Genomic DNA, 70,924 nt, shown 5'->3' with positions numbered 1-70,924 from the left:
TGACTTTTTCTGGCTTACCTTGCTTTACTGAAACACGTGTGTCCTTTAACTCTGACTAGAGATTTAAACGTGCTTTAGCATACGGAATTCTGCATGGGTTTATGGGCCATAGTGGGATTTATATCTGTTCCCAGCTTATGGTCTAGGAAATGACAGGGGAGCATGCCACAATATATTAAATCAGAAATGGGTTTTCTTTTGGAGAGGGGAGAATACATAATAAAGTCCCCAAAGGCAGTCATTTCTCAGGATGTTTGACAGATTATCTACATGCTCGGGTTGAGAGTAAGCCTGGAAGGTGGTTCCAGTGCAGTTTCTTATTTAGTGCTTGGTACGTAGTCTGCCTTGACATATCTGTCCCTGTGATTATGTCTGTAACCACTCACTTTGGAAAGGGCTACCCAGACTGCCAGGCACGCTTATCTGTGGGCGGGGGGAAGTGGAGTTGGAGGGTAGGAATAGGAGATTTGAACAAAAAGCTTTCTTTCTTTTTTTGTTCTGTATTCCTTTGTATTTTTTGTACTTTGAACATATATTCCGGTATTACTTTTCTTATTTAAACATATATAAAATTAAAATTTGGCACAAAAATTCATATCTTACAGAATTTTAGGTCGAAATCTAGAGAATTGATGTTGGGGGAATAAAAAAAGAGGGTGACGACTAAGTGAATTGCCCAGAGAGCGACGCAGCAAACACATTCCTGAGTGGGCCTGCGTCTCATGACGTCAGAGAATTCAGCCAGATCTGTGAGGCCGCAGCTGCAAGCCATAATAGTGTTCTTCTGGGTTTCCCTCTTTGGTCCCCGAGGTGTCAATGGATATGAGAACCAGAAGCTACCCCAGTCTGGTTTAGGGAAGTCACACATAGGCCCTAGCACAGTAGACTGCTAGATCCCCCTGCCGACCTTAAAGGACACTTGTAGAAGATCCTGGAAATACAGCGCGTCAATTGTCTTGATGTCATTTATCATAGCTACATTTGATCGAGATGTACCAATCTCCAGAATTACTACTGTTAATATTAAAATCTGACAGCCTGCACCATAGCTAATATCTTCATCTCCTCAGCTTATATGTCCATGTTATTTGGAACACCTTAAAGTCAGTGGAAAATTAAAAGAAGACATTTGCCGCATGTTTCTACTGCCAATCATAGCAGTAAATACATAATAACACTTCAGATTTTAGGTTCACTTCAGTGAAAATCCCAGTTGTTCCTTTGGTGATCGACCTCATTCACCCAGAAGGAAGTGTAAACTCAGGAAATCCTTAATCTCAAGCAAAATAATTAGATGAGAGCCGAGGTTTTCTTACTATCCTTACATAAAAATAGTTTCAGAATGAAACTTAGTTTAAGCGCTTGGATACATGGATGGAAGGCGAGAACTGTGCTTGAGTTCTCTGCCTTCATTGATGTGCTCGGGTTTCATGTTTTCAGTGTATTCAGCAGTATTTAATCAGTAATTAGCGCTTGTCAGAGACATGCACACCAGCGAAGTGCTTTCCTTGACCACAGAACGACTCTGGAGATTTGGGAATCTTTCCAGAATAGCTGATCTGCATTATTTTCTGCTTTCACGAGAGTGCAGCTCATCCCAATAACAGAGCCCCCAAAAAGCGTCTTGACTTCCTGTCTTTGTGAAAATGCTCATTGGCCAAGGAGACGACAGAAACTATACGACTGCGTAACAGAAACTCAGATGACCCGCTGAAAATGAGAGTTATTCATGGGAGAAATAGGTGTGTTTTGTGTGTAGCGAAGAAATTTGCTTCAGGAATCCATTCTCTGAGCTCCCCATGGCTAGTGCGTTTTGCATGCATCATTTTCCTATGTTTGGAGCTGGTGAAATCATAGGAACTCTTGGGTTTGCCGCAGGAGGATGCCACAAAATTGCAGTGGCAAAACTGTACTTCTGCGACCCAACAATTCCACTCCTAGGTGTCTACCCGAATGAAGTGGAAATAGGTAACCCCACACCGACACTTGTGTATGAATGTTCACGGCAGCACTGTCATGGTAGCCAAAAGGCAGCAACGACCCAAGTGCATCATGGGATGCATGGGGAAGCGAAAAGTGGCGTGCCTGCGCAAGGAAAAGGCATTCCGCCCTAAAAAGCAATGAAGCAGGGATACGTGCTGCAGCGCAGATGGACCTCAGAAACGTGATGGTAGTCGGAAGAAGCCAGATGCAGAGGGTCACATTATAGTATTTTATTTATGTGAATTGCCCAGAATAGGTAAGCAGTAGACACAGGAGGCTGATCAGTGGTTACGGAGAGCTGTGGGGAGGAGGAGAGAAAACTTAGTGGGTATGAATGAGGTTTCGTTTGGGGTGAGGAAAGTGTCTTGGAATTGGGACATTCTGCTTGCCACTGAAAGGGTGAATTTTATGTTATGTGAATTTCATCTCCATGGGAAAAAGCCCATAAGAATCCGTATTTCCAGGGTTTTCTGATTAGTGGTTGTAAGAAGTAACAGCAGAATGTCAGTAGGTAACTTGGACATCAAACTCCTTCGCTTTGAGGTGGGGGTGAGGAGTTTAAAGGATCGGACGTGAGTCCTCCCACACACTGGGCAGGCAGGAGGCACTCGAGGCCCTTTTGTTTGGAAAGGGATGGTGCCAGGAGCTTTGCCCCCAGTAGGTACTTGGGGGATGCGGTGCCATGGGAAAGGAAACGCGTTACTAATGCGCTGCTCCTCCCTGGGGGTCACCTTCTTAACGCATCCTGTGCCCCATTAACAATGTGGGGCGTGCAAGAATAGCAAAGGCTCGAGCAGCGGCATTTCATGAAGTGGGGTCTGTGGGACATCAGCCCCATGGGACAGCCCTCCATCCAAACAGCTTTTGTGGGACTTCCGCCAAGATGGAGGCATAGGTGGAAAAACTGCCTTCTCCCACAACCAAGTTTGGATACAACAAAAGTTTTGGAGAACTAAGACACACCCAGAGACCAGAAAACCGAATTATACGGAAGTCCGACAGCTACGAACCATTCAACGGGGACGGTAAGAGAGGCAGAGCCAGCAGCGGAGCAGGGTTGGGAAGGACAGACCTAGGAGCAGCGCAGGCAGCCCGGACCTAGTCGGGGTGCGGGGCAGACTGACCAAGGTCGCACATTTGCGCACAGTGAGACAGACCACGCAGGACCCAGGGGGCGAACCCAGTGGTGGAGGGCTGACAGCGGTGGCACACTCGCGTGCAGTGGAGCGGGGCGCGTGGCCCTGGGGACGGTGGTGGCTGCGGTGCTGGTGGGGGTCATGGCGGCGGGCGCCGGAGGGAAGCCATTGTCCCTCTTTGACCCCGCCCCCACATACAACGTCACAACCCAGCGACTGAGTTGCCCTGCTCTGGTGAAAACCTAGGGTTCCGATCCTGCTACTTAACAGGCACGAACAGCCCAAAAGATGGCACAAGAAGAACTCAAAGTCCCAGAGCCAATAACTCTAAGTGACCAACAGATTGCCAGCCTCTCAGAAGCCCAATTTAAAACACTATTTATCAGGATGCTCACAGAATTGGTAGAGTACAGTCACAAATTAGAGAAACTTAGTCACAAATTAGAGGAACATATGAAGGCTAAACTAATTGAAATGAAGGGAGATGCACAGGAAACCAATAGTGATGGAAAGGAAACTGGGACTCAAATCAATGGAATGGACCAGAAGGAAGAACAAAACATCCCACCAGAAAGGAATGAAGAAATGAGAATTCAAAAAAATGAGGAGAGGCTTAGGAACCTCCAGGACATCTTTAAACGTTCCAACATCCGGATTATAGGGGTACCAGAAGGGGGAAAGAAACAGCCACGAGTGGAAAACTTATTTGAACAAATAATAAAGGAGAACTTCCCCAGTCTGGCAAAGGAAATAGACTTCCAGGAAATCCAGGAAGCTCAGAGAGTCCCAAAGAAGTTGGACCCAAGAAGGAACACACCAAGGCACATCATAATTACATTAGCCAAGACTAAAATGAAGGAGAGAATCCTAGAAGCAGCAAGGGATAAGGGGACAGTCACCTACAAAGGAGTACCCATCAGACTGTCAGCGGATTTCTCAAAAGAGACCTTACAGGCAAGAAGGGGCTGGAAAGAAGTATTCCAAGTCATGAAATCCAAAGACCTACAGCCAAGATTGCTTTATCCAGCAAAACTTTCATTTAGAATGGAAGGACAGATAAAGTGCTTCTCAGATAAGGTCAAGTTCAAGGAGTTCATCATCACCAAGCCCTTATTATATGAAATGCTAAAGGGACTTATATAAGAAAAAGAAGATGAAAAATATGAACAGTGAAAGGACAGCAAACACACAGTTATTAACAACCACACCTAAAACAAAAGCAAACCAAGAGGACAGCTAGATCAGGAGTGGAACCATAGAAATGAAGAACACATGGAGGGTTAGCAACAGGGGGGTGGGAGGAGGAGAAGGGGGGAGAAGGTACAGAAAATAGCATAGACAGTAGGTAGAAAATAGATAGGGGGGAGGGCGAGAATAGTGGGGGAAATATAGAATCTAAAGAAGTTGAGACACGTGGTTATAAACTAAGGGGGGGAGAAGGGTGGGGGAGGGAGTGCGGGTGGAGGGGAATGAAGGGGGGAATAGAACAACTGTAATGGTATAATCAATAAACTATATTTAAAAAAAAACCAGCTTCTGTGGTCCAATGAGCTGGGAAACGCTGTCGCACACCCTTCCTCCTGGAGGTCCCCAGTGCCCGTCAGCACTGGAAGGACCCTGAGGACACCTGTTGTCGAGGAACCTCGCGAGTTCAGTTTAGTCCCAATTTCCCCAAACCTCTGGTCACAGAGCCCCTTCAATGTGGGAAACACTGTGATTTTTTTAAGGATACTTGTTTAGTTCTTGCAGAATCATATTACCTAAAACCTTACATTATGCAGAAAAAGACACGTGGTGGTGTTCGCTAGATGTTATTTATTGGTTTAATATGATCTCAAAGCTGCTTGTGTATGACTTAGGCAAAGTTGTTTCAGTCCACCTGTTTAGGACAAAGACCATGAAAAAGTTGTCTTTACCCGTAATGGTGTCTCGGTACAAGGATAGTAGGTGGTGTCGGTGTCATCGTCACATCTGTTGCTGATAACCCGTCAGCAGCCCAACTTCGAGGGACCCCACTGGGGCTTCTTGATACCACGTGGAGAAGCAACTGTGGCCACATATAGCACTGTTATCTGCAGTTAGTTTTACTTAAGAGTATTTGGACTGTAAGTGCTGACAGTTTGTGAGGACAATTCAAGAGCTGTGGTCTGGGCAAGGCAGACCTTGCTGACCTAGCTCTTCAAATTCCCTTGGGACGTCAGCTCTTGTCTTGGCAAGGTGATTCCTTATAGACGGTGGTGGTAAGCCATGCAATGGCTCCTCAGAGGACTCATCCTGGCTACCAACACGTTGTTCCTTAGCAACAGGTTCTAGCAACAAGGGACTTTTCATTTTGTCCCAGCTGCTAGGAGTCAGTTGGTTAAAACAGGCTCTCCCGAGTGCCTACTGGCAGAAACAGGTCCACTTTGGCCAGACTTGGAGATTATGTTTTTCACCTCCCCTTGCCTGGAGTAATAGTATAATTAATCTAGCCTTGCTTTGGAACGTGTCATTTCACTCTTGTCTTATTAAGAGTTTATCCCGGAGCCCAGGCTAGTGTAGCGCAGTGGATTGAGCACAGGCCTGCGAACCAGAGGATCACAGTTCGGTTCCCAGTCAGGGCACATGCCTGGGTTGCAGGCCCGTTCCCAGCAGGGGACACACCAAAGGCAACCATACATTGATGTTTCTCTCCCTCTCTCCTTTCCCCTCTAAAGATAAATAAAATAAAATCTTAAAAAAATAAATAAAATCTTTAAAAAAAAAGAGTTTATCCAGGATGCCATGGTTTTGTGACATTCCCGCAGGGAAGCTGTGTTCCGTAAACGGCTGGCAGAGACCAGATTAGTCTCAGAGCATAACTCTGCCCCCGAAAACAAAATGAAACACCGGAGAGGGAAGAATCCCACATCTTTGGCTGTTCTGGTCTGCCGCTCCCTGGCTTAGTGGGGGGTACAATGATCACAAATGAAAGCATTGAAACATCACTTCGCGTTGCTGGTTCGATTCCTGATAATTGGTTTGAAACTGCAGTTTTGTGTAAAAACACCCATTGACCATGAGCCTCTCTTAAATGCAATAGTGGTTACAAGCTGGCAAAAATGAGAATTGGACTGCAAGGCTGAGCGAGATGCGAGCGTGGTAAGGGTTCAAAATTCTCGCACCGGGGAAGGTGGAGGATTTCCCTTCTCTTTCCCAGCCTCCTTCCTTCGTTCCTTCTGGTTTCCCTCAAGGTCGTCAAAGCCATGCACAGGTGCAGCAGAACAGGTCCCACGGCGTCAGGGGAATGTGCCTCATTGGCATGGGTGGCAGTGGCAGGTCTTGTTTGGCCAGTAGCTCCTTAGAACAAAACGCTTGGACCTTCTCACTAAAACATTGCAGAGAGTGTCAGTGTTGATGCAGGTCTCCTGCTGCGCACGAGAGATCTTCCCAAGTTCCAGTTTGGAGGAATCTTTCAGCTCAGCAAGTTCTCCACTCTTGTCTCATATGATTTCCCGTGCTGTCATGAAATTAAGAATTGTCTCAAATGTAGCTAATCAATAATGAATTGATAATGACAAAGTTGATGACTGCATTTGGCAATTTCGAGTCCTTCTGCACACCAGTCTTAGTGTGTACAATATCTGGTGGTCTCCTGATCTGCTCCAATGAGCACACAACAGTCCACACCTGTCTGGTGTGGGCCGGGATGCTTCTTGGGCCCCCGGCCAGGTGTCACAGGGGAAGGGTTAGAAGTAATAGGGAGACCATTTTTAGAAAGAATATCTTCCATGTGGCTTAGAAATTATGAGAAAGTGTTTCTCAGGAAGAAACTGACAATACATCTTCTTTTTTCCTTGAATTAATTTCATCCACTCTGTTTGAAACAATGTTATGTAGAATTATTTTGCATCTAACTTTGCCAGCTTCTCATTGCCTAGAGAACAAAAGCAGAAGACTGAAACCCAGGAAAATAGGCGTTAATATTTATTGTTAGCAAAGGAGGATCAGACTGGAGTGACAGGATCCTGCTAAAAGTAGGAGCTGTGAGTAGTTATTGGTCTGTCTCGAAAGACTTTTCCTACTTAGCTTGCCTGGAAAATGCTCATTTATTCTTCAAGATCAAATAAATATTACCTGCTCTATCAGACCATCCCTAACTTCCAGGGGAGTACAGTCTTCTATTTAACACTTGATTGATTCCTTTACTACGACCTCACAACTGGTTTTACTTTAGTTATTTGTTGGCAGGCTTTCTCCTCCTCCTGGACTAGGTTGGCCACAGAGGGCAGGAATGATCATCCATTCAATGAATTTTTATGGAGTGTGTACCCTGTGTCATTTCGCTTCCTCTCCGGACGGAGCAGTATTCCTCTTCCCGACACTTAGCACACACCCATCCCATTATTGAGCAGACGCTCAGTGGCGAGTTGCTAAATAATTGAATACTTGGGCAAGCGAAAGGATGACCAGCTGAGTGTCTCTGTTGTATAAGGGGGAACAAGGGCCAGTTTTTCCGTGCCATTTCAGTTTTCCCAGTTTGCAAACAGAATCAGAGCAGAGAGAACCTAAGCTCCCGAGGACAGCAGGATCTGTCCTTCTGCAAGGGGACATGGGGACTCAGTTCCTGGCAGCCTTGGAACTGATTAGGAAGGGGCAGTCCTAGCCTGTGGGTTTTCCCCTTTGTGCAATATGCTTGTTGCAGAGTACATGCAAGGCTCGTTGCTTTCTCTCTTACAGTGCTTTCCTCTGATACTGGGTCCCTCTTCGTAAGTAACGTGCTGGACTCTATGTAGCTGTTGCACATCATTTTGGACAGGAGGGAGTACTTTTCCAAATGAGCCTGAGCTGTCCTCAGCCTGGAACTCACTCATCTGCAGTTTGCCCCCGTGGGCGGGCTCAGGCTGGCTCAGACAGGCTGCGGTGCCTCTGAACCTCCTACCTGAGATGGAGGCTCGTTGTGTGGAGCCTGATCTCATTTCATTAGCAAGTGCGATGTCTGCGGTTGTGTGTGGCATAAAGGAAGATGGGCGCAGAAGAAAACCATCGGTCTTCCTTGGGTTCCTAGTCGATGCCCCTTCCTTCCAGATTTCTGCGTGGCTCTGCCAATCCCTTTTCAGTCTCATGAAGCCACCTACCTCATCGTGAGCAAACAACACCCCTTGTATTTTAATTTTACAGAGAACATCGAGACCACCAGGCATCTACCTCCTCTCTTCCATACCATGCCCATCTCTGCCTGTCATTTGTCAATGTCCTTCCGACTCAGACAAAGAGGTGTGTCATTTGTTATGACTGTGTAACAAATTACCCCCTAATTGAGGAGCTTACAATAGCAAATATTTGTTAATTACCCCACAGTTTCCAGGAGTGGGAGAGTTGGAAGCAGTTTCACTGGGTCTTCCATGCAGTGGGTCTTCCATGCGGTCGCAGCCAAGATGAGGGTCTGACTGGGGCTGGAGCTCCAGCTTCCAGGGTGAATCACTCACACAGCTGTTGGCTGGAGTCCGTTCCTCAGCACAGGACCCCTCCACGAGATGCTTGCATGTCCTCATGAAACCTTAGCCTGCGCCCCCAGATTGAGGGACCCAAGAGGCGAGCATGAGAGAAGTTGCAGTGCCTTTTACAACTTACTCTCCAAGTTGCATGGTGTCAACGTCCACTCTTCCCTGTCAATCACAGGTGAGTCAGCAAGCACCACCTACCTGCCAGAGGAGGGGAATGAGGCTCCGTCTTTTGGCGGAAGGGGTGTTAAAGAATTCATGGACACCTTTCAGAGCCACCATGGAGGGACCCCTCTTCAGGGCTAATTCCTTCACCTATAAGCTCGGTCCCATTTCTTCTCATCTGGACTTAGCTACTCAGTTCTGCTCTCTCTCAATCTCTTAATGGTACATCCCACTTGAGCACCTACTATGTGCCAGTCACTGTGCCAAGCCCTCACCATGGACAGTCTCCCCTGATACATGCAGCTCCCTGAGGTGGGGGAATGATTAGCTCACTTTACAAAGGACACCAGGGCTGGGAAGGTGTACATGAGACATGCAACGCCAGATAACCGGTTGGTAGAAGAGTTCGTGGTTAAATGCAGCCCCGCCTGACTGCATCCACAGCTATGTCCCCCGCCACCAAAGTGTTCTACACCGTCTCAGATGAACCTTCCATGTCTGCTTCTCCATCGGCCTGTCCTTAGCTTTCAAACAAGCTCTACTCTTCCCCATGCAAAAATCGCAGCTCATTTCCCCTCACGCTCCATCACAAGTTCCCACCACCACCAATTTCTGAAGACAGCCACCTGCATTCCTACTTCCACACCTCCCATTTCCTGCAGCTCGGAGCAAGTCACCGACCAGTTCAGCAAAGAGGATTTCCACAGGCCATCTGGCCACAGAGTCAGGCAGCAGTGATGCCGGCTTGAGTGTGGTTGGTGGGGTGATAACATGGGTGTTGTAATTTATAGTTTTACCTCAACCATTTCACCAACATGCCCTACAGTGTGCTGGAGTGTGCTATTGTTGTGTTCCAGAATGATGCTTATGATTTTGAATACAAAGGGGGCGTTATTTGTGCCAGACCCTGTATTACAAAATCTTCCGTACCATTTTTATGTTAATAACTCATAATTTCTGCTCTGCGTCCACCTTCCCTTATAATTAATTAATCATCTGCTCTGTGCCTTACAAGTGCCACAGACTCCGTATGTTTCAAAGCCTAACTCCTTTCCAAACCGACTTCCCCGCTTTGATTCCCTACCTTAGATGTTGACATCGCCTCTGTCAAACACGACCGCAGAGACGTCGAATTTCGCTGAAGGCACAGCTGCCATTTGTTCATCTATAAGAGAGATCAGTCGCACATAAATTGTCACCAAGCAGGCAAAACAGTGTTTATAGAGAGAAAACCGTCAGTGGAAGTGTTTGTTTTGTTTTGTCCCCCGACTTGCTGTGCNTAATCATCTGCTCTGTGCCTTACAAGTGCCACAGACTCCGTATGTTCCAAAGCCTAACTCCTTTCCAAACCGACTTCCCCGCTTTGATTCCCTACCTTAGATGTTGACATCGCCTCTGTCAAAGACGACCGCAGAGACGTCGAATTTCGCTGAAGGCACAGCTGCCATTTGTTCATCTATAAGAGAGATCAGTCGCACATAAATTGTCACCAAGCAGGCAAAACAGTGTTTATAGAGAGAAAACCGTCAGTGGAAGTGTTTGTTTTGTTTTGTCCCCCGACTTGCTGTGCGGCTGAGAACAGTCCAGGGGACAGTTTGCACCCAAGCCGGCTGCATTATAATCAGGGTAGGCAATTTCGGTTATTCACGATTTTCCTAAGAAGTCTCGTGATTTCAGCTGTGGGTAGGTAGGTGATATGTTCCTCTGGTTCTGGCTGCTAACGTCTTCACTCCTGTATCTATACCGGGCTTAGGCTGGGGCTGCCCCATTTCTCACTAGAATTCCTCACTCTGCTCTTGTGGTCAAACGGAGATCTGAGGCCATGTGTGACTTGGCGGTCTTCTTGATGCATGTCATCCACTGGAGGTTGGCGTGAGATAATAACACAGAGTAACATTTAGTCATCTGGCCATCAGACATGGGATGAGCTCAGGGAGTATCAGAACAATCACAGATATAATAAAACCATTGGGACCATGCAGTTTTCTGGTGCATCTGGGCTGAAGCAGGAGAATAGTTCTTAGGGGTCTTTTTATCCATGATGATCCTTGAATTCCTTTGATGCTTTTGTACATTCAAAAACAGCAGCTAATGGTTGGGGGCCTGAGGTTCAGTAAAGACATATAGATATGTTAGGTAGTCTTGTTTCCCAGGGGGGTTCTGCTCTAAAGCCAGATGGCAAATTTGTCAATTGGAAGAATCGGCAGCCATTGCAATTGTCTGAGACAGGTGAATCGGAGAATCGAAGAGTTTGTGGGCAAAGGAGACAGCTGGGAGCCAGGCAGAAAGGACCATGGGAGTTGGTTTACAATCCGATACCCTGACTCACATAAAGGAAAGTGTAGGCGCAACAAGAGGAGGAGACAAATAACAAAGCCTGAGTCCTAACCACAGATCTTTACCTGAAAGTCTTATGTAGAAACTGCCCAAACCTCCTGTCATCTCCGGGTCCAGAAACCCTGGAGCACCTGTCCATTTCTGCAATTTTGTCCTGAGCCTCAGTGTTCCGTGTTCTTGGTGCGGCTGGCCGGACCTCTCGGGCCCCTGAGCACACACCCTCGTGGGGCTGTCCAAGCTTGTGCCGTCTCTGGGCCACACATGAAATATGCTGCGACATGTAATCACACACACACACACACACACACACACATTACTTAATGTTTTAAGTGAATTTACAACTTTGTAAAATTGTGAGTTCAGGTGGCATTCATAGCCATCCTGAGCTGCAAGCGGCCCTTGAGGTGCGGGCCGCGGGTCGTGGGGGCTGTGGGTCGGACGCCCGGCCTAGGGCCGAAGACCAACGTTTGTGATTAACAGGCTGAGGTCTCAGTGTCCGTGTCGGTGCACCAGGGTTCCTGGGTTTTCACCTTGGAGGACTGGGTCTGATACGGTCTCTTCCAAGGTACGCCTTGCCCCTGCGGGCATGCGATTGCATCTGTGTTAGTGTTGACAGCAGCCGACAAGGCTGGAACGTGGCAGGGGAACCTCGGTTGGCGAGGGACCCCCCCCGAGACTCAGGGTCTTCCTGCGTGGACTTCATGCGACGAGGGTCTGAGGTTTGGTGGCGTAGGGCACATTATCATCAGTGCAAAAGGTAGAACTTCAGGCCAAGAGAAGCTGATCTAAAACCTGGCTGATCCCAAACACTTTTGATTTAAAATGTCATTACTTTGCTTGCATTTCTGGGGCTTCAGGGATGATGCCCCGGGAAGTTTGTTTACTGAATATTCTGTGTCACTCCTTAAATGTGGAACCTGTGATTTCCTCCTTCCGGGTGGGAAAAAAAATCCTGAGTTGGTTTTTTTTTTTAGTAAGTTAAAGAGTTACCCTTTCAGCAGAAGGAAACTTTTTCCCCAACAAGAAAAGTTGCAGGTTATTACTGAAACATATGAAAAGCTTTGTCACTTGGCTAAGAGAATGAGTCCATTTCTAAATGTTCAAGTGAATTTTGAGGTAGGATTTTGAATCTTGCCCTAGCTTTAGTTTCCCTTGGATTTTGATACTTATAGGTAAGGGAAGATGTAGTCACCTATTGAGCATCAGATAAAATTTCCCCAACCATATTTTTTTGTTTTGAACCCATTCATCCTTGGCATCATAGATGAGTCCATAAAATGAATGGGGTAGAGGTCTGTATGTGTATTTGGGCGCCGCCACGTGGCCATCCTGGGAAGTGCAAAACCCAGAGCTGCATGAGAGTTTGCATATATATAGTCACTATCTTTTCCCTTCTGTGGGGACAGGTCATTGTATTTGAATAAATCCTTCTGGACTGATGAAATTATATTAAGTAACTTTCCTTATAATAATCATCATGAGAAAATCAGTATAGCTGAGGAATATCTTAGCTTATTTGTACCTATAGACTTCTTTCCTTCTCTTCATGTAATTATTCCCCTTCTAACACATCCCTTGCCTTCGCCTCCTAATTGGAACACTATTTGGGTTTATTCCTTAATCAGCGCTTTCCCAAATTGCAACTCCTTCTGGCCCTCAAATAACCACTCATTGCCTCTCCGCTGGGCTTTTTATGGCCAGGCTAACAGCTGCTCAATTCTGTAACCACACTGAAGTCATGACAATTTATGCTTCAAATGGGTGGCTCTATGTATGTGAACTCCATCTCAGCAACGCTCAGAAACCTTTTCCACAGATATGAAGGACGCATTTTCATTAACTGACTGTTTAAAAAGGAAAGTATTTCCTCTTTGCAAAGAGAGACAAGGTTTTTTTTCATTTGCAGATACGCAGAGATGTGGCAAAAACAAATATGTTCTCATAAGACAAAGGACACAGAATTCTTTCGATGGTGGGAAAATACAATCCATCAGCCACGTTGGATACAGCGCAACTGAATTTCCAACCTTGCTGTTGGTCACCCCTGACAAGGGCCTGATTGAAGCCCCTGTCTTGTGATTTGAAGGCAACACAGCAGTTTCCCAAATCCCAGAATCTTCAAGACAAATGAGAACAACAAGACAAAAGGAGACATCAGGCTCCCTGTCATTTGCCGGTTGACAGAGATCAGATGGCCAAGTCTTAACACTGGGATTCCCTTCCCCCAGCAGAGGGCCAGGGGAAGCACCCATGGTGGAGCCAGCACAGCCCAGGGGCCAGGCTCGGCCGGCTCCCAGGAGTCAAAGACCTTGATTGTCACCCACGGAGACCCCCAGGAGCAGCTGAGGGAAGACAGTTCTGAATTCAAGGTGTCTGGAAGAGACGTTGCCCAGAGCTCCATTGAAAGGACTGAGGTGGGCAGTCGTGATGGAGCCCCCAGAAGAAACTGTCAAAGAATAACACAGAGCCTTGCTTTTGGTGCCTGGGCAAGCGGATCGCCTGCAAACTGCCGAGAGAGCCACCTGCCCCAGAGGAGCAAGAATGCATTTCAGTTACTGCTCACTGCAGTGCAGGCCCGGTCACCTGCCGTCTCTTCACTGGGCACCCTCATCCATCAGCCACATGGGTGCAAGATTATCATCACGGAACACAGATGTTTGGCATTTCTTTGCTGAGCAGCCTGCACAGACTCCATGTTGCCAGTAGGATTAAATCCAAATGCCTTATAGAAATGGCACATGAGGACCTTTGTGATCACGGGCACTGGCGGAGTGTCTAGCCAGCACTGCCCCACCCTCCTGTCCTCCCCTGGGTGCCCTCGCCTGAGCTGCTCTGCAGTCTGTCACATCTCCTGCTACCTGGATGCTCTTTCACTTCACTGAAAGGAACACCTCCACTCAGCCCTCAAATGTCACCTCTTCTGTGAAGCCTCCCCTGATTGCCCGTTGAAGCAAGTCTTCCTTCCTTGCACTTACTTGTATTTCATGCTTAGCATTTGCCACATTGTGTTGTAATTGTTTGGCTGCTGCTCTCTCACCCGGAAGCCAGAGGCAGTGGCTGCCTGGTCCTTGCGCCCTCCAGCACCTGTCTTCTGATGTGGCACAAAGGAGCCTCTCGGTGAGTGTTCAGTGAATGAATGCATCATCCATGGCAGGGACACTGATTAGCGAGTGTGTTTTCAAGGCATGTGCCAGCACCGCAGGCAATCAAAAATGAGAGGATAGTCTGATGGGGGTGAAGAGAAGTAAGCACGCCTCCCAGGGACCGCACAGCCAGCCAAATGCCATGGAGAATTAGAAACAAATATTACGGGTCTGGTGGGGAAGACTGACTCCCAGACACAGCTCCCAGACACAGCAAGATTTCTGCAGTCAGTGTTGGGGGCCAGGTGATGGTAGGGAAGGGGCGGTAAAGGAGCTGTTTTCAAGCTGGGGGCTAGAAAATGTTGGCTGATTTGAATAATGTTCAGTGGCAAATCTTATTTCTGAAATAAGAAGTCAGAGATATTAGGGATTTTAGAAAGGGTTTGCTCTCTGGGAATTCCCTCCTCTTATACAGATGGTGTAGCTGAGTGCTTCCTTCCACCACCAAGGCAAGCGTCCTCTTCCGTGTGGGGAGAGGGCTGCGCTGCTGATCGGACCACCAGTCAGCAGCAGCAGTGGATTCGCCTAGCCACTGTCCCCGCCTCTCCTTGCCTTCAGCTTTGGGGGCCACAGGCCTGCAGCTTGTGCACCACTGTCCCCTGGATCTGACATTGCTCTTGCCACACTGGCCTGAGCTGAGGGTGAAGCCAGGCCCTTTGTGGCCCAGCCTTTAGTGCCCCTAGCTCCACCCTCCCTGGATTTTCAAGCTGAAACACTTGGAGGTTTGGTCAGGGACCGTTTTTAAAGTCAGTGAAAGCTCTTGATCCTCTCCCTGGAAGAAAGCAACCCTTTTCCAACAAGAACCACCTTGGCTAATAGCCCGGGTGGCTTACAGACTCTTTGAGCCCATCCTGAACCTGAGATTAGGTCCTCATGCCCTCTAGTCCCGAGCCATCCCAGACAGGACTTTCCATCTGTCTTAGACAGGAGGTCCAGGCCACGCACGTTTGACATGTCTTTATTTTACACTTATCTGTATCTAACGCTGGGAAATGTACTTATCTGTATCTAAGTCAGGGGGATGTAAACCAATGGCCACGATTCTCTGGGCTGTGTTAGAAAAGGGGATGCCAAGGAGAACTGAGTCTTAGAGTCTGCACCCGCGGATGCGGGCCAGGAGGGGACTCCTGACGTTGGCCCCACGATGGTTGTGGTCCTGTCCTGGGCAGAGTGAAGTGGACCAGCCAGCAGAGGGCGCTTTGGATTACATACTCTGCCCTTCTGGGGGGTTCCCTGCTGTTCAACCAGCTCCTGAGAATGAGCTACTATGTCTACTGAGTGTTTAAGGGGGGTGAACATCAGAGGTAATGTCACTATAAGAAAGTAGAAAAGGAAACACATTTGTAAGTATAGGAAAATATACATAGCTGAGTTTTGCTAAGCCTTATCAGGACGTGGGGAGAGTTGGGAGTCACAGGAGCAGTTGTAACTCTTGTCCCTACCTGAGAATGCAAGGCTCGTAAAGCCTTGCAAAGTTCTTTCCAAGCACTTCTCTTCCATCCCAGGGAGTGTCTTCCATCCCAGGCCTGGTCTTGAAGAACACGGTCATACCCCATTTTTTCCACCAGGTGTCAGCAGTACATCAGTAGGCACCGCCTTCAAGTCCTCGAGCTTGCCCCTCACCCCCTTGCAGAGTGTGACCTGGAACTACTACTAAAGAGTTCCCAAAGAGGCCAAGATTTTTCTCATCATCTCCTTTTTCTTTTTCGAGTATATAGCTCTTTCAGCCCTGTGTCTCCATAGGGATTAGACATTAGCCCCCTGAAAGCCAAGTCTGAGCTGCAGCCACAGGGCTGTGTTCACAATCACCTTGGCCCTCTTGGGACAGAGCCTTGGTTCCTGGGTCCTTCTGGTCCCTGGGCTTGGGGATAGACAGGTCCTGGACGAGTCCGACCGCTGCCAGTCACAGCTGTAAGACCGGGCTGGGCAGTCAACCTCAAAGCCTCTGTTCCCTCATCTGCAAAATGGGGACAGAGATGCTACCCCCTTCCCAGGGCTGATACTCAGATTCAATGAGAATCTAGCACGGCCCCTGCACCCACCCCCGCCGGCCCCCAAATGCATTTCATGAACGTTAGTGCTCAGTATAACTATTTATCTTCAAAAAAGATAAAATCATTAACTGTGATTACTTCTGGTGGTAGGATCAAAGACAATTTTTAATTTCACCACAAGGGGAAAAGACAATGAAAATATAATAGATTGCGGACCTCAGTTCCTGATGACTCCTGTGAATCTGTCAGATACTTTCCCCACTGCTCAGTGAGTTCTGAAGGGCTGGGCCTGAGTCTCACCTATTGGGTGTCGGTAACATTAAATCCATCATTCTACACCGAGTGGGTGCTCACACTCATACCCCAAACAAAGTTGCAACGGTAATTGCTTCAGGTTTATAATTTTCCAACGCAACAAAGCGTCTTTTTCTTCTCCATGAATTCTTTCCTCTTAGGTCCAACTTCTAATCCTCTTACCCATTTAATTGAATGCTCTCCAAATTTAACCCTCTCCGAGCTCTCCCCGCCCGAATTCCTCCCAGCCTGTTGAGTTGGTTTTAGGCAGGTTTCCAAGAAAGCATGTCACTGGAACTCCACACAGCTCACAGCAGCCTCCAGGGCTGCGTTGGGAACATGTGGAAGGGGGATGGAGACAGGGCGGTTGGCAGACGTTGGTCGGGCTGCTTTCTGGCCCCTGTAACCCAAGATCTCAGTTGACATGACTCCAAAGCCAGCTGTGGTGCCTTGGGCCCCTGCTGGCAAGGCCCCGGTCCCAGCAGAGGCAGGGGGTACCCTGGGCCTCTGGACCTGGGACAGAAGGGCTGTTCTTCTGCCACCGCAGCTCCTTCCCCCAGATGGCTCCGGCCTGCTCCTCAGGAGGTGGAGGTGCAGACATTCTCCTTGCTCCATCTCTGCCCCCAGGCGTAGGGCCCTGACCCTCTGTTCTCAGCATTTAGGCAGCAAAAGAAAAGAAGTGACATGGAAATCAGGCAGATGTCCCCCACAGAGGCCAGTGTGTTCTGCTGCCAAAGGTCCCAGATGAGCCTGTGCTGGGAACCGAAGGCGGACCAGCTCACACCTACAACCTGGGCCATGAGGAAAATTCCAGCCGATGGACAAATGTCGCCCTGACCCCTCCAGCAAGGAGCTGGTCCAGGGAGAAGTCCACTCATGTAAAGATGAGTCATCAACTAGGAAGCTGCACAGCATGTCTCCCAGCATCGGAAAGGATGACCGGCACAGCAAGCAGCAGAGGCAGAGTCCTGGCCGGGAAAATGCTGCCACATGCCACCCCAATAATTTAATGTAAACAGGGAGCTGCATTAACAAAGTGGAAATACTGCCAAAGAGCAGCTAAAAACTGTAGCAAAACAATTGCCAGGCCTTTAAAAACTTAATGAAATGATTGCCTCCAAGAAGGAAGAGTACAGGAAAAACAGTGGGAAAAGAAAGTGAAGGAAATTAGAAATTAGCTCATGGAAGAAACCACGCTGCTGCAGATACTGTAAGGATATCGAGGGCAGGAATAACACAAACTCAGCAAAATGACATGGAAATAAGAGAGTTGGAAAGAACTAGCTAGGCAAAGGATAGGTAAAGACGCCCAACATTTAGTAATGTATTAAATACGCAGGACGGCCCAGGCACTATTGGAGGCACTGGGACTATAGCAGCTCTATGAACAACCCTGGCCAGGCATTCTAGCCCTTGAAGCAAAACTGTGTCTTATTCACACCATCACTGGTCAAACATGCAAAGGCCACCCAACAAAGAGCCTACGGTCAAGGTGTCCCATGCCCTTCTGTGGGGCTTGTCATCCCTGTCCTCACACAGTGACAACAGGAAAATTCACACAGACGTCGCTGCTTCTGAGGTATCCTCTGTGGCTGAGGCTGCCAACCGCAGCCCTGAAGATGCCTCCCAGCACCACCCGTGTGGTGTTCAGACACCCAGACCATGCAGCCTGTTCCGACTGGCACAAAGTCACGTGCTCCTCCCGGTGCCCTGGGTCACGCTGTGTATGCCCATCAGGCTGCAGTGCCTTGGGGACCCGTTCATGTGCCTTAACCAAACTAATGTGGCAGTGACCAAAATCAAATTTAACAACCACTTGCAAACTGGACAAGCCTCTGCCCCTTTGAACGGTCTTCCCCCTAGGATCCGAGTCTCAGCTTCGGGGATGGGCTTTCTTTCCAAGGTGGCTGCTTCCTTGGGTGCCTGGCTTCAGGCCTGGACTGTGCCTGCTGCTTGTATTCATTTACGCTTTATTTTTATCTATTGTACATAATAAAGTGTACATAAAGTTTACCATTTTAACCCTTGCTAAGTGCACAATCCAGTGTCACCATCACCATGATCTATTTCTAGAACTTCTCCATCGCCCCGCCCGCAGCCCCTGGTAACCCCTGTGCTACTTTATCTCCATGCATTTGTCATATCCGGACACCTTGTATAAGTTGACCATACAAGGTCTGCACTTTTGTGTCTGGCTTATTTCACTTAGAAAATGTTTCTCAGGTCCATCCATGTTGTGTGTGTTGGAATTTCCTTCCTTTCTTTGGCGAAATAATATTCCATTGTATGTACAAACCACATTTTGTTTATCCATTCATCTATTCCTACATTCTTTAGAGATCTCTTTACCCCCTAGTAGTCAACCTTCTGTTATCAGTTAACCATTATTTATATTAAACATTCCCTGTGAACACTGTAGTTTTTGTCTCCTGACTGGGACTCCGACAGACACACCTGCCTTTGGGAACTGCCTTTTCACTCCCCCATTGTGACTTTGATGGGCCAATCATGGAACCTCATTTCCTTTATAATAAACCATATTGCTTCATCACTCTAGTAATAGTGATGGGTCACAGAGCAGGCACATCACCCAACTAACACAGAACTCTTCCCCAGGATTGCTAGTGGGTACAGGAGATACTGATCGGAGATGCACACGGGGATCCATCCCCATGGGACTGCCACGCTAGGGTTCTTGCAGCCACATCCTCAGACATGGAGAGGAGAAACAGACCAACGTGCAAAGAGAAATGGAGAGTCACATGGTCTAGCTCCAATACCCCTGCAGAGAGGATAGCCTGAGAAGAAGGTGAGCACTCAAAAAAGTGAGACAGCAGATAAGAAGAGCAAGGGCCCTGGGTGGGTGGCTCAGTTGGTTGGAGCGTCATCCGTACTCCAAGATATTGTGGGTTTGATCCCTGTTGGGGCACGCACTGCAGACAACCAGTCAATGTTTCTCTCTCACATCAATGTTTCACTCTCTCTCTGTCCCTCCCTTCCCCTCTCTCTAAAATCAGTGAAAATATCCTCTGTTGAGGATGGGGGCGGGTGGGAAAGAAGAGTGAGAAAGGACCACCAGAAGTGCAGCGGAGACAAGAAACAGGAGGAGAGCGAGGCATCATTCTCTGCTGATCATCATGCTGCCAAGACAGGATCATTGAAGAGAAGGGAGGGTGAGTGCATTCTGGCCTTTGGCCAGCAGGACCTGCAGAATCCCGCAGGGTGGATGCTGGCCAACCTGAGACGGCCAGGACAAGCTTTCCAGCTACATCCTCCCTGTCCTTTTGTCCCAGGCAGGTAAACTATCAAGTAACATCAAATAATTTCCTCTTTTCTCCCTGGAAGGTTTAAAGCTCTCCTGTTTTCCAAGCATTCCCTTTGCTCTTATGCCAGTTTTTTTTTTCCTCCCCCCCGACCATCTTTTCTATCTTCTGTGAGCTGCTACCTAAGACAGGGGTTTCCAAACTATAGTAGGGGACCAAATCCTCATAGGACCTCAGTTCTTTCCCAAAGGCCTTCACCTGATGGAATGAGGCCCACCCGAAGTATGAAGGTTTGCTTTACACTGCTCCTAATGATTTAAACGTTAATCTCATCTTTAAAAAATCCCGTCGTGGCAACATCCAGTAATGTTTGATCAACTCTCTGAACACTATCCGACCCAGCCAAGGTGACACCTAAAATGAACCATGGCACCATATGATCCAGTTCTGGTTAGCAAGGTGGCAGCAGAGGGTACTGAGCGGTCTTCCAGAGGGCCTGAGGGGAGAGGCCACTTCTTCTTTCTCATCCTTGCTGCCTGAGGAGTGAGCCTGGTGGTTGGCTCTTCTCCAGCCATCTGGAAGGAAAAGCCAAGAGAAACTCAAAGAACTCAGCCCCAATATCCTCATGCCTTGCACCTGCCTGGATTTCTGGCCTTCACGCCTCTCTTTAGAAAAGCAGAGCACCGTGTTGCTTTTTCATGTCTGTTACTTGGTAGCCAAATGCAGCTCCTGGCTAATACACCACAGTCAGCTTCTTGACCGTGTGGAGCTGGCTCAGGTCTGAGCATTCTTGAGCCTGGCGCCCAGGCTCCCATCCACCCTGTGAGTCTCCCAGCTGTCCCTCCAATAGATGACCTGTCATTGGAGCTAGCCCGAATGGGACCTTGTTTGTGTACAAAAGCCCTTCCAGATGTAAGGCGAAAACCGGGCAGAAGGAACTAGGACATTAGGGGTGTGATGGAGGGCGGGGGGGGGGGGCGCGGTGGAAACAACAACAAAAAAAGTTCCAGGTGGAGGAGAAAGCACTGTGTTCAGAGAGGCCAAAGGCAAAAGGCCGCACGCTGTAGGTTAAGTAAGGCTGGAAAACAGGGTGCAGGGGGTGTGTGTGTGGGAGGAGGGCGACTGGCTGGAGTGAGGCTGAGAGGTAGGCCTCGGGAAGACTGGACTTTATCCCGAAGGATATGGGAGTTGTGGTGAGGCTTTATGAGAGCGTGTGTGTGTGTCACAGGATCACACTTCTAAATGTGCCATTTCCTCATCTGAGGAACGTCTGAGCTAAGTTCCTCAGTTCATCTGAGCAACATTGAGTCTCAGTCTAACTTCATCTGAGCAACATTGAGTCTAAGTCCCTGTCTGATTTGATACGATCTTTTAAGGTCCAGCGGAGCAGAGGACAGACACAGAAACGTGTTTTCCCATGGGACAGCCCGAGGGTCCATGTCCGTGTACATGCGATGCTTTGAAGGTGCGCGTTTCAGTCTGCAGACTCGGGTGGAGCTGTGTCCTCGAATGTCCACCCTATTGGTGTGGCCTGACGCCTCATTGTGCAAACATGTTCGCCTGGGGCTACCTGAGACCCCACGGCTCTCCCGGGGCCCCACCTGAACCCAGCCTTCTCCAGGCTCCGAAGGATGCTGGGTCTTCCGGGTTTCTGTGCCGAATCTGCGGGCGGCGACCCGCGCCGCGTCTCCGCGTGTGGAATGTGCGGCTGCGCGCGCGCCGCGGCGTTTACGCGGCGATTTCATCATGCTCCGGGTCCGGCCCCGAGCGCCGCTTCCGCCGCCCCGCCTGCCCTACCGCCCGGGGCCGCCGGCTCATGCCCTGTCCGCGCCCGGCGCTGCTTAGAGCCGCCTGCGCTGCTCTGCTGCTTTCGCTGCCGCCGAGGCTCCCGGCCCGGCCTCCGCTCCCGCCCCGCCGGCCGCTCCGCACGCGCACCCCCGCCGCGACCTCATTCCCCGCGGCCGCCTCCCGGAGCAGCATGGACGGCGCCGGGGCTGAGGAGGTGCTGGCACCTCTCAGGCTAGCAGTGCGCCAGCAGGTACCGGTGATCTGCGCCTCCCCCTCAGCCTCCAGCTTTCCCTCCCTCCCCCTTTCCCTCCCGTTTCCCCTCTCTCCTCCCCGGGCACCCGTCCACCTCGCCGATTACCCCTCTCCATCTTCTGAAGCCCGATTTCCTGGCCTCATTCTCGCTTCCCCCACTGTGGACCCAGATCCCCGCGTGCGTCGGCCACCTTTCCTCCCGTGGACCTCCGTCCTTCCCTCGGGTGACTCCCTTGGATCCCCGTGGACATCCTGCTCGAATCTGTCCTCCTTCCCCAGTGCTGGTTACTGCCCGCGCCTCCTCTCCCCGCGGGGGCTGAGGGCTCTGTGCCCTTTCGGTTCCCCCCGCCCCGTCCTAGCTCAGTAACCTCAACTTCACTTTCCGATCTCTGCCGAGTTCTTTGTGCGCCTTGGGTGGCGGGGTTGCTAATTCTTCCCTGGTCCTGATGAGCCGCCGTTCTGTCTTCGTGCGGCTAGACTCTCCTTTTTAATCTTCGGGATGCTTTGAATGGTGTTTCCTCCTGGACATCTTCCTGCATTCCTTGCTTAGTTAGCCGACGACAGGCTGAGAAAATAAAAATAGCTGAAACGTGGATGTGGGAAGGCGTTGAACTCCCCCTCCCCTTCTAATAATGATGTGAGCTCTTCGTCCTTCGCTCCTGTCATCCTTTCTGGGTTCTGAAAGGGTCGTTTGGGAGGAGGGAGCTTTCAGGTCGCAAACCGGGGACACTGAGTGTTGCTGAGGGACTCGGTGAGGTCAGCCCTGCGAGTGGGACACTGAGGGAACTTTCGGGTGCTGGAGGACTTCATCTGGACAGGCTTCCCTTTTCCGGGGCACTCCAAGAGTGTCAGAATTTAGAGAGGACGAGGAAGAGGTTATTGCAAATGGATTCTCACATCCAGTCGTTGGAGCCGAGAGCCTGGGATGGGGACCGAGTGGGAAACCCGGAACGGGTTTCTCTTGCCTGGGCGGGCGCCTGATGCAATAGTTCATCTTGGCTGCGGAGGGTGGCAGCCTCCCGCGGAAACGATCAATTGGTTTAGAGATGCCACAGATTCAGCAAATGCTGCCACTTTGCAGTGTCTCCTCCTTGCTGGTATGAGCCTGACTGATTCAGTGGTGTTTTATTTTGCAGTTTCACCGTGGGCTTAATTTTTACTCCTTTATTTTTGGTATCAGGACGCTGCTTATTGTCCGTCTCCCTACGCCCACTTTCCCTAAATGAATTAGGCGTGGCTCCTTTGTCTTTTCTGTAACTCTCCTTATTTTTCATATCCTTCACTTTAGAAGGGACACTACATCTAATTTTAAAAAAACGTCCCCAAACCCCTCCCTCTGCCACGTTAGCCTGGAACTGCAGTGCGAGTATCATCAGAGGTTGTGGAAGCAAGCAGCTCCGAGCGCTTTACTTTGATCATTTTTCGATGCTGTTATTATCTTGGGTCTTGTTTATGTTGGCTCTGTTGTTACCTTTTTAAAGATACTTTCTGAATATGTAAGTTAGTTTATGTAAGTTCAGTTGGATTCTTAATTTTTCAGGACCACACATACGAGATTTAAGGACCTGGAACTTTGATTCACGGCGATTCTTCTTGAGTCAGCTGGGAGGGGTGTTCAAAGATCGTCAAGTTACACCCCACCCCCCCTTTTTTTATTACGAGGAAGTGAAACACACTGCTCCCATTTATACCTTTTACATATTTCCATTGTGAAGTTTGTACAGTAGAAGACATACTTGGAGTGAGGATTTCAAGGGGGTTAACGACTGATCTTGTTAGTGGACAGTGTTTCATGTAATTACATGTTTCTATGAACTTGCTGATCTGCTAGGCCATGCGCATGCTGTTGCTTTTTAAAGTAAAGGTCTGGTTGGACTCTGGTGTTACTTTCCTGTGGCGCAGCCATAGCTGTTTACTGGAGAACCAGTTCCGGAACTTCTAGGAGGGCTTCAGAACATCAAGAAAAATGCATAGTTGTTTGATGAAGGCTGCCCTGGGACAACTGAATTTTTTTTTTTAAAAAAAGGAATTAACACAGGGTGGCCAGCCTTTATTTCACCAAATAAGTCCATTAAAATAAACTAATGACAATCATCCAACTGCCATCTGAGTTCTGCTTTCACTCCGTAGAAGAAGGATATTTTAATACAAAAAAGGCAAACCGTAACTTACATAGTAAAGGACAGTCTTTTCTGTTCAGTAGGTTTGACTTTTTCGAAGTTGATATAACTTCGACCAGCTGATATGTTGTCTTTTTTTTTTTTTTTACCACATATTAGTGAAAGATCCGTCCCAGAGTGTCTTGTTGGGGAACCATAGCTCCGTGCAGCGGTGCTAAAGTGTGCTGTGCGAACCCTCGGAGGCCCCCAAGGTCGGAGCCATGTTAGGACAAGGTGAAGATGTCGTTTTGTTTTTCACTGTGTTGCCATTTGCGAAATCGGTGGTGGTAAAGTGGCCTGCCCTGTCGCCCTGTCTCCCTGTCACACTCCGAAAGCGGTTTCTTTTTAGGTTGGTTTTGCTTTAGACAGCAGTTAAAATGATTAATGTTATTCATACGTTGTTTTGATTTTCTGTGTGACAACGTGTGGATTTGCAGAAGGCGTATTGAAATCCGGTGGCCGTCTCAGGACACCACTTGTGTGGTTGTTTGTGCGACAAACTGAGCACTCTGCCTCTTCCAGGGACCACCTTTGTGAGATGCCCACGGTGCTGTCATTCAGTCCCAGGTGTTGGCGTTCATTTTCTGGAAACTGAGTGATGGGAGCTCATCATTTCAAGAAAACAACCATTAGTATTTGTGGTCAATAATAAGGCTTTGAGGAAATTTTAAAATTTTGCAAAATTTATCACTGCTATTTTAAATGAGTTAGTAAATACTTAAAATTTGCATTCTCATTTCTAATAAACACTGGTAGAAACGGCCCCCACTAACAAAAGAAGTTTGGGGTCCTCAGTGATTTCTGACTGGGAAACGGGGTTCTGAGACCACACGTTGTGGAGCCATGGCTACAGGGCAGCGGTAGCATCTGCCCGCCCCCCCCCCCCCCCCCGGAGCTCCCATTCCCCAGCCCGTTTTCCCTTTACAGCTGAGGGTTTCCCCCTCCTCTCCGCTCACTCATTCCCATCTGTTCTACCCACTGCACCCTGCCCCTGGGCCTGCACCGCACCACTGCCCTGGCCTGGTACCCTGGGGGAGCTTTTCTGTGGCCACTTTACCTATTCTCAGCGTTTACCTGTGCTAATCACTCCCCATTGGAACTGCCCGCCTGTCCCCTCTTTGTGTAAACGTTGGGATTCCTCCCTTAAAGAAATACACGTCTCGAACTTCCGGCCAAGATAGAGGCGTAGGTGAAAACACTGTGCCTCCTCGCACAACCAAGTTTAAAGACAACAAAGTTTTAATAACAAATATGCAGCCAAAACACAGCAAACTCAACTGTACGGAAGTCCAACAACAATGAACCATTCAGCGAGACCGGTAAGAGGGGCGGAGTCAGCGGCGGAGCGGGGTCGGGCAGGAAAGATCGCCGGACTCACCCAGGGGTGGTGGTTGATGAAACCCAGGCTTGGGGTGGCAACGGGCAGACCCAATGAGGGTGCAAGGTGGCTGGCTGACCACAGTCACACATTCAAGCGCAGACAAACCAATCGAAGCAGCGAACAGTGAGACAGACCGCCCGGGCTAGGGCCCCAGTAAGGGAATTAGAGCCTGAAAGCACCAATTGGAAAGACTTCCGGGGTCGAGGTGCCGGAAGAGTTTGTTGGAGAGACCCACAGGGTCCTGGAGGGTACACAAGCCCACACACTGGGGAACTAGCACCAGAAGGGCCCAATTTGCTTGTGGGAAGCGGCAGAGGGGACAGAAATCTGAGAGCGAGCAGAATAAACGCCATTGCCCCTCTCTGACCCCGCCCCCACATACAGCGTCACAACCCAGCGACCTGGATTGCCTTGTCCTGGTGAATACCTGGGCTCTGCCCCTCATATATAACAGGTGCAGACAGATCAAAACATTATGGCTCAAGAACAGCTCAAAGCCCCAGAGCCAATAATTCTAAGTAACCAAGAGATAGCCAGACTTTCAGATGCACAGTTAAAACACTGGTGATCAGGATGCTCACAGAAATGGTTGATTTTAGTCACAAATTAGAGGAACAAATGAAGGCTAAACTAACTGAAATGAAGGGAAATGCACAGAAACCCAATAGTGATGGAAAGGAAACTGGGACTCAAATCAAGGGAGTGGACCAGAAGGAAGAAAAAAATGACCAAACAAAAAATGAAGAAACAATTCAAAAAAATGAGGAGAGGCTTAGGAACCTCCAGGACATCTTTTAAACATTCCAACATCCTAATTATAGGGGTACCAGAAGGGGAAGAGGAACAGCCACAAATGGAAAACTTATTTGAACAAATAATAAAGAACTTCCTCAATCTGGCAAAGGAAATAGACTTCCAGGAAATCCAGGAAGCTCAGAGAATCCGAAAGAAGTTGGACCCAAGAAGGAACACACCAAGGCACATCATAATTACATTAGCCAAGATGAAAATGGAGGAGAGAATCCTAGAAACAGCAAGAGATAAGGGGACAGTCACCTACAAAGGGGTTCCCATCAGACTGTCAGCGGATTTCTCAAAAGACACCTTACAGGCAAGAAGGTGCTGGAAAGAAGTATTCCAAGTCATGAAATCCGAAGACCTACATCCAAGATTGCTCTATCCAGCAAAGCTTTCATTTAGAATGGAAGGGCATATAAAGTGCTTCTCAGATAAGGTCAAATTCAAGGAGTTCATCATTACCAACCCTTATATGAAATGTTAAAGGGACTTATCTAAGAAAAAGAAGATAAAAAACGTGAACAGTGGTAGGACAGCAAACTCACAGTTATTAACAACCACACCTAAAACAAAAGCAAACCAAGAGGACAGCTAGATCAGGAGCAGAACCATAGAAATGGAGATCACATGGAGGGTTAGCAACAGGAGAGTGGGAGGAGGAGAGGTGGTGAGAAGGTATAGAGAATAAGTAGCATAGACTGAAAGTAACGGTAGGTAGAAAATAGGGGGGAGGGCAAGAATAGCATGGGAAATACAGAATCTAAAGAACTCGTGACACATGGACATAATCTAAAGGGGGGTGGGGGGGTGTGCAGGGTGGAGGGGAATGAAAGGAGGGGAAATGGGACAACTGTAATGGCATAATCAATAAAATATATTTTTTAAAAAACAAATACATGTCTCCTGGCTTGTGTAGCTCAGTGGATTGAGCTCGGGCCTGCGAACCAGACGATCGCGGTTCGATTCCCAGTCAGGGCACATGCTTGGGTTGCAGGCCAGTTCCCTGCAGCGGATGCACAAGAAGCAACCATACATTGAAAAAAAAACAAATACATGTCTCAAGGCCTTTGTGTAAACATGAACTGTTGAGGTGACTTTTACTTGACAGCTGGTGTAGAGGTTTGGTGAGGCATTTTCCAATCATCGCCAGATGTAAAAGGCCTTGAAGTGCTTTAGGTGGATGTAGCTTGCTGCTCTCACAGAGTAACCAGTATGGAGAAAAGTAACCAAGAGGTTTTTTTTAACCTGTAGTGAAACTTAATTGTCAAGACAGGAAAGGTTTTTGAAGAATTGCTAGATGGCATTCTAGGGGGGTTGCTGGGGATTCTCTAGTTACAAAAATACACCCCTGCCTATGTTCGTGTTGCTGGACCTAATGATTAAAAGGGTGGGCTCTGGGGCTGTGTTTCCGGAGTCTGGGTCTGACTCTGCTCTTTGCCAGCTGGTTACTCTCAGCAGGTTTTTAAACCTTTCTGTATCCCAACGTCTTTGTCAGTGATACGGGCCTGGAGTTAAAACGTTAAAATGAGCGCCTGGATTTGTGAGTGCTATGTGTGTGCCCACACCCCGTAGTAAACTTGTTTAGATGTTAGGTGTTATTCTGAGATGCATGTGGCTTATTGGAGCGCTGATTTTACCAAACCTTCGCTGGCGCGGGGCTCTCCTGTTTTCCTGTGATCGGTGATTTGGTAACGTTCTGAACCTTTATAAGAGGGTCGATGTCTTTGGAATTTGGTAAGATAGGATGATAAAAAGCCTTAATGATTTCTTGGGTGGTCTTTAAATGGTGATTTTCGGTCTAAATAACTACTGATAGGAATACATGTGTGCATAACATTGCTTGTGTTTCGGTATTTCATATTTTACTGTAATTGGGAAGACCCAGCTAAAATTCAGATCTTGGTAGTAAGAAGACTTAGGGTGAAGAGCCTTCAGTTCTTCTCTGCATTGATTTTCCGAACTTTGATTTTCTGCTTTGAAGCTCTTGCTTAAGCCCTGGCTGGTGTGGCTCAGTGGTTGGAGCATCGTCTTGTAGACTGAAAGGTCACAGGTTCGATTCCCAGCCAGGGCACATACCCAGGTTGTGGGTTAAGTCCCTAGTTGGGGCACAAAGGAGCAAGCAACCAGTTGATGTTTCTCTCTCATGTTGAAGTTTCCCTCCCCCCCCGTCCCCCTCTTGCCTTCTCTCTATAAAAACAATAAAAAAAATTGTTCTTGGCTGAGAATTAAAAAAAAAATCCCTTGCTTAAGCCACAGAGAGCAAATGAAACATTTTTGAAGTTTTGGGCACCAGCTGTAAAACACTTGGAAATCTGAGACAAACTCAATCTCAATAAGAACCCTCTAGGCCCACGTGTGTAAAACCAAACACCTTACAAAGGCGAGGGAGTGGGTTTCTGTGTGTTTTTTCTTGGTCGGCCGAGTGCACATTGTGATGTGCAGGAAGGACCCACAAAGACCCCGTGGAATGGTTGCTCCGCTGACAGCTACTTTGCTTCACAGTCACAGGCTGTTACTTCCAATGCGTGTCTTTAGGTGAGAATGTATCAGGGAGCTAAGCTTCCAGTTGATGTTTCTTAAGGGTGATGCTGAGACTTGGAGACTGGTCCTTTCACATCAGTTTCATTGAACACACACACACACACACACACACGTCAAAGTACAGTTGGGCGGTGAGGAAGAGAGAAGAAAAATAATTAGAAATGGGATCCTTAAGTACCTTCGTCCATGTGTGGATCAGCTACAGTTCTTCTGTTTTCAGGATTGGATCATTATGAATCAGGATTTTTAAAGTGATTCAGGAAAATTAATTTCACTTATTATTTGGTTTTTAAGATTTTATTTATTTTTTAGAAGTTTTTTTTTTTAAACTTGATTTGTTTTTAGACAGAGGGAAAGGAGGGAGAAGGAGAGAAACATCAGTGTGCCGTTGACTCTCGCACACGCTCTTACCAGAGACCTGGCCCACGACCCAGGCATGTGCCCTGCCTGGGAATCAGACCAGCAACCTTTTGGTTCCCAGGCTGGTACTCAATCCACTGAGCCAGGGCAGGAAATTCATTTTTAATACTTCTTGTCTTTACCTTTACTTTGGTGGGCCCTTTGCCTGTGCCCTGTCTTCCACTGTGAAGCTCCAAAATAAACAGCAGATGAAATATGTGGGAGTGGCAGTACTTGACACAGGGAGAGATATTCAGATGCACCGCTTGCTTGCTTCTTTCAGGTAGTCAATGGGAATTGCTGTTTGCCACCCTGACTGGCGTGGCTCAGTTGGTTAGGCACCATCCCACAAAACGAAAGGTCACTGGTTTGATTCCCAGTCAGGGCACATGCCTGGGTTGTGGGCCAGGTCCCTGGGTAGGGGCACATGACAGACAGCCGTTGGATGTTTCTCTCCTTCTCTTTCTCCCTCCCTTCCCCTCTCTCTAAAAATAAACAAAATCTTTAAAAAAATGAAAGGTAAAGAATTACTACTTGCTACCCTCTTTTCAGAACAAGGGCTCTCGAGGGTTCTTATCCCCCTCAAAATCACTGTTGATGAGCACTTATGAGCTAGGTGCTCTGATCAGCAGAGGAAGGGAAAAGAGCACTGGATGAATAAAGAATGAATTAATAGAAATTTGCTGAGTAGTAAGTGCTTGGCCCCGTGCTGGGTCTAGGTTGTGGTATCAGTCAGCAAATATTTGAGTGCCAGAAATGACATGTTGCAGCCCCTGTCCTAAGACAGGGACAGATAAAGTACATGTCCATAAGCCCGCCAGTGCGTGGGCAGGGTGATCTCAGGTGGCGGGAGTGCCCCGGAGTCGCTGAAACAAGGGGGAGGGGCCGAGGTCAGCATGGTAGCTGGAGAGGTCAGGAGGGAGCTGCGCGGTGGCTCTGCACTTTGCACTCTGCACTCAGGCCGGGTCGCCTCTTACACCAGACATTTTGGGATTAGCACAAAGTACCTGCTAACCCTAAGTAAAGAAAAGCATATGTAAATATAATGCTTTAAATATATTACAAAGAAAAATTATAATAAAATAACATGTATTTTGTTATGTAAGTTTGGGGGTGTGGCCCCCCCTGGACATTGTGCTGAAGGAAGCCAATGCTTGAGCTCCACGCAGACTGACTGCGTGTCGCTGCTACGTGTGTGCACACTGGTGAGGGTGTGCCGTACTGGTTGTCCCAATACCACCCCAGCATTGCCATTGGTCACGTGGTTCTGTCTGTCTGTTTCAAGCAATAACAACTCTTTGTGAAATTCTAAATAAAAGAAAGTACAGTTTTCTTTTAAATTACATTTTTCTGGGTAGCATTTCTGCAAAACTCAGTGTATGTTAAGACTGGGAAAAGACTTCTGACTGAATGTAAGCAGAGTTAGGTTCTAGGTTCAGGTCATTATGAATTGCTTTTCATAGCCTGACCGGGACATTTCACAGTGGCAGGAATCGAAGGAGCAGGAGACTGTCGCTGAATGAGGGGCAGTAAGCACGAGCTTGGAAAGGAACAACAAGGGGAAGCGCAACGGCAGGCCCTTCCAGGGAGCAGGGCTCTGAGAAGGAGGGAGAGGAGTCAGTTTGGAAGTGCGGAGGGGCACAAGGAGGACATCTGTCTCATTTCCAGCTGCAGGGGCTGAAAGAGAAACGGGAGAAAACCCAGCCCCTAGTTCAGACAGCTTCCAGAGGAGACACTGTGCGGTTGGAGCAGTTGGGAAGGGCTTCCCGAGGGATGGGGTAGGATTTTTGTCAAGCCAGGGGAAGCCCTATTGGGTAGGGGGATGAACGTCATCGATGGCATTGGGGTAGGGTTGGTCTCCACATTAGGGCCTCTCTGTGCTTGTGAAGGGAAGGGTTGTGGAGGCGCAGGAGCGATGACACGGGTTAGGGTAGTCGGCCCGCTGCAGTAGTGCGGAGGACAGACAGACTGGCCATCGGGTGCAGCGGTCTCATCTGTGATGGGGGAAGGGAGAGATTAGATCCAAAATTCTGATGAGAAACGGACTAGGTGTTGGAGGTAAATTAGGATTACCTGATGCTTCTGGTTTGGGAAATGGTAGGTTTTGTTGACATTAATAACTGCAGAGCGATACATGAGAGAAGGAGTGAGTTTGGAGCAGAAAAAATAATTCAGCTAGAAACCAGTCAGGCCAGATATCTCTGAAAAACCATTAGGCCACAGCCATCTGAGGTGCTTTACAGCATCGTATTGGCCATCATTTCCTGTGTACCCACTTTGTTTAGGTGCTGTTGAAAATCCTCTACTTAAATTGTTTCATTTACTGTTTATAACAACACGTTGACCTTTTGGCTTAGGGTTTCAAAATCAGTTGATTGTGTATTAAAAACTAGGTCTTTATAACTGCACTTAAGTGCTATGTTTTATACAGCTTGTCTAGGTGTGGACTTTTGTTTTATATATTATTGGATTTCATTGTGCTCCCTAAATCTGAGAATTCATGTCTTTGAGCAATTACAGAAAAAATTGTAAGCATTATCTTTTCAAAAATAATATGTAGTAAAGTTTCTTTATTCTTTTGGAATTTTGGTTGGATGGGTGTCAGACACTCATTCTCTTCCCTGTGTCTCATTGCCTAATTTATAAGTTTAACTCCTTGTCTCTCTATCCATGGTTATCCATGGATAATTTCCTTAGGTCTGCCTTCTAGGTCACTAATTCTTTCTTCAACACTATCAGATCTGCTGCTTCACCTGTCCAGTGAGTTTTTCAGTTTCATTGTTCACTTCCACATGGTCTGTGTGGTTCTTTTCCCAGTTGGCTGATTGTTTTGGGGAGTCTCTGTTCTTTGCTCATGTTTTTGATTCCTGCTTATATATTTTTTAAAACATCGTTTGTTGCATATTTGGTCACTGTAATACTTTGGGGCATCTAATTCTGTTATTTATCATTTCTCCCAAGTCTCAGTCATGGTGGCTCGTTTCCTCATGGGTTTTTTAATTTTGACCTTGCGCTTATTATTTTGATGACTTTGATCTGTGGAAACAGATCTGAAAGGCCCATGTAGAAGGGTTGCTCCTGCAGGGGAGGAGGGCTCTTCCAGGGAAGTAGGTGGAAAACCGAGTCTTTTTTTATATAAGTAGATAGAGATTCAAGGAAAGGGTGATCTGTTTATTGCTTCTTCTGTGTTCTCTGTGCTAATCTAGCTCTTTCCTACTTATCAATGCTTTTCTTTGCTCCTTCTCCAAAAGAAAAAAAGAGAGCGCTAGTAATAATTGCATTCAACCCTGAGAGCATAGTTGTTTGTGTATTGGTTTGTATATTCTGCTGAACTGTAAATGCTGAGGGCAGGGACCTTCAGTTATTCCTAGTGACCTTGTACAGTAAATGTTCGAGTTGCCTTATTCTTCTTACAGGCACTTTAAAAAGGCATGCTGAAAAACACATTCCTAACTTTTCTTGACCTCTGAAACCAACCTGATTATAAGTTCTCTTTGTTGGCTAGGGAGACCTGGTGCGAAAACTGAAAGAAGATAAAGCTCCCCAGGCAGATGTAGACAAAGCAGTAGCTGAGCTCAAGGCCCGGAAGAGGGCTCTCGAAGCGAAGGTGAGTCACTCGTTTCCAAAATAGGGACGTAAGTAGATACCGGATTGCTCATCTTTGTTTAATCTCTTTGGGGAGAAGAACCTAGAAAAGTTTCTGAACGAGTACCATTTGCTTTATCTCTACTTACCCAGGAGGCTTGCCCCTCTTCCTCCACCTGGCAGACTCCTCATCCTTCCAACTGGCAACTCAGAATGTCACCTTTCTCTGAAGCCGTCCTGCCCCCTGGCCTGCCCTCCTCCAGACCCTAGTCTGTGTGCTTTCCCTGGAGGGTGGAAGGCTTGTTCTTCCCCAGAGTCTCCCATGCCTGGAAGGCGTGGTTTTGTGTTTTCATTTTTTTTCTTTGAAGGAGAAGGTCTATTCATTTGATACCTGCCCCCAGAACTCTCAGGCTGTGGATCTCCTATCACCAAACTGAAGTTTGGAGTTTTATTCACTGTTGTGGGACGGTGATCCACTGAAAATTTAGATACTGTTTATTGGTACCTGAATCTAAATAAGCTCAGTCTTGTTGTCTTGGAAATGATCATGCTTTCCTAAATAATTAAGTAAAGGTAACTTTTCCGTAACTCAAAAGGGGGGAAAACTCAAGGTTTCTATTTTTTAAGGGTATCAAACTCTTGTCTGATAAATTTTATATTGAATTTTGCTAATGAGCAAACCGAATTCATACACGTAAATTCCTATCATTACTCATCCCTCCAATCATATGTGTTCTATTTGAAAATCCTGACAGGAGCTGGCGTTGCAGCCCAAAGACGACATCGTAGACAGAGCAAAAATGGAAGACACCCTGAAGAGGCGGTTCTTCTACGATCAAGCTTTTGCTATTTACGGAGGTAGGGTTAGTGGTAGAAAAAGCAGCTGTGCTTAGAGGCTTTGATATTTTCTTAAGTCAGAAACGTGGCCTGTCCACACCTGACTGTGCAAAGTCACACAAAGCAGGGGGTAGATATTTTGCTTTTGTTTGTTTAGAGTCGGCCATATGATGTAAAACCTGGTTTTATTTCCCTCCAGCCCACTTAGTGTTGGAGGCAGCCTTTTCTCAGTAGGGTGAGGGAATTATATAGGAAGCTCGGGTGTTAAGCACCAAAGTGTGTCCACGTCCAGTTGACCCTTGAAAAACATGGCTTTGAACTGTTCAGGTCTGCTTATATGTAGACTTTTTTTATAAATGCTGTAAATGTATTTTCCTTATGACTTTCTTAACAACCTTTTCTTTTCTCTAGCTTACTAAGGATACAATACATCATACATATACAAAACATATATTAATCGGTTGTTTATGTTATCAGTAAGGCTCCGGTCAGCAGTAGAATATTAGTAAAGTTTTGGGGAGTTGAAAATCAAATGCAGGTTTTTTACTGCACGGGGGTTGGCGCCCCTAACTTCCCGTGTTGTTCCAGGGTCAGCTGCACACACTAGGTAGCCTCCTTAGAATGCAGTGGACACTCCGGAGCAGCAGTGGGCCCTGTAACACAGGCCACAGGTACCGTGCACCTGCACGCAAGGGCGGTGAGAAACCAGAGTACTTAAATCACAGGAAAGCATCCGTCATAGGTACAATATGCAGATAAATCTCTACATTTTTCTGAAAGCTATATGAAGGTATGTAGGCAAATATAATTCACTGATTTAATGTAGATCGGTATTGTTCATAGTCGACAAAAATCATTTAAACAATATTAGACTTTCGGTGCTTTGTTGCTGAAACTTGAGTCTGTTTGGCTAAGTGGATCTCTAAATGTTTGACTTGGTGAGGTTTAAAGAGTGGCTCAGATACCAGAGAATCACGTGCTAAAATTATCACTAGTACCAGCTGATGCAANAGATAAATCTCTACATTTTTCTGAAAACTATATGAAGGTATGTAGGCAAATATAATTCACTGATTTAATGTAGATCGGTATTGTTCATAGTCGACAGAAATCATTTAAACAGTATTAGACTTTCGGTGCTTTGTTGCTGAAACTTGAGTCTGTTTGGCTAAGTGGATCTCTAAATGTTTGACTTGGTGAGGTTTAAAGAGTGGCTCAGATACCAGAGAATCACGTGCTAAAATTATCACTAGTACCAGCTGATGCAAGAAATTAATTTCTAATTTCTATGGCAGAAAACTATGTGTTTTTCATTTTTTTCTTGCATATGGAGGAACTTCTTTTGCTTGTAGGGTTTTTTGTTGTTATTGTTTTGCTAATCCTACTTGAAATTCTTAATCTGGACGCAGTAAAGTCAGTAAGAGCTCTTTAATTGGACCTCTGTCGTCTAGTGAGATGAGGCTCTTCAGTGCTAAGGGATTTGAATTGGTGACTTCGGCCCATTTTCAGGGAGTGTGTGATGTCGTACAGTATCAGTTTCTCGTGTCTCCTTGCCTTCATTTGCTCAGAGTGACAAGGTAAAGTCCGTGTTCCTGTCGTTCACCTTTTACAGGGGTCAGTGGTCTGTACGACTTCGGCCCGGTTGGATGTGCTCTGAAGAACAACATCATTCAGACCTGGAGGCAGCACTTTATCCAGGAGGAGCAGATCCTGGAGATCGACTGCACCATGCTCACCCCTGAGCCGGTGTTAAAGTGAGATTTCTTGTTCGAGGGCTGACGTTCTCTAATACGCATATTTAAGTAATTCTGTCATTATAAAAAGCTACCCATGTTCTTTATGAAAATCAGAAAAGAGAGACACGGAAAACCCTCACCTACTATTGGTAGCAGGTAGCCACGTTAAAATGGTTGCAGCCGCACTTCCTGTGCGCCCTGCACACCTGTGGGCCGAATACCGCTCTGTTCACGGAACACAGGTGATCAGTCACTCCCGTCACCAGTGTCCCAAACGCTCTCAGTGACAGTGCAGTGTTCTGTTTGTGGGTGTGTCGTCACGTCTGTAGCTCGCGTCCCACGTTACAGGCATGTCAGTTGTTCTGATTTTCTATTGCACTGAAACATCCCCCAGGGAGAGGGGGTGTGTGAATTTCTGCGTATATCCCTGATTTCTTCAGTATAAATTCTGGGCAAAGGTATGTGTACATTTTTAATCACATGCTACCATTTGGATTGAAGTTTTAAGCAGAAATTTAAATTATTCTTTCCAGCATTGTTGAAGGCAGAGCAGGATGTTTTGAGTATAGAACTAAAAGGAATTCTTAGCATTTTGTAGCTCATCACTTCCTTTTTAATGTCGCCGGGAAAAGAGCTAATTTTTGCTGTTTGCATCCATTAGGCTCTCTCTTAGTAATTTCAGCCAGTGAAGACAAGATGTTTTCCTGATGATAGATCTAAAACAGGGGTGTCAGACTCATTTTCACAGAGGGCCACATCAGCCTCTCGGTTGCCTTCAAAGGGTCAAGTGTAACTTTAGGACTGTGTAATGTAACTACTCCTTAACGATTAAGTGAGAGCTTGGTGCTTCCGCCGGGTAGAAACAAGGTGGCGGGCTGGATTGGGCCATGTGTTTGCTACCTGTGGGTCTAACAGATCAGAACCTATTCTTCACTGCTCGTTCCACTAACAGGAGCTGTTTAGAGAGAATACGGTGTCCATACAGGTTTCAGTGCAAAGAACCAAGGTTTGTTGTCCATGATGAGAGACGAGTTCCTGGCTAGTCCCATTGCCATGGTTTGGCCTTTGCTTATATCACGTCAGTGATAGGCAGTGGGATGGGCATGGATTGATTCTGCGAAGTAGCGTAGACTTTATGACAACTTGTGAAAATGTGTGATCTGTTCGATGTCTTTTTTCCTCCCGGAAGGAAGGCTTTTCTCTGACATACATTACCATTTACCACAGAGGCATCATTTTAGATGTGGGAGCTTACATCTTTCAGGTTCAAATATATAAACTATGGATAAACATAGGGAAGAGGGGTTGTCTGGGAAGAGGGGTTGTCTGATATGGTAAAATCTATGTGTTATTTTGTATGAAAATGTTTTACCTTAGGACCTCTGGCCATGTAGACAAATTTGCGGACTTCATGGTGAAAGATGTGAAAAATGGAGAGTGCTTTCGAGCTGACCATCTATTAAAAGGTACGGCTCTTAGATAAGTACCCTTCTGAGTAGGATTGATCAAAACAGAGGGTTAGGTTAAGCCTTTCTCGGTTTTTTGCTGTTAAATTGTCTTGGGGTGTGCATAACATACAAAGGATAAATTCAAGTCCACAGATCCTAAGTGTGCAGATCAAATCCCTTATTTTCAAAAATATGTGTACAGATAATTAGAAACCCTCAATCAACAAAAGAATCAAGGCAGTGTCATGTCTTTCCCTGTGAAATCAACCAAGGGACTCGTGTAAATTAAGAACGTTACCCTGGGATTCACTCTCCCCGCCCAGCACTGAAACGCAAACGTGCACTGTCCGCTGTCCCCACTGATTGACGTTGGTGTGTGCCAACCTTGTTCTCGCAGCTCATTTACAGAAACTGATGTCTGACAAGAGGTGTTCTGCCGAGAAGAAATCAGAGATGGAAAGTGTCTTGGCTCAGGTGAGTTCTTGACAGATGTTATCACAGTACCTCAGGTAGCTGTGTCTGCCTTCTGAGATCAGTGAGTGCTGAGTTCCATGGGTGCAGACCCCGGCTGCTGCGATAAAGAAGTCAAGTTTGGCTTCTGTCCCTTAACAGCGTCTCCTGTTGCATTTTTATTTTCTTCTCCCTACCTTTTGTGACTAACCCTCTATTTTAGCCCAAACCAACAAATTCAGTTAGTTAGGCATGAAATTTGTTCTCTCTCCTTGGAAACCAGTTTCCTGGGTTTAATAGCAAAAACCGGAGGAGGGACGGACGATGAGTAGTGTTCAGTGTCGACGTGGAGCCTCGGGGGCACGTGTCTTTAGGAGCCCCGTCTCATCAGCCACTTGAGCTGCTTTGGGTTGTACCGTTCCTGACCCCACGTCGTCATTCTCAGGACCTGGTGACCCAGCCCCTGCTTTTCCAGTGCAGTTCTTACATTTCTGCTTAAGGTGGCAAGTTTTAGGGAAGACGAGGGACCATAGAGACGACTAGTCTGACTTTTCCCAAGTGCGGGAACAACCTCTGTGTCAGTAGTTCTTCCCCTTCCTGTGGGTCACAGGCCGCCTTCAGACGGGACGACACTGCACGACTCCGGCCCGGGAACGTGCGCATGTCCAGGTGTAGATGTCGCTGGTTGCTCACCCAGTGAAGCCACGGAAGCAAGTCCAGCACGGCTTGGTTATGAGGTCCCCCACAGCGCACCTCTTAAATTTACTTCCTTGAGTTAAAAAAAACAGTGATATGTTCATACATATTTTCTTTACATTGGTATATAAATATGTGAGGCTGAATGTAGGGCTACCCAGCTCTGCTTTTTTCTCATGAGAATTTACTGGTTTATTTTCTACTGTTTCCCTAATTAAAATTTTTTAAATTTAATTAAATTTATTTTTTAGAGGGAAGGGAAGGAGAAAGAGAGGTAGAGAAGTATCAGTGTGTGGTTGCCTCTCACACTGCCCCCCCCCCCTTACTGGGGACCTGGCCTGTAACCCAGGCATGTGCCCTGACTGGGAATCGAACCGCAATCCTCTGGTTCGCAGGCCTGTGCTCAGTCCACTGAGCTACACCAGCCAGGGCTTGCTGGTATACCTTTTTATACTGATTAAATTTTTTTTAAAGATTTTATTTATTTATTTATCTTTAGAGGGGAAGGAGAGAGGGAGAGAAACAACAATGTATGGTTGCCTTTCATGCGGCCCCTGCTGGGAGTTGGCCTGCAGGGAACTGGCCTGCAACCCAGGCATGTGCCCTGACTGGGAATCGAACCGCGATCCTCTGGTTCGCAGGCCTGTGCTCAATCCACTGAGCTATGCCAGCCAGGGCCTATACTGATTAATTTTTAATGAGCTAATGTTTCTCTGTGGTATCTAGCTTTCCAGCATTAGCTGAGAAATTTTCTCCTTTCTTAGTTAAATTGAAAATCTTCTTTATCTGGCAATTATTTTGGGTCCTTGTGAAGTTCAGTTTATTCCTTGCTTGAAGCTCATTGCTATACTATTTATTATTACTCATGATTGGGAAAATCAGTTCTTGTATTTGTCATGGCTACACATTCACTTCTCATTTCCTTTCTTTTCCAAAGGCATGGCCTTTTTTATTATTAGAGAGAAGATACCAGAGCATGTCAAACTACTCCTGAATTACTGTTTTCCTGTTCAGAGTGTTAGACTTATTGAGGTTTTGTGTGGATGTCTGATTGTAACACTTTCATTCATATCCAGGTAACTTGTCAGAAGCAGGAAGTAATTAGTTGATTTGTAAGTCATATTTTATAGTTTGAGCAGTGACTTCCTGTTTTATCTCGGGTCCAAGTTCTAGGAGAGCATTCTGGTTTTTTTTTTATTTGCTGTATCAGGTGTATGTATACGTACATGTATATGTACATGTACATGTATATATGTGTGTGCATATGTATGTATACATGCTGCTGTCAATGTGATTTTCAGTGAGGAGGCCATTGGAAGTGGTCTAGTACTCGGATGGGGCCCCTGTGGGTTCACGGCTGAGGCTCCTCCACTGCTAGAGCCCTTAACGACCTTTTTTGCGCCTGTTGGTGCTTGTGACTCCTCCCAGCTTGTGAGGCTCCTCCCAGCTTTGTGAGGCTCCTCCCAGCTTTGTGAAGCTCCTCCCAGCTTTGTGAGGCTCCTCCCAGCTTTGTGAGGCACGAATGACCTTTCCTGGTAGGAAGAGCTTTCTTCCCGTTGTGTGGATGCAACAGCCCAGAACTGATTCTCTTGTTTCTCCTTCTGCCCATTTTCGCTGACCTGTCCCTGTGTGCACCAGTTTTTAAAGTCATTTTTGGTTTGTTGTTATGAAAGATTGGAAACATAAGAATAGAAAATAGTGTAATAGGTACTTGTGCACCCATCAGCCTGCCTCAGTGTTACCAAGTTTTGTTGCCTCTATTCCCTACTCACTTTCCCACTTTGCCCCCCACGTTTTTGGGAAGCACATCTCAAACCTCAGCTTTTTACATCTGTAAACATTTCATTATGTTATCTCTAAAAGACAAAAATCTCAGAAAATGAACCTCACTGCTGTTACTTTGGTAAATATTAATAATTTGTAATATTATATATTTACTCAATGTTCATATCTCCCTGATTGTCTTAAATGTTACTGGCATTTGTTTAAATTGGGATTCAGATAAAGTCCATACTTTATCTGAATCCCAGATAATGTTTCTCAAATTTCTTTCAATCTGTAGGTTCTTCATATCTTTATTATGTTTTCATTTAAACATTTTTTTAAGTGGAGGCATTTTACCTTTTATTGTTTCCTGCTGTCTGGGTTTGGCTGACTGCATTATTTTAGTGATGTTTCACATGTTTTTTTTTCCCCATATTTCTTGTAATTTGGCAGTTGGATCTGGAGACTCAATCAGATATTTTTGGCAAGATGTTTAATAAATGGGAATGCTGATGGTCATTGGTTCTAGACCTTTTAAGTGGATTGAGTAGGAAATTTTTAAGTTGGAATCGTTATGAATTTATATTGATACCTCTACTGAATATTAGGTATGGGACTCTATTAATCTTCTGTCTGTATCTCCCTTACCTGTACCAAAAGTCCCGGTTCTCAGCACCCCCAGCATCATTATTCACATGCTTTGTCTTACACTGTGCACAGTAATATTCTCGGAAGGATAGTGTCAACACTCCCATCAGTGGTGTAAGTTTTGAAACTAGTTAACAATTTTCTTTGTTCCTTATTTGCTTAGGGGTATACCAGTAATGTGAGGTCTAGTAACTGTACAAGATCACTCGGAACCATTCCCTCTGAGTAGTAGTTCATTCACTAGCTGGATATGCAGTTAGTCCATTACTTTGTTTTAGTTTGAATTTGGGGGTTTTTATTTTTTTGAAATTTAAGTTTATTTTATAATTATGACAAAAAATGTTTATAGATCCCAAGTTGAATCTTCAAAACAATGTACGTTCAGTAGATCTGGGGTCTTTCCCTCTGCCTTCCACCATATTCCCTTACTGCCTCTGTAAGTAACCAGTTTTAACCAGTAATAAACTGATGTATTTTTTAACAATATAAACAAAGATGTATGGATATTATGTGACCCCCCTTCGAAGGCAAATGGTAGCATTCCACATGCGCTTTTCTCCAACGTGCTCTTTTCCTATGACAAAATCCCCGGAGATGGCTGCAGAATGGCACCCAGAGAGCCGTCTCCTTTCCATTGGGCATGGCCTTTCTCTTCTTTGCCCTTCCAGACAGTTCTGCAATACATAGCCTTGTTCTGGTATATTCTTGCTGCTGTGTCTCTGGGAGAGATTCCTGGAAGTGGGATTGCTGGGTCAAAAGGTACTCGCAAATACAGTTTTGCTAAAAATTGCCATATTTTCCTTCATGGGGTTTTGATTCCTATGTGTATCCTTGGAGTCTTGCCTTCCTGACTTCTTTTTTTATCATATCTGCTGTTGAAAAGCACTATATATTTTCTAGTTGCTCGGGAGACAGAAGTGCCCATAGGCTCTTTGACTTGTTCTCAAGTAGGGAGACCCACTCATGTTTATGGTGTTCGTATCTTGAAGTCACTGGAACACTTTCCTTACTGATCCCATCTCCTGGGTGATGGCATCAGTAGGGTATTTAGTGCACTTTCCCTAGAACTTCTGTAGAGGTAGAGCTAGAAGGCTTCATTGTTTTACGTTGTTAATTCATGTTTGGGACCTGTGGTAATGTGAGGGGCTCCCTTCCTGTACAGTGGAAATGTCCATCAGATTATGGTGGGGGGCATACAAATTGTCGTAGTCACCTTTTACCGAGTCAGTACTGCATGCCAGACCCTGTGCTGAGCACTTTTCATTTCATTTAATCTTCATGGAAACCCCTTAGAGCGAGGTAGGTCTACCCCCACCCCATTTTACATATAAGCCAATTGAGGCTCAGCGAGGTGAGGTCAGAGCTCAGTCTGGAGTTACACAACCCAGAAGTGGTAGAGCCAGGCGGTTTACCCTGCTTTTTCTGATTCTAAAGGCAGTCCTTAGGGCCATAAGTTGATTTATCTAATTATTTTATTTCTGTTAAGAGATTTTTTTAATTTCAAATATTCTTTACTATTAAATGATTTGTTGTTCATAGTCACTTGAAATTCTCTGGTTGGAGGTCATGTATCATTTCGGAGGGTTTGGCATTGACCGTCAGTGTATAAAATGCTCAGTAAACCAGAAAGTGCAGTGGTGAATTAAGACGCAACTTCCCTGGTGGGGAAGGAAAGCTACATGCACATCTGATGAATAGATGGGGCTGTGCACCCGACTTAAAATGCACGGAGTTTTAAAGTTCAGCTTAAAAAACTTAGTTACATGATTTCAGGTTCTTGCCAACCAGTAACTATTGCAATTAAAGAAGCAGTATTTTGCCATGTCTTTGATTGTGAAATGGTGAATATGTGAGTTTTACGTTATTCCCAGAAGGATACTTGGTTTCTCTGTTGGTAAATGAAAAGTATGTAAACTGCCTGTGGTTTTAGTGTGGATATCTGGAAGGGGAGGTTAATTCTGATGTTCTTATTTTGGGTGAGTTTCAGTGATAGATAGGTATGGATAATGATGGGTTTAATATGGAATGCTTTCTCTGATGCCTTATGTTTCTCAGCCTGTTACACTAATCATTTTCTTGGCCTGTTCTTTAGCTCGATAACTACGGACAGCAAGAACTTGGGGATCTTTTTGTGAATTACAATGTCAAGTCCCCCATTACTGGGAATGACCTCTCCCCTCCAGTGTCTTTTAACTTGATGTTCAAGACCTTCATTGGGCCTGGAGGAAACATGCCTGGGTATGTATCATTCACCGTTTAGGTATCAAAGTTATTGAAATCACTTGTCATAAAAGTTAAATACTAATATCAGCCGAGAATGGAAAATTCTGAAAAGTAATATATATAAAGTGCAGATAAATATATGAAGGAGAAATAATGACATATTCTTACATTGTATTTCTTCTGATTCTTCCTGAATATAATTTTTCAGCATATATGTTGATTTTTTTGCCATAAAATAAACATAAAAGTCTGTGATCATCATATCTTGTAGCTGTGTAGTTCAGGAGGGGCAGCGGGAGAGTGAGTCTGAACGCCATCAGACTTACTGCAGGGGGGACTTGCACCGTTTGGTCTCAGTCGGCACCGTCTGCAGCGATGGAAACGTTCCGCAGTCTGCGCTGCCCAGTACCATGGCTGAGTGGGTCTGTCGAGCACTCGAATTGGGCGTGTGCCCCCGAGGAACAGAACTTTAAAATTAACTTATTTTAATTTAGTTTTTTAATCCTCACTGGAGGACATGCCTCTTGATTTTAGGGAGAGGGAAAGGGCATTCACCCTGACTGGCGACTGAATCTGCAGCCTTTCACATGACGAGGTGACACTCCACCCAACTGAGCCACACTGTCCCGGGCACTTTGTTTGAATATAGTTAGTTTAAATAGACGTGACTGGTGGCCTACCACATTGGACAGCACAGGTTCAGCTTGTTCAGTGAAAAGACGTGGTTTTCAGAGAGGAAGGGACACCTGAGTGGTGCGCAGTGCGGCCCAGAACTGGGTGCTGTGTCTGCAGACTCCTGGCCTGCCCTTGCAAACTCGGCCAGTTTCCCCACAGAGCTCCAGAGAGCTTCCCTCACGGTCCCATTTCAGGGTCAGGGAGGGGAGGTTTCTGTAGGATGAAGCTGAATAGAACGTGTTTCCTGGAGTGGAGACTGCAGAATAGTAAAAATTAATTGTGACAGCTCTGGCTGGTATAGCTCAGTGGATTGAGCCTGTGAACCACACGATCGTGGTTCGATTCCCAGTCAGGGCACATGCCTGGGTTGTAGGCCAGTTCCCAGCAGAGGACTCAGGAGAGGCAACCATACATTGATATTTCTCTCCTTCTCTCCTTCCCTTCCCTTCTAAAGATAAATAAATAAAACCTTTTAAAAAATTAATTGTGACAATGTGTTGCCAGAGTCACTTTGAAAGGACACGGCATTGATTTGGGGTGCGCCGTGGAAGGAGGCCAATGGCAAGTCTCCTTGCGCCACACCCTCGGACCGGCTACCCCGCTCCCAGGGATTTGTCTGAGAGAATTACTCTTTTTCCTCTTAGGGCATATAAATTAAAAGTAGAAATAACTTCTTTATCCTATAATTTGGAAATGCTTAAATAAATTATAGCAAAGTAGAACATTTTAGTAGAATACTCTGCAGCTGTTAAATATGAGACATTTTTAGTCACTTAAAAAATGGAAAAGCATAAAATAAAGGAGGATACGTGACTTGTACACTCTACTTAAAACACGGACATGAACCGTATTGTAAGTGTGAGCTGTGCTTGCCCCTGGGTGGGGTCCGGAGGGAGCACGGAAACCGAAAGGGTGGGGGTGTGAGAGTGAGACGAGCGTAAAACTTTGTTGTTGTTTTCTTTGTTTTAAAGTTGTTTTTATGAGACATTTTTCGTGAAGTAGGCTGTTGGGAACACTTTCCTAGTTGTTGTTTCGCACGGAATATTTTCTGTGAACTTCAGGGGCAGTGGCCCTAATGGTATGTTTGTTTGGCTCTATCTTTTAAATGCGGAGAAGTATTAGAAGAAGCCTCCGCTGAGAAGGTAAAATACCACAGAGAAGAATGTGGCGTGGGGAATGCAGACGGTTTCCTGGCACCCGGGGTCCAGTGCAGCCCTCGCCGGCGTGTCTGTAGCCCCGGGTGCCACTGCCCTGTGTGGCGCAGCAGAGGCGAGCTTAGGTGTGGGTCCACTTTTCAGAAGTATCTGAAATTGTCATCTGCCTCCGTGTAAATGATTAGTCAGGAAGAGTATCACAGTTTGTTGTGGGGACATTAAAGAGAGGGGTTATTTGACTCCCTGGAGTGACAACATGTCCATAAAGTGACATTTCTAACTAGCTCGGCCACCCCGGTTACCTGGTACGTTCTCTGATACTTACTGGAGAACTGTGCTACCATGGAAACTGTCTTTCTGAAACTTGGCTCATGCAGCTCTGTGTGAAAATAGTATGTTTAGAACTTTTAGGACTTGCATCTAGAATTTCAGATTTGTCGGAAAACACAATTTCTTCATAACAGAGTGATTGATTTAAATTTATAGGTACTTGAGACCAGAAACTGCACAGGGGATTTTCCTCAATTTCAAGCGACTTTTGGAGTTCAACCAAGGAAAGTTGCCGTTCGCTGCAGCGCAGATTGGAAATTCCTTCAGAAACGAGATCTCCCCGCGGTCCGGGCTGATCCGAGTCAGGTACTGCCCCCGCTGCTCGTCCGGTGAGATTAGTGAGTGGCCTTGGCATTGAATTGGACACAGAAACTTGCTATTTCGAGGCAATTCTGCTTCATTCTTACATGATTGTGTAATTACTTTTGTCCTACAAAAACCACATGTTTTACATTCGTCTTTCCAAACGTGATCTCTGGGGCGATGGTACTTCTGAGGAACTGAAGCGACCGTGAGGGGAAAGAAGGGTGAAGAAGAGTGTGGGCTTCTTCTCTCCCCAAAATGATCTTTTCTCCTCATTCACCGCGTGTCTTGAGGATGTCAGGATCTTGCTTATCTAACCAAAGCATTTTCTGGCAATGGCGATGCATGTAGGTGACGGGCAAGGTGGGGACGGGGTGGTGGCTGTGACCAGAAGCTGGGTTTGGGACAGCATTGCTGCAGCTGGGGTGGGGGGTTTGGTAACCAGTTGGTGTTCTTCCAGATTTGGGGGGGGTGGCTAGTGAGCTTACCCCTCTCCACTCGTGTTTAGACATCCACTGGCCTCTCACCTGGTGACCTTCCTCTGCCAGGTAGGCCCAGGAGTGTGTGGGAAGGTGTGCAGGTGCTGCTAGCTACGTTATTACAACTTATGTGTTCACAATCGGAGCTTTTTGTGATCTCTGTATATTTTCTTACTGATGTCCTCCCTTAGGTGAGTGAATTCCGTATAAAAGACAGGGCATGTGGGTAAACCTAACTTTCTTAGGCTCCAAAAGCATTTTCGGCAGGTTTGCCACCCCACCCGTTTCCGCTCTTCTTTCCTTACCTGCTGTCATTTTACAGACTGCGGTCCCTGCCTCCCCCGGCCGCTGCCCACTCTGCATCAGAGCAGCCATTCGCCTGCTCTTGTTAGTGCCCACAACTCCCTCGGAGGAGGCGGGCCTGTGTGCTGCCCAGAACTTCTTCAGCCTTGTGGTCTAGAAAGGGGAGACTTTGTGGAGGAAAGAGCCTGCACAGCCTAAAGAAATGGGGTGGGGGGACCCCCCTGGGCCTTCAGGCAGGAAGAGGAGGTAGTCTGAAACTTGAACCAGGTGGTATAGCAACGAAAACCTTGTCAGATTTGAGTCTTTTATTTCCCAACACTTGAGGGTATCTTTTTCCTTTGGCTTCCCCATTAGTGTCTGCAGGGCTGCCTTGAAAATACTGAGGAAGCTGTGTGAGACCAACCTTGTCTAAAGCCAGTGTTGGGAAGAGGACTTACGAGTAGCTATTGCAATATTGGGGGCACCATTCCATAAAGCACGTGATTGTCTAGCCACTGTGCTGCACATCTGAAACCAATACAGAATAGTATTTAATGCAAACTGTAATGGAAATTAAAACAAAGAAGGTTGTGCCTTGGCCGGTATGGATCAATGGATTGAGCACCAGCCTGCAAACTAAAAGGTTGCTGGTTCGATTCCCAATCAAGTCACATGCCTGGGTTGTGAACCCGGTCTCTAGTTGGGGGTGTGTGAGAGGCAACATATCAATGTTTCTCCCTCTTTCTCCCTCCCTTCCCCTCTCTCTAAAAATAAAGAAATAAAATCTAAAAAAAAATAGGTCATAAAGGACCATGAAGTGAGGCGGAAGCTGAGGCCTGTGGAGTAAAAAGAGACAGACTGTGGGAAAACCAGCTCAGAACCAAGGAGCATCCCAGGCGTTGCGTGGTGAGGGCCCTGGGGCCTCTGGATGTTGGTCCCCTGGGCCCCTGAACCTCACAACGTCCTGTGTGGGTTTTGGCCTGTTTTTGTCGTGTTCCTCTGCGGGGTCCCGACCAAAAGAGTGTCCATTCTTCCATGGGTCACTGTCCTTGGAGTTTTTGCTGTAGGGCCAGGGTTTGCTTAGTCTTGTCATTTCTTCTGAGGACATCGTTAACAGGTGATTGGTTTTTGTATCGCTTTGATTCCTTTTGTTTTGCTTGGGGGTATTAGATTGTTCTTAGGAAATTTTAAAGATTTGAGCTTTGATTGGCTGGTTCTGTCTTCTGGGCCTTGTTAAATGACAAAAATTCAAAAGATCCAGTTGGCTTTATTGAACAGTTTATGAACCGAGTAGGATCCCAGCTAGCAAATCGAAAGAGGTTCCACTGGGTTGTACAAAAGGAAAGTTTTTCAAAGTCAGGAAGTGGGCAATAAAAGGAAATTACTAGCAAAGAATGAATTGTTTTGGGCAAGGCCGCCCTCCAGAGGGGAGTGGAGGGGGCCTGCTGTTTGATACCTTACTAGTCCTGCCCAGGTAGTTCCAGGCTAACCGGTTAAAGCTTACGTTTCTGCGAGAGGTGAAAACTGTGATTAGGTTACGTGTTAAGTTTTGGTTTGCTGATGTGGGGCTTTACGCAAGTGACTCCATTTTGGGCCTTTTGCGTTTTAACAGCCCGTGTGCATTTCAGTTTCCTCAGTCACAGGTGCGGTCTCCACACTCAGAGCCAAGAGGCCGCCGGTGAGATCAGTGCCAGTGACGGCTCCCACCTCCTGTCCACGAGCTGGGCGACCTGGCAGAGCAACACAGAGACTTTGGCAGCAGGTTGCTTCGGGAGTCTGGGCGAGGTTCTTCCCTTGGTCTGCTCGGCAGCCCAGGTGCCCTGTTGCTCTCGGCCCTGGGGTGCGCTTGTGCGAGTTACCCAGACGCTGTGCTCTGCCATCTCTCGTCCTTCTGTGTCACAGGCAGTGTCCGATCGTTGCTGAAAGACAGTTCAGACTTAGGTGCCGCAGGACCAAATAGAGACACCATTGAAAAAGCAAAATTTAAAAATTAAAGCTTTTGAAATGTATCTCATGTATTTTTAGACCCATAAGCAGTTTTTTGTTACTTCTAAAACATCTAAGATACTCATGAAAATGCACTGGTAAATGTGTGTATTAAAGAAGAAAGATTTTATTTTACTCATGAAATTAAGTTAAAGCACTTCTTTCTCCAATAGCTACTCAACTGCCTTTCAGGGGAACCTCTTGGGGAAGCCATCACTATGTGTATATTTATCCCACCGTCATGCAGTTAGCTCGATGTTAGCTTGTTCCTCTGACTCGTGCCTTGTCATCGGCTGTGAATAATGCTTTATGTAAGAGTCTGTCACTCTAAAGAAACCAGCTGTACGGTGCCATTACCAGTCATTTACTTCTTCAGAGCAATCAAAAAGAGAAAGTCACAGTACTGTAAAAGTGATTGCAATTCACTATTAATTTCCCATTCTTTGGAAAGTAAATATTGGGAGCTTCATTTAGTGTGTATTTATCAGACTTGCTAATGCTTTAAGGAGACTGTTTTATTTAGAAATCACTTCTGTATTTCATTTGTTTTGGTGCCTGATATTTGCTTAAGTTTTCCTACTTTTAAACACTATCAATCTGTTCTTTGAAAATTGTTTTTTGTTAAAAGTGATAAATAATCTTTCGTGGTTGTGGTTAGTGTCAAAAACAGATGGGAAGTATTTAAAGTGATAAAAACAGTATTATGTTCAGGACCATTGCCAGCAGGAAGAGATGTCAGCACAGAGCGGGGCTCAACGCCAAACACAGCACCCCTAGAGTCATCCGCTGCAGATGCGGTGCAGACCCGGTGGATGCCTGGAACCGCAGACGGTGCTGAGCCCTTGGTGCACTGCGTTTTTTCTGTGCGCACACACACATGTCTGTAATACGTTTAATTTATAAGTTGGGCAAAGGAAGAGGTTAACAACAATAAAGAATAATCAGCTAGAACACTTATAACAGCACACTGGAGTAAAAGTTACGTGAATGTGGTTTCTCTCTCTAATGCATCCTGGTGCTGTGTCCCCTCTCCTGTGATGATGAGAGGTGACGAAATGCCTGTGTGACGAGATGAGTGAGTGAAAGGCAGAGGCATCGTGATGGGGCCTTAGTCTGCCGTGGGGGCGGCCTGGGCTTGAGCACTGCGCCCCCAAGGCAGTCAGTGTGATAACCAAGCGGCCGGTCCGGGACGGGCGGCAGGCAGTGGGTGCTGTGCAGCCATGCTGGACGGAGGCGTGATCACATGCCCGGCAGGACAGGGAGAGAAGGTGTGCATTTTCACTGTGCTACTCAGAATGGCACGAGTGTGAAACTTACAAGTTACTTATTTCTAGAATTTTCCATTCAATATTTTCAGACCACAGTTGACTGAGGGTAACTGAAACCTCGGAAAGTGAAACTGCGGAGAAGGGGGGACCGCCGTACAGCATGGGCAAGTGGGGTTTACAGCCGAGAGCAGGGTGGGGGTCAGTGCATGGGGAGTTGCCGAGAGGGAACCACAGGGGCGCGGGGGATGCTGGCCGAACTGCTCTGACCCAGCAGGGCTCCTCCGTAGACAGGCCCGTGACCAGCCACCGCCTAGCGGGCGGCGGAGGGACAAACCTGACAAAACATGCAGGGCGGCCGGATAGTGGGGGGTCCTGGTTAAACCGCCTTAGCAGGGCTCTCGCTCAGGCCGCACAGGTGGGCCGAGGAGAAGGGTCAAGAGACTGACTAAGGTTTGGTCAAGTAAAGAGTCTTTGTCACTAGACAGGAGGAATTAATATTTAAGAGAAGTTGGGTTGTATTTATTTATTTAAAATACTATTTAAGCGAGTAGAAAGTTTTCATTGATGAGGTTAAAATTAACAGCCACCCAAAAGACCTTTCCCAGCCTCTTTCCTAGGCAGACAGTGTTCTGTTTAGTGATAAGATATTCCTGTGGTGTGAAGACCTGTATCCTTACAGAACGAAGTTGAAAATAGGGCCTTGTTTATTGTTTTCATAGTGAAGCGTGCAACTTTTAGCCCTCATATTCCTGCTTTCAGAGAATTCACAATGGCAGAAATTGAGCACTTTGTAGACCCCAGCGAGAAGGAGCACCCCAAGTTCCAGACCGTGGCCGACCTGCACCTTTGTCTGTACTCCGCCAAAGCCCAGGTCAGCGGGCAGTCTGCTCGGAAAATGCGCCTAGGGGATGCTGTTGAACAGGTAGGATTCCAGAGGTAACTTAATTTAGGTTATGCCTATTCAGGGTTTGTAGCACTTTGCAATTTCCGTGTACTGGATGGCAAAGTATTTTATTTTAGCAGTCATTTTATTACTTGTTTTTATACAGTATGTATTATACACTTTAATTATAGTGGCAGGAAATTACCCCGACATGGTGATTTGTGGGCCATCGGGCTTAACATAAGAAAAATGTTTAGGGACCACGTGGGAAAGAGGCCTTGGTTTGAACTGCGCTTTAGCCGTCCGACTTTTAACAACATGAGCTACTCTTAGGGAAACATTTGATGCACAGAGATCACGCCCTCTGGATCCTAAACTCTTCTCTGTTTCTGACAGCAGTTGGGAGAAAGTCTTGCATATAATAGAACTTCTCTCATTATTTGCCTGGAGAAATGTGTGCGTGAACACTTCTCTGACAGCAGCTGCCTAATTGCCCTGGGGAACAGTGAGCTTCCTGTCTCTGAAAATGTCCAATTGGAGGCTGGGTGACAACTTGCCAGCCACCTGGCAGGGGCTGGATGATTTCTGAGACCCTCCCAGGACGGAAGTAGTAAGATTACGTACACTGTACAGGGTTCATGTATTGCACAGGGTGAGAATTCGTTAAATCCCCTCAACACGCCTTACTACTTTTGTTAGAAGGAATAGGTTTCCTTCTGATATTATTCCTGTCATTCCTGGGATAGTATGGTGACTGTCATTCTTAGTATTGTAGATTTAGAAGGTATAAGGTATCAGGCTAAATTTTTGCTGACCCAGTGAGTATGGTAAAGTAACTTCATTTTGAATAGCTCCATTATCCTCAGCTTGTTAACTCGACATTAACCCCTATAAAAATAGCCAAGATCACCTCCTTGGCTTTGAGATTATTCTGAAAGCTGGATAAATGAGTTTACTGTGTGTTTCAAATATTTTTCAGATTATGACTAACTCAGTGGAGGATGGTGCCTTGGCCTTCCAGAGAGTGAATGCGTTTCTTTTTCCTTTCTGTGTGCTTGCTTGTGCGGTTTCTTACTTGTTCACTCATTTACCTTTAGGGTGTGATTAACAACTCGGTATTGGGCTACTTCCTTGGCCGCATCTACCTCTACCTCACGAAGGTTGGAGTGTCACCAGACAAGCTCCGCTTCCGGCAGCACATGGAGAATGAGATGGCCCATTACGCCTGTGACTGCTGGGACGCCGAGTCCAAGACATCTTACGTAAGTGGGGTGGCTTTTCTCACATGGCTCACTGAGAGGCAGGGATGCCAGAATTGCCTTCTGTGTGCTGTATGTCAGAGTGGAGCAGAAGGAAGAGGCCTCCTCCTGAGCACCGGGCACAGCAGCTGCCCTGCACTTGTGTGAGGGCTGCTCTGCGTCCCCGGTGCCCTAGGTAGGCTCAGATGTCTCAGCAGAGAGAGAGAGGGGAGCGGGGGGACGCTGGGGTAAGACGTCCAGGGCAGGCAGTGGTAGCAGGGGTGTCCCTGAGCGCACCGAGGAGTGGCGGCCTCTGTCCTGATGAGGACCTGGGCAGACTCTGAGTGGTAGTGGAGCCAAGTAAAGAAAGCCCTAGTGCTCTCAGTTTGGAGAGCTATTTGGTGCTAGGGGGACAGACCAGCAGATTCTGACCTCTTGTGTAGGAACGACCTTTTCTCAATTCTGTGCATTTAATAATTCAGAGAGGCCCCTGGGTCACCTCTTCACTACCCCTCCCACCTTACCCCTACCATGGACGTTGTACTGAACTTAGGATGGAAAGGTGTTTGGATACCAGGGGTGCTTTCTGCACGGGGGGCCATGGGGACAGAGTGGCACCCAGGCCCGGGTGAGAGCCTCTGGCAGCCTGTTTGGTCCTGGAGGGGCTTCTCAGCCTGTGGAGACTTCAGCCCCAGGTCATGTCCCACATGCTCCTGGTTTCACTTTTACTTTTTAAGGGATCTTTCTTTTAAGATTGATTTTTTAAATTAAAAATAAAAACTAGTTATAAAAAATGTAGTACATTTGTAAAACAAAGAGCAAAAAATAATTCTGAAGAATACTATGTAGAAAGTGAAACTTGCAATTAGATGCCTCTCTCCAAAAGTGTTCCCTGTTTCTTTTCTCGATCAGATGTTTTCTGTATTAAATAGAGTAAATATTTTAGGCTTTGCGGATCTCTCTTGCCTGTCTTCTTTGTTGCTGTCCATTTGGGTTTTTTTTTTAAACCCTTTAAAAATATAAAAACCACCCTTAGCCCCAGGGCTTAGGTTTGTTAGCCCTGGGTCCAGATGCTTTTCTGTGGTTGCAGACACACCCCTCTGCACACGCATGACCATGCGCACGTGTCTGCAGTCGCTGTTCGTGGCATTGTTTTTAATATGTTCTTTTTCCTTTGTGGAATTAGGAAGGAGTCTCTGTGATCTGTTAGGTTTTTCTTGTAACTTTATTTCTTCACAAGCTTGTTTGACATATGTTTGCCAAAGTGACAGTAGTAATTATTTTTGAATGATACAGAGGTTGATTAATTTCTGTATGTTTTATATTTTCTGGAGTTTCTTTTTATTTTTGAATCAGACCAAGATAATATTTTCTGGTTTGTGTGGGGGAAGCTTATCTCTTTCTCTTTGTTCCGTACCAGGTCCCTTTCGTAGTTCGCTCTCACTCCAAGTCCAAGTTAAACCAGGCAGAGATTCTTGCTGCCTCTGTTTAGATGCTGGGTCTGGCCTGGGTTATATGGCATCTGTTGTGTTTGTTTATTTGTTCAACATTTGTAATTGTTAAGGGCTGTGGGTTATCTGATGTAATCTCCACCATTATCCTGCTCATAGGTATTGTTTCCAAGGGAACTGAAGTGCCAAGAGGTTAAGTAATTTGCCTGAGTCTGCAGCTGGTGAGCACTGGAGCTGGGACCACGAACCAAACCGGGGCTGGCAGGCTCTCCCCCAGGCTCTTAATTCCCCCTTGCGCTGCATTGCTTTAGGGACCCTCCCACACTCCTGCTCCTCCTTTCTGGAGTATCGCTGGTGCTGTGGCCAAGCCTTTAAGGACTAGGGACCAGAAAATATGGGCCCAGTAAGGCTTGGGGGTATGAGGTGCAGCACGGTAACTGTAGTTAATAACACTGTATCGCATATTTGAAAGTCGCTAAGAAAATTGACCTTAAAATTTCTCATCACATGAAAAAAATTCTGTAACTATTAATGGTGATGGATAGTGATTAGACTTACCATGGTGATCATTTCGCAGTGTATACAAATATAAATCATTACATTGTATACCTGAAACTAATAAAATGTTATATGTAAGTTAGTCCTAAGTTTTAAAAAGTTAAAAAAATTTAAATAATGACAGGCCTAGCACTGAGATTCGGCTGCAGTGTTTTGTGGAAGGTCATTGGGCTAAACGAACCCAGAAGCTCCCAGGTGACAGAATCTAAAGGCGAGGGAGAACTCCATTCAAAACGAGGACTTTCTTTTAGTGTACTTCATATTTAATTTTTTAAAATAAAAAACAGTTACTGATACAGCTAACGCTCCATCCACCCTTTTCTCTCCTTCTCAGAGGTAACTGCTACCCCAAAGCCGTTTGCCATTCTCGGGCACGTTTCTGTAATTTTTCCTTTTAGCACCTACACACGTTGATCAACATCTTTGGTAAATGGCAACCACCAAGTTTATGCATTTAAGAATATCAGTATACTACTTGGCGTCTTCGTGAATGTCTGATGATCAAGTTGTATATTCTGGGGGTTTGTTCTTTAATTCCAGTTTTGGGGCTGTTTTGTGTTGGGGTGTCTGAGCTTGTACGTTTTGCATTTGCTTTCTTTATTCCATGCACTTGGAAAACTCATGATGGTTGAATTTTCCCTCTTTGGATCAAAGGCAAAAAATAAATATTCACAAAAATGGACTAGCTACTTTCTAAAATAAGTTTTTTATCTCCTTTGTTCTTATTCAAAATAACAGATTCTAAAGGGTCTTTGAAAACAATTTAGAATTTGCTTTTGAAAAATATCTTCAGTATTAACAAAAATGGCACCTGGCGTCCATGCTGTTTCTAGCCTCATTCTGTGACCCAAACATTACCTACTCTTCACTGAATTTCCTCTCGCTGGGTAGGAGACAGCCATCTGACGTGAGCTGTGAGAACTGCGGACATTTCACCCAAAAACACGTGGTGGTTTCTGCTAGATTCATTTTGAATCCTGGTCACCAATTTGAAACAAATCCGGTTTTTCCCCCCAGGTTCACAATTTATTTCTGCAGTTAAACCCCAGAATTTGTTCATTGAGCCCACACCCCCAGCCTGGCAGAAGAGTCTGTCCAGAAAGTGAGAAGAGTGCTGTGTGTGCACACGGGGGTCAGGCTGACAGGTCGTCGCTGCCGACGTGTGAAACCACCCCGTTTCACACTTGGACGAGCCGCGTGGGAGTCAGCAATTGAGCTGTCCTCGAGGATGTCAGAGTCAGTTATAATCCGCATACAGTTGTGAGTGAATCCAAAGTAAGGAATAAACGTTCGCATCCATTCTGTCTTCTCAGGGCTGGATTGAGATCGTCGGATGTGCCGACCGGTCCTGTTATGACCTTTCCTGTCACGCGCGAGCCACCAAAGTCCCACTCGTAGCTGAGAAGCCGCTGAAAGAGCCCATATCCTTTCTAGTGACTTTTCTACTCAGGACCGGAGTGTAAACATCTCAGAATGAGATGAGCCCAGGTGCACACCTTGTTCTGTGGGGGAACCGAGCTGTGCGATCCTCTGGGGCGAGACTTAAACCTGTGACCTCACCCGTCTTGCTGCTCCTTTCCCTTTCTCTCTACGCGTAATCTCTCATGTGCCCACTCCTCGGTGTTTGGTCCTTAAAAGAAGTATTTTCAGGAAAATGCTCTAAATGTCTCTCAGGGTGTGGAGCAGTTTTTCTCAGCCATTTCCAAAATGTGTTTACCCACACCTTCACCCACCTGCACACCCTTCAGGTACAGAGCACGTGTCTGTTAACAGGCGAGTGAGTGCTGTTTTACGGTGGATAAAAAGAGTAACTCAGCTCACTGGCTATGTTCATCAGCACAGTAGGAATGTCCTTCCTTTACCAGGCAGGAAAGTTGTGAGCTGATCTTAGGACTAGGTCAGTGGTGTTGGACGTTTTAGAAACGAATACAGTATCAGAACTTACTATGCTATATATTGGGTTATATTGCTGATTAGGTGGTATCCCTTTGTCTCGCTATAACTTTGAAAAAATCTCTATGTCAGTGTTTACTTAATGTTGAATGATTTGTGTTTCTCAAGAGCGTTTCCCAAAATGCTGAGGCAGTTCTGTGTTTTTGGATTCCTTGACTGCTTCGTACAGAACCGTCAACGTTGTTCAGTTTGAGCCCAACAAGGGCGCAGTTGGCAAGGCGTATAAGAAGGACGCGAAGTTGGTGATGGAGCACCTTGCCATGTGTGATGAGTGGTACATTACGGAAATGGAGAAGCTGCTGAACGAAAAGGGGTAAGAGTTACAGCATGTGCTTCTACAGGGGCTCCGGGCAGACACGTCCTCGCTGCTGGCTTCTGAACACTGGGCTGAGACGAGTGTCTTCAGACATTCTTTGCAGCTTAACACCCTCTCTGGGCCGCAGCTGAAGGACTGGGTTTGCAGAGATTTGGGTATTAGCGCTGGAAGCAGGTTCGAAATGGACCGTAAGGATCATTTTTCTTTCCCCATAACTGTCTTAGACATGGAGACTTGTCCAAAGTAGTGACTGAGGAAGGATTAGAAACTGTATCTATCTTTAAGTTGGTGCTCTTTCTTTGAGCTTTGGCGTAGTCTTTCTAATTGTTTTAAGCATAAGTATAAAAGTAGAGAAGAATCTTTAAAGGAATACAACAGAATTCAGCACCAAACAGTGCAAGATTTACTGTATGTGGCAAACAGAAATTTGTACACGTGAAAATGTGACCCATGACGAAGAAAAGAGTCAATCCAAAGAAAGACTCAGAAATGACAAGCATCATGGAATAAATACAAATACATCAAGATAATGAAACAGTTGTAAGCACGCTGTATATGCTCAGAGATGTAGGGGAAAGCATGAGTGTGTGACGGAGAAATGGAATGTGTGTAAAAGACGAACTGATGGAAGAAGCACCAAGGGGATGTATCCCAATGAAGACTCACTGAGTGGAGCTAACAAGGTATTTAATATTGCAAGAAATATTAAGTTCAAGAAAATTATTGAACTTAACATAGCAATAGCAACTATTTAAAATGAGGCATAGAAAAAGGGACCAGGAGCAAAAATGTTCCTTGGGACCACGTGAGGCACTCTGACGGGTAATTGTGAGTCAGAGCAGATTTAGAGCAAAAATACCGGAAGATGCGTCAGTAGCTGAAATTTTTCCAAATGTGATACACACTGTAAGCTCAGAGATTGAAGAAGGTCAACCCAAGCAGAATAAACAAAGAAAGTTACATAAATGCACATCAGAATCAAATTGCTGGAAACCAGTAATGAACAGAAAACTCTCCCTGGTGGCCAGGGGAGAAAAGGCTCGCATTACATTAAAAGGAGCGAAGAGAAGAATGATACAGAGTTCTGATCGAAAACCAAGCAAGCTACTGTGTAGTAGAATGGCAATTTTTAAAGCGATTACAGACAGAAATCCTGGACCCAGCAAAAATATCCTTCAAAAGTGAAGAGAAAAAGCTTTCAGACAAGCAAAAGCTCAGAGAGTTCACTGACAGCAGGCCTACACTGTAAGGAATGTTAAAGGATGACCTTTAAGCAGAAGCGTGGGAATTTAGATCTACCCAAAGAAATTAAGAGCTCTAGGAATGTTAAATATGTGGGTAGGTATAAGTGACATTTTCATTGATTTCTTAATAATGACATCTCTTTGTCTTTAGAAGATAATGGACTGTTTAAAACAAAAACAGTAACAATGTATTGTGAAATTTATAACATAGAAATAAAACGTCTGCCATCAGTAACTCAAAGGATGGGAGCAAAGCATCGGGAACATGGCGTTGTAAGGCTCGTGTGTGGTGTGTGGTGTGGCATGATACTACTTGAAGGTAGACTATGATAAGTTAATAAAAGTATATGTAGTAAATTCTAGAGCAGTTACCTGGAAAAAAAAACCACATAAAACCAAAGGGATATAACTAAGAAGCCAGTAAAGGAGATAAAATAGAATAATAAAAAATTATTCAGAGAAAGACAGGAGGGAAAATGAACAAAGAACAGATGGGGCAAGTACAAAATAACTCATGAGACAGCAAGTTTGAACTCAACAGTATTAGGAATTGCGCTAAGCATGTGACCTAAACATGCGACCTGACCGATGGTTTTCTACCAGTGTGCTGCAAGAATTTTTAAAGCATGCAGTGTCTGAGTATTTGGTCACAGGAACTGACCTCTTTTCCCTTAGATGGTCATACTAACAATGACAATAACCAGTAGCAGTCTGGTGTGAATACCCTGCCTTGAACCATAAATATAGGTCATATAGTAGAGTTACATCTTACTGCATAATAAGGTTATATCTGATTGGTTAATTCTTAGTACTAGAAATCCTTTTATACAAATATAGGCATCTGATTTTTTAAAACATCACTTTGGAGAAAAAAGGTAAGTAATTACTATTACTACTTTTTGGTAAGTCAGTCAAAATTACACCCTTTTTTCCCCTCAGATTGGCAAAAACAATTTTTTTTGCTGTGGTGCACAGTTTTAGTAATTAGTTTACATGTGCTGTGGGATGAAGAAGGCTGAAAATTGCTGATCTAAAAACTTGAGTGAATAGCCATTGTCAGACGGTTTAAAAACTTCGAGATCCAGTTCAATTAAATGCTGTTTATAGGAAACTTACTGTAATTATAGTACACAATAAATTTAAATGTAAAAGAATCAAATATTTCCATGCAAACATTAATAAAAAAGGTGGATTGGCTCTATTAATACCAGACAAGTAGGCGTCAGAACCAGGAAAATTACCGGGGGCAGAGTCCCATTTCCTAATGTAAAAGGTTTGGCTCATAGGCAGGCGTGTCACCTGTAACTGTGTGTGCAACTGAGAACAACCTCAGAATCATAAAGCAAACTTGACAGAACTGAAAAGAAAAATCAGTGAATCCACTTTCCTAGTTGGAGATTTCTTCATGCCTTTCTCAGTAATTGGTGAAACAAGTAGACAAAAATAATCAGCTGGAATTCAAAGGTCACTGTTAATCAACTTCAGTGTCAGCTATAGAATGTCTAACAACCAGAACACACATTTTTTAGTGCACTTGAACCATCTTTCATACTATTTTTGTACAGCGCTCCAGCTAAGGATGAGTTTTGCATTTTTAAAGCCTTAAACATTTAAGAAAAAGAATACCAGGGACCACATATGGCCGCAAACCCTGGAATCTTGTATGGCTAGCTCTGTACAGAAAGTTTGCCAGCACCTGATCCAATGTCGGCTCAGTGAAAGAAGCATTACGCAGACGGTCATATGTGAAACTGGGAAAGGCGAACCTGTCCATAGTGCAGGAAGCGTGTCGGTGGTGAGCTGGGGCGGGGGGTGGAGAGCAGGGCCACGGGAACCCATGGGGCTGTACATGGGCCCACACTCGTCATGAGAACCATTGCGAGGCAAATCCTTACTGAGGGTGCAGATGCCCGTTTCAGTGGGAAATTTTTATATTTCTCTCTCCCAGAATTCGACATCTACTTATGTGGAAACAACATCAAATCTTATTAAAATGGACATAGATCACTAGTTAGATATTATCTGCAAATAAGGCAGTTTTCTTTTTTAATTTTCAAATGATGGCTACCTCCTTGCTCTTTTCAGCTTTTTAATAACTATTACCTACTCTGTACTTAGACTCTGCTCTCAGAGAGAATATACATGCTACTGTTAATGGAATGAAAACTTCAATGCATGCACACACAAACTTCCGACAGAATGTACAAATGGAGGAAATCGGTGAAAATCACTTTTGTGATGCATGGGAGTGTCATTGCTGGAAACCAGCAAAACTCAGTGCACCGAGTGCCAGCCATGCAGCTTCGAGGGCAGCCATGGGAGGGCGCCCTTTTCCCAGCACTGTGCAGCTTGTGAGGCGTCAGCACAGATGGTCCTGATGCAAGGAAGCACCTCAGGAGCACTTTAGAGATGTGAAGTCTTGGGACCTGACACTGAATGGGCATATCTCAGGACATGAATGGACTGCAGTCAGTGATTTGGGGGTAGTAATATTTTATAATATATCACACAGACTCATGAAACTTTTAAGCTGATCTTCATCAACATGAATGTCAAAGTTTATTTTGGAAATAATGTGGGAGTTTTAAAATTACTCTCCTTAAGATGGCAAGCTGGTCATTTTTACATTTGTTGGGACAGTGACGAGAATAGTGGTCTTCTGCCAGCAGACCCATTTCTGACAAGTTTATTCAAATTACCCTAAAACTGAGTTTTTTAAAAAAAATGTTTTTGGTTTTACTATGATCTTAGAACCAAAGGACTTAGTCATGAGGTCACTTAGGGAATTTTATAAAACTAGTCATATGTTCGGGTGCCATCCAGAACATACTGTTTGGTGCCATTGTTAGGATAATACTTAATTTGGTATTTCTTATAAAATAATTTAAGTTTGACTTCAGCTGTTATACCTGGAGAGTCGACTAAGTTGTATTACACTGAAAACGAAAAACAGATTGGCAATCTGTGAAGCCCTTTAGATTAAGGCCCGGCGATGCATGTTTTCACTAATGTATTGTGTGCTTTGTTTCTTCATAGGGAATTCACTGTTGAAACTGAAGGGAAAACATTTCAGTTAACAAAAGACATGGTCAGTGTGAAGAGATTCCAGAAAACATTATATGGTAAATTTGTAAAAATAGTTAAGAAACAAACAAAAAATATCATCATTCCTTAAAGGTTTTGTTTTTTTTTTTAGTTGTATAACAACAATTTTACTGAAATTTTGAAGAGGAAAGATAAGTTCTTAATGTCAAACCTTAATTTTAATGAATATGTTTAATGCATTACCTTTTTATAAAGATATAATTGTATTCATATGGAGAATAGTTTATATGCCACCTTTCTATTTCCTGTGACCTGAGGTGCGTATGAAGAATGCATCTGATTAAACAGATGGTGTTTTTTTTTTTATTTTAAGGAAAAGTGCTTTCATTTCTTAAGAGGATTTCACTCCTCCTGTTTTTTTTGGCAAATTAATTTGTTAAAATTCACTTAGATTAATGGTCTTTCGTGCTTTTTCAAAAGCAAAGGAAATGATTATTTTTCATATTGGGTTGGCCAAAAAGTCTGCATTTTTTTCCATAAAATAAAAGGCACGTTTTTCATTTTCACCAATAACTTTATTGATTTGGGTGTGTTGAGTCTGTCGGTGATCTGCTATTGGCTTCTATTGGGTAGAGGCCAGGGTGCTGCTGTAGGTCTTCCGATGCATAGACAGCCCCATGGCAGAGGATTCTTTGCCCAGAATGTCAGTAGTACCAAGAAACTTCACAAACCACCGTTGACACATTCGATCAATCACAGCACCTTCTCCATACACTGCACAAATCTTTTTTTGAGTTTTAATTGGGTTTTTACCTTTCTTGAAATAAAGTATAACATGCTGAAAATATTGCAGATATTCTTCTATCTTCAGTATTAAAATGGCTGCACAAAAATTCACCAATTTTGGTAAGTTTTTTTTTTAAATGCATGCTGATATGACAGCTGTCACAATACAGTCCAACAGAATTGTTTCCAATGACCACAAAGACAGCGAGGCGCTTCTAGAGCTGTTACTGTATGGAAAAAATGTAACGGGCTCTTTGGCCCTCGCGGTAGAAGAAACTGTGAATGGGGACACGAGTGTTTCGGAGCATCTGCGAAGCGTGCTCGTGGTTAGCGGTGGCCGTGCACCAGTGGCTGTGCACCGCTAACCACTGGTGCCTGAGCAGGCTCTTCTCTGAGGGCCACCTCGCCCCAGAGCCCTGGGGACACAGTGGCAGTAACTCGGCTCTCTTAGAGAGTTCTCACCCAGATAGCAAGCAAAACCACTGGATACTTGTTATGTGTAAGAATTTTTTTAAAGATTTTATTTATTTTTAGAGAGAGGGGAAGGAGGGAGAAAGAGAGGGGGAAACATTGATTGGTTGCCTCTCACACATGCCGCAACCCGGGATCGAAATCGAACCCCAACCCTGGCATGTGCCCTGACTGGGAATTGAACCCATGACCTTCGGCTTAGGAGGACAAGGCCTAACCAACTGAGCCACACTGGTCAGGGCAGGAATTTTTGTGTGTGAATTTTGCCAATATCGTGGTAGTTTGTTAATTGTAGCAAAATCTTGCGGAAGCTGTGGAGCTCTAATACTTCCCGCACAGGCAGAGCGGCCGGTGGGGTGTAGCCGCTGTTGTCCGTAGCCTGCCGACTGGGAGGACACACTCGGTGCCTGCTTCATTGTTAGGCTACATAAACAGTTCAGCTTGGCAAAATTTCACTTTTTTAATCCAGCTTTCTCTGTGAAGGCATCGTTTGACCAACCAGCGGTTTTTAGGAACATTCTGATTTCCTCATCCTGGTGCACTCCTCTAGAATAGAGAATTTGGGGCGCTAACGAGGGTTGTGGCCGGAGGGCCCGCAGGGCACTGTGCAGAGTGCAGGGTGGCGTTACTGAACCTGTCTCCCTCTCGCAGTGGAAGAGGTTGTCCCGAATGTCATCGAGCCCTCCTTTGGCCTGGGCAGGATCATGTACACGGTGTTCGAACACACATTCCATGTGCGTGAGGGGGACGAGCAGAGAACGGTGAGTGGTCCTGGACAGTGCCTCCATTGTCTCACATGGGGTCACAGGAGACATTTGCTGTGGCACGATAGTAAGACCAAGTGACCATGCTGATGGCACTGCCACCCGTCTGTGCCGGGCCGTCTCCAAGTAGAGCAGCGCCCTGTGTCGCTCATTTGAACTGAGGGTGTGCGGGCTGCTCTTGCTTCTTGGCGTCAGCTTGGTGCGCTGCGTTCGGAGACAGGACACACTCCTCCAGGGAATGTCCTTTGTTGCACCAGTGGAAGGAGTGCTATTTTCTGGATGTGTGTTTATGTCTTTGAAAACTGGAAAGGAAGGGTTGGCTCATAGCATTTGGCCACCAGTATTTGGGGCGTAGCCCCTCCTACCATTCAAGCTAAAGACGAATGTTTGTAAGACGTCTTGATCAGCGTTGTGAGTTTTCTTTTGGCTTTGATGCTTCTGACTCACTTGCCCCTGTCTCCTGCTCCATCCCTTCCTGGTGCCTTGCTCTGCCCTCACCATCTCCCGCCAAGGTCGTGCGTCTTGTGTGCAGGTGCAGGCTTCCAGGAAAACCGGTTAAGTCTGACGCGATGCTGGTAGCATGTAGCTAATGAAGTTACTATTTCATTCTCTGCCCTGAAGTTGCATCTTCTCTGACGTTTAAAGGAGCAGCTGCTCACCAGTTCGGCAGACGGGAGGAGCTGGGCTGGACCTGGGCCCGCAGACATGGGGCCGGCTGGTGGTGTCCCCAGCCAAGTGTGTTCTCTTCCCGCGTCCAGTTCTCACCAAGCTTTTCTGTTTGTCTACTTGTTAAAAGAGGGTTTTTAAAAAATCTTTTAGCTGTTTCTTTGACTCTAACAATATTGAGAAAAACTGGAGTTTCGGTAGAGCCTGTAGGGCCTAAGCAAGAGGAAATCAGCGACAGTGTTTTATGAACTGTAGAGATTCCTGTCATAAAGACCAATTCGATTAGGCTGTGGGAAGACAAAAACATTGTTACATTGTTAGCATGTAGTCCCTGAATCCCCTTCCCTATGCATTTGGTCTAAAAACATTGTCAGTGAGATTTTTAAAAATTGTTTTGCCCGTGAAGGCAGGTCCCTGCTTCTCTCTCACACGGAATTATCACAGGGTGCAGGGGAGGGGTGGAGTTTTGAGTGGCCTGGCCTCGGCAGCCGCGCCGGTGGGGTCTGTCTGGCGTTTCCTCATGGCGTGGCGTTCCCCACTGCTTGGGATTTGCAGTTAATTCTTTGGGGTTGGGCGGAACTGGGACCCATGTCATTTATCACTGAGGCCTCTTTATTCTGAGTTCCATATTCTTGCCTTCAGGCAAACCCGTTGTATAAATATCATTTAAGAACTGTCTTCATTTCTCATCTCCAGCCCAAAGTGGCAGCCTAGTTTGCCTTCCACAGACTGTCGTCACACCTTCATTTCTGAGTGACTCTGGGCCCTGTCTAGGAGCTGTTTCCGAGGGCTGTGCTTTCCAGTATAGGTGTATAGAACGTTCTCCTTTGTTATATATTTCATCTTTTGGACACACATTGTGAGCTAATTAAACTGTTTGGTTGCTTTCTGCTATGCTAAAACTCTTAGAATGGGTTTTTATTTCAGGACCTCCCCCCATTACTATTTGGTGATTTGGAGGGAGGTTTTTTAGGGATCTAAGCAGAAGGAGGCAAGGATATAAGTCTATTTATGTGGTGCAAAAATCGGCCTCTTCTGTGGTAGCATGGAGAATGCTTTCACATCATTTCGCCTTTACAGCCAGCCTGTGAAGCAGGCAAAGCAGATGGAGAGACCTACTTACTAGACAGAGAAACCGAGGGCCAGAGAGAGAGAGTTTGACAGAGTTGGTCCAAATCAGAGCTAAAAAGCAGGTCTTCCTGGTCCTGGTCAGCCTGCTGTACTCTCTGGTCATGCTGCTTTGTGTACTGTCTGATCTGGTAGTTTGATGGTGAAGTTTGGACGTTAGCGCTTAGATTTTTACATGCTAACACATTGGATTTCTTCCTTCTAGTTCTTCAGCTTCCCAGCCGTGGTGGCTCCGTTCAAATGTTCCGTCCTTCCCCTGAGCCAAAACCAGGAGTTCATGCCATTCGTCAGGGAATTATGTAAGCAAATCCAATTGTGTAATCTTTGTGGGAACACTGTCCAGTAGACTGAATTTTAGATAATGTTTTGTTTTTATTTTTTAATAAAAAATAAGTGATTCAAGCCTCTGCTCTAATTTCTGAGAGAGCAACTCAGTGTTTGCTCCTAGCATTTGGAGGAGGCGGGGGTGTGGGGGTGTGGGGGGAGGCCCTGGAGTCAGATTTAAAGCATCCTGTTTCTCCTGTTGGCCTCGGCTCTCCACTCACTTCACGGGGGACCCTGGTGGATTTGCAGCCACTGGACCCACAACGCTGGCAGGGGTCCTTGTGGTCACCTGGTGCAGCTCTCTTATTTTGGAGTTGGGAAACAGGAAGCTTCAGTTCATTGAGCAGCTCAGGGTCGTGCAGGGGGGAGGCGATGGAGTAAGGACCCGCAGCAGGCCTGATGCTCCTCCCCCTGCAGCTGTGGGCGGTGTGGGCAAGAGGGAGGGGCCGGGCTCCAGCTCCAGCAAGGGGCTTAGTCAGCTTTGGGGAGGTTCCTTAGTGTTCTCCTGTCTTACTTCCTTTTGTAAGTCTCCTCATCTTGTAAGATAACATTTAGATGACACTGGGACTCTCCATTGTTCTGGTTTGAATGTTCTTTATTTATTTGGCATAGCGGAAGCCCTGACCAGGAACGGTGTCTCCCACAAAGTGGACGATTCCTCTGGGTCCATCGGAAGACGATACGCCAGGACCGATGAGATTGGTGTGGCTTTCGGCATCACCATCGACTTCGACACCGTGAACAAGACCCCGCACACGGCGACTCTGCGGGACCGGGACTCCATGCGGCAGATTCGCGCAGAGGTGACTGGCCCGCCCCCTGGCCTCCGTGGCCTTAGAAACATGTGCTGGTTCCTTCTGGTTTGAGCTGGCCATCGGTGCCTTTATGCTCCCCTTCCTTTTTTAATTTCCGATTCTAATCACTGGCTCCCAAGTCCCCTTGGTTTCATTAAGAAAATAGCCATGATCACTTCTCTCATATTTTATGGCTGTTTGGATCACTCTGGGCTTATTATCCGGCAGTTTGTTTTTATGGCCATTTGTGTACTTGGGCAGTAGAAGTAGGATCCCCAGTGGCTTTGAGAAGCTCAAACATTTTCATCTTTACATTTCTATGTAAATGTGTACCTGTAGGTACACACTTTTCTGTGCTAATCTGTTTAGAACAATGCATATGTTTCAGTAATCTTCCTAATGAGAAGGTAACAGTGGAGGCGGGGAAAGTGCAGGAGGGAGAGGCAGGAGCGGCCAGTGTCACTGACAGCCACCGGCCTAACTTGTTCATCATGAGCAGGTTTTCACTTGAGCCTGGTAACCGCTCAGCGTAATGTAGACAGTCAGTCATAGGGAAAACAGGCAAAAGCCTGCTTTTCCCAGAGGAGTTTGTGGTCCAGTTTGGAAGTCACAGATTGCTGGCTTGTCTTTTACAAAACCAGACCTGCCTCCCTGGACCTACATCCCACATCTCCATGGTTCTCATGGGTGGTCCCTGGGCCGCCTGAGCACTGGATTGATGTGCAGAATCTCTGCCCTAGATTTACTGAATCAGAAGAAGGGGTGGGGTGGGGTCTGAGGAGGGAGAGGGGGCGGAGAGAACTGCTTTATCAAGATCTCCAGGTGGTCCTGCCGCTTAGGTTTGGGAACTTGCACTGCACGGCAGCAGGGATTGGGTGCGGCTGAGGGACAGGCTGGCCTCTGCTGGGGCTGTCCTGTGTACCATCTCCCCTCGCTGGCATTGTGTGAGTGGCGCCTGTCCTGAGAGCTAAATTGAACACATGTGAAGTGACTGTAAAGGACACGGATAGCTAGAATTGTCAGGAAAGGCCTTGTGGGGCCTGGCAGGCACTCTGGGCTGGCAGAACAGGAACCCAAGTCTGGGGCGGGAAGGACAGGAAACACTCTGCAGGGACCAGAGTGTAGGGGATCCCGTCGTTATGTGAACACTGGTTTGGCTCTGTGAGGTTCCTGAGGATTCAGGTCTGTGAGGATTCAGGCAGAATCCTTTCTGACAATCTCATCAAATTGGTTGATTCTTGGATATCTCTTTCCTTTTACCGCAGGTCTCTGAACTGCCCAGTGTGGTCCGAGATCTGGCCAATGGCAGCATCACGTGGGCTGATGTGGAGGCCAGGTACCCTCTCTTTGAAGGGCAGGAAACTGGAAAAAAAGAGACAATCGAGGATTGAGGACATTTTCTGCAACTTTTGACCATTTGCACTAAAAAAATAAAACCTTAAACTCTTATCATGCCCACTTTACAAAAAAACCACGCTATGGTTGCTCCTTGGGACTGCATCTTGCTCTCGGTGACCGCCAAGCGCACCCATTAAAGCGGAGCAGTTCCGAACCAGCCCGCCTTCTGTGTGCCCGTGTGTTGCATTTCCCGGAGAGCTGCTTCTCCCGCCTTCGGACCGGCACCCTCACAGCTTACTGTTAAACACACTGGTACGTTTTTTCATCAGCAGCTTTACTGAGGTGTCATTTACATGCCATAAAACTTGGCCATGTGAAGTGTGTGACTCAGTGATGTTTAGCACACTTACGGAGTTGTGCAGCTGCCACTGCACTCTGATTGTGGAGCATTTCCATCACTCCGAAAAGACGTCTCCCGTGCACTTAGCATGCCTGCATCCCGACCGCAGCCCCACGCGTCCCCCGATCTGCTTTGTGTCCGCGGATTGTCTTTTCTGTTCTTTCTCTTCTTTGGAGAAGGTGATGCGCGGTGCTGAGCAGATGGCTGTGGACACGCTGGTGGGAAAGCCGGGGTGGTGGGGGAGGCAGAGGAGGCGTGCTGGTGTGGGGTGCTCCGGGGCAGTGTCTGCAGGAGGCGGTGTGTGGGCAGGAGCTGCGCTTGCACCTGCCTCCCCAGGTTGTTCCAGAAGTCACCAAACTCCTGATGTGACAGGGCCCCATCTATCTGATCTGACTTAGCAGTTCTCAGCCACTGCAGGGTCCTCATTCTAGCCTAGTACTTTTTGAGGGGCTTTCCTTACATTTCTGTATGGAATCCTCAGAACTTGTAGGTTTACATGTCAGGAAGAGGAATCCAAGGTTACATGAGTATGCACAGGTTGGGGAGAGACCTCCGACCTCCAGGGTGTTCGCCTTGTCTTGGGTACCAAGAGCGGTGGTCGTGGGAAACCCCTGGGATGGCTCTCTTTTGTGTCTCCTGTCCCGTGGTGCCTGCTCAGCGCTGCACAGCAAGGCCCTCAGCGTGCAGATTGTCTGAGCCTTGAATCTCTGAACAGACCTCTTGAGGAAGATATTCTTATACTAAAACTTATTTCCCTTTTGTCTGGTGTGTTTTGAAAGTATTCATTGTTAGAAGGAACTAGATTTTAAATACACTTCAGTTTTCATTTTCTAGGGAATTCCTTTGACCTCAAATTCTGTATAGCTGTTAACTCGGCCTGTACTCCAGCTTTCTCCCGCAGGAGAAGTCTCTCCTTCTTCCCATTCATTTACCTCCTTTTACAGCCAGCCCTGCCTCCTCAACAGTCACCGCTGCCTCAGACACCCGTACACGCTCTCGGGTGGAAAATACGTTCGGTACGCAGTGGGGTTTGCCTGCTTTGGATTTAAGGGGACTGGAACCGAAGCTCTTCACTTTCCATTGGCAGCTGCACTCGGCATAGTTACGGGTTGGACATGAAAGCCGCAAGCCCTCCCTTTCTCTGCACCCCACTCCCCCCAGGTGCAGTGCACGGTTTCTCCCCAGAGCCGCGTGTCTGTGCAGCGACGGGCCGCCCAAGCGGGGAGGTGGGCTCCAGCGGGGTCTCCGGCTGGGTTTGTGCTGTGTGTGCCACTTTGGAGCACAAGCAGGCGAAGCTGTTCTGTAAAGGAAGGGGCTCTGCGCAGGCGTTGTGTGTACACGCACGTGCACACAGCGCTGTCGCTCAAGCCCAGTGTGTATTTAAGTAACAGCCAAGCACTTTCTAGCTCGATGCTCAGTGCGGCCTCTCTATTATTTCCGCGTTTGGTGTGTCGGGCCGGCTCAGGGAGGGCCAGATGGAAAACACCGTCTCTCAGAGAAACTGCTCTCGAAACCGCTCCCCGCAGGCAGATAGTGATGCGAGGGATCGGATTCCGGCCGGCTCCCGTGGACTGCAGGTAAGAACACGGTGCTTCTTTAAAGCTGATCTCAGGCTGGGATTCGGGGCATTCCGCCAGACAGTGTTGTGTCGAGGACCTCAGTGTTGCCCAGCAGCCCGTACCGGTGGACACAATGCAGGTGGGTGTCTCCGAAGCAGGACGCATGCCCAGTCATGTGAACATAGGAATGATCTCGCCCTTCGCATGAGATGGCACCGTAGATGCCAGGTATCCGAAGTTCTCTGTGATGACAGTTTGGGAAGGCTTTTTTCAATAAATCACTTGAAATAGGTTCATTCTCTAGAGCCAGGGGTGTCCAAACTTCGCACTTCTCTGGTTCACCCTGGAAGAAGAGTTCTCTTGGGCCACACATGAAACACACACACTAACGAAAGCCTATGAGCGGAAAAAAAAAAGGTTTTAAGTAAATTTACAATTTCATGTTGGGCTGCATTCATAGCCATCCTGGGCTGCATGTAGCTTGCAGGCCCTGGGCTGGACACCTGATAGTCTAGATTCTAGACCTTCATTTACTGTTCTCTTAACTGGCGTGGACTTGGGGTAATGGCAGTGACTGTCTGAGCCAGTGAGATCTATTCATGAGAGAACCAGGTGCCTGGGAATAAATCCAAACCATCTCTCAATAGAGCTGCGTTTAAATGGCCACAGAGGACTGTCCGTCTGCATCTCATCGAGTCGGGCTGGGATGAGAGAGGACGGCTTTGCTCCCATTGAAAGCCTTGCACCAGCATCCTTGCTGATAGTTGGACCGCACTTAAGGCAGGGTTTTTTTTTCCATTTGGCAACACCACAAAGATTTAGTTGAATATGCAGTTAGTGAATAGATGAATAATTTTGCTGAACCTCAAAACTCATCTCTGGTTGCCTCTGATAATTCCTGGTTATTGCCTGTAAGCAATAATTGTGTTAAGGCCACGTGGATAGAATTAACGTCTCTTCTGGGAATGGAGATGTAATGTGGGGAATTATCTGTGGCTTCACCCTCCTGCTGGTGACAGGCTCTTCTCACTGGATGGGTATCTTCCCTGCACATCCAAGGACACCTTTTAAAACCTGTTGCCACAGTAAAAGATGCCAGAGAGGTGGTTCTCAACCCTAGCTGCGCAGGAGAGCTTAAAAAATACTCATGGCTGTGCCCTGCTCCAACCAATTTAACAAGTTTCTCCAGGGTGAGGCCTGGGTGTCAGTACTACTCGGGGAGCGCGTTAGCAGGACCATACTGTAGGCGGTGCCTCAGCTCAAGCCATAAAGTGCCAGAACCCCCAGAGTGGGGTTGGCTCTGCTAAACGAGGGGTGTCTTCTGACTATAGGGGTCAAGCTGTCAACACCAAACCAGAAAGGGCGTTGTTTTTGGATCACTCTGCTGAGATGACCGTAAATGTGCCCTCACAAGCCCCGAGCATCTCTGCAGCCACGTCCGGCATCCCTTGCAGAGCTCTGCAGTGAACCACTCTCCTCTCCCCCGTGAGCCCGGCCTGCTCTGTTTCCCTGGGGACTTCATGGAGGCCCCAGCACAGTGTTTCCAGGGAGAAAGGCTCGTTGGTTGGGTGCCTACCCTGTACCAGGCGGTGTTACAAGGTGTTCCTGGGTGTTCATCTCTTTGCAGCCTTACCACACTGTAACTATCATAACTGATTACGTGAAAGGAAAGGGGGTCTGACCTCAGGTGTGCTTCACTAGCAGGGGCCTGAAGCAGTGTCAAACCAAGTTCAAAGTACAGGGTTAGGTAGGGATGAAGATGACTTGAGAAAGAGTGCTTTGACAGGCCTAAGAAAACCTTTTCTTTAAAAACAAGTGTTCTGGGATGCCAGCCTCCGTGAGTGAGGAAGCCGCATGCTCGCTGACAGCAGCAGACACTCCACTCCTCAGATGCAGGGAAGGCTGGAGCTCTTGCAGTTGACGTGCCTGACCTGGAGCTGAGTGGCAGTTCGAGCCTTGGAGTGGCCTTGCGGCTGGCTGGACCAGCTCCTAGCAGGGCGTGAGATGGAGCTCCCAGGGGAGCGTGCTCACGCACTCCCATCCCTGTCACCATCCTAACTGCATCTGTGCCACACTCAGTCCCTCTTTGCAAAGCTTAAATAGTGTCTTGCTGTCGGGAAACTGCTTACTTGTAGATAAGGTTGCCCTACAACTTAAGCCCCCTTCCTTCCTGTCCCGAACTTTGGGGTTGGCAAAAGCAGATTTGCAGCCAGGCTGGGAGGTCTTAGTCTTACCAGCCACGCCTTACTGCAAGAGCAGCTTCGTCTGTGGATGTCTCCATGGGGGTGTTGCTCACCCTGGAGAGGGCCACGAGGGAAGGGTCTGGAAGACTTTGGCGGCTCACTGCTAGATGACAGGCCTGATGCTTTCTCTCTCCACACACCCTGGTTTCTGTCCTCTCCCTCTCTCTCTGACCATGGCTCATCTTCCTACTGCTGTCTCTTGTCCTCTGTGCAACATAAGCCCATTGGAGGAAGTTGCCCCAAAGCACAGTCTTACTTGGCATTGGGAGGTCCTTTTAGAGCACCACTGTTGGCCGTGACAGCCAGATTCACAAAGACCACTTAGACGTCATTTGTGAAGCCATTTAAGATTCTTTCGGCGGCGGCTAGGCATGTGTCAGGGCCCTGAGTCAGCAGTCCCTGTGGTTGGCAGAAACCTATGCAGAGCTATTGTGATAAAAAGAACTCTGAGGTAGGGCCATTGCTTGGAGAGGGGACAGCTGAGTTGGCCCTGGAGTCATTTGGTGCTTGACGGGTTTTTTTCCCCTGAAAGCTGGTTGAACAGAATGATTGCAGTGTTTAGTAATCTGTTCATGAAAGAGCTGAGTAACATCTTTCCCTCCCTCGTTCCCTGGAGTTACCATCAGAGCTGGCTGAGAGGGAGGCTCCTGTCCTCGGCCTGACTTCTCTGCACTTGTTAATAGTTGGGTTTAGAATCGGCTGCCATTTTGGGTTTTTGTGCTCTACGTCACCTCCTGCTGGTGAGGCATCAAGACAGTTAAATGATAGAGGTCTGGTGGAGACACACATGTCCACATGTGAAGG

General features: G+C 46.5%; 1 protein-coding gene across 1 annotated transcript; it reads left to right on the top strand.

Moving 5' to 3' along the window:
* The first annotated feature begins 21,528 nt into the window (after positions 1–21,528).
* Positions 21,529–66,135, top strand: GARS1 (glycyl-tRNA synthetase 1). Its single transcript, XM_037041207.1, has 17 exons — positions 21,529–21,815; positions 32,601–32,702; positions 33,436–33,538; positions 35,130–35,271; positions 36,631–36,719; positions 37,099–37,175; positions 42,352–42,497; positions 44,798–44,947; positions 49,719–49,881; positions 50,940–51,104; positions 54,403–54,510; positions 55,210–55,355; positions 59,639–59,724; positions 61,556–61,665; positions 63,668–63,761; positions 64,399–64,589; positions 65,846–66,135. The coding sequence occupies exons 1-17, from the start codon at positions 21,594–21,596 to the stop codon at positions 65,969–65,971; spliced, it is 2,220 nt and encodes a 739-aa protein (XP_036897102.1). The 5' UTR covers positions 21,529–21,593; the 3' UTR covers positions 65,972–66,135.
* Positions 66,136–70,924: the final 4,789 nt, after the last annotated feature.

Source organism: Sturnira hondurensis, unplaced genomic scaffold (assembly GCF_014824575.4).
Source record: "Sturnira hondurensis isolate 20B ecotype Veracruz unplaced genomic scaffold, ASM1482457v3 Scaffold0002840, whole genome shotgun sequence".
Lineage (NCBI taxonomy): Eukaryota > Metazoa > Chordata > Mammalia > Chiroptera > Phyllostomidae > Sturnira > Sturnira hondurensis.
This window is presented reverse-complemented; position numbering and strand designations above follow the sequence as displayed.

What these genes read in the sequence shown, in the direction of transcription:
- GARS1 (XM_037041207.1), top strand. Translation starts at nt 21,594, where the DNA reads ATGCCCTGTCCGCGCCCGGCGCTGCTTAGAGCCGCCTGCGCTGCTCTG. An exon ending in AGCTGACCATCTATTAAAAG is followed by an intron (nt 36,720 to 37,098) that starts GTACGGCTCTTA and finishes TTGTTCTCGCAG; the next exon opens with CTCATTTACAGAAACTGATG. An exon ending in AGAAGCCGCTGAAAGAGCCC is followed by an intron (nt 54,511 to 55,209) that starts ATATCCTTTCTA and finishes ACTGCTTCGTAC; the next exon opens with AGAACCGTCAACGTTGTTCA.